Source organism: Pelophylax lessonae (assembly GCF_965119305.1).
Source record: "Pelophylax lessonae genome assembly, chromosome: 4".
In the NCBI taxonomy this organism is placed as follows: domain Eukaryota; kingdom Metazoa; phylum Chordata; class Amphibia; order Anura; family Ranidae; genus Pelophylax; species Pelophylax lessonae.
The window spans coordinates 300,670,024-300,742,112 of NC_138771.1; the positions used below are offsets into that span (position 1 = coordinate 300,670,024).

Sequence of the window (72,089 nt, forward strand, 5' to 3'; positions counted from 1 at the left end):
CCTCAGCCCAGTCACAATTCCTGTACCTTCTGACCTTAGCCCAGCCAAAACTCCTGCACCTTCTGACCCCAGCCCAGCCCCAACTCCTGCACCTTCTGACCTCAGCCCAGTCACAATTCCTGTACCTTCTGACCTTAGCCCAGCCAAAACTCCTGCACCTTCTGACCCCAGCCCAGCCCCAACTCCTGCACCTTCTGACCTCAGCCCAGTCACAATTCCTGTACCTTCTGACCTTAGCCCAGCCAAAACTCCTGCATCTTCTGACCCCAGCCCAGGGCCAACTCCTGCACCTTCCGACCTCGGCCCAGTCACAATTCCTGTACCTTCTGACCTTAGCCCAGCCAAAACTCCTGCACCTTCTGACCCCAGCCCAGCCCCAACTCCTGTACCTTCTGACCTCAGCCCAGTCACAATTCCTGTACCTTCTGACCTTAGCCCAGCCAAAACTCCTGCACCTTCTGACCCCAGCCCAGCCCCAACTCCTGCACCTTCTGACCTCAGCCCAGTCACAATTCCTGTACCTTCTGACCTTAGCCCAGCCAAAACTCCTGCACCTTCTGACCCCAGCCCAGCCCCAACTCCTGCACCTTCTGACCTCAGCCCAGTCACAATTCCTGTACCTTCTGACCTTAGCCCAGCCAAAACTCCTGCACCTTCTGACCCCAGCCCAGCCCCAACTCCTGCACCTTCTGACCTCAGCCCAGTCACAATTCCTGTACCTTCTGACCTTAGCCCAGCCAAAACTCCTGCATCTTCTGACCCCAGCCCAGGGCCAACTCCTGCACCTTCCGACCTCGGCCCAGTCACAATTCCTGTACCTTCTGACCTTAGCCCAGCCAAAACTCCTGCACCTTCTGACCCCAGCCCAGCCCCAACTCCTGTACCTTCTGACCTCAGCCCAGTCACAATTCCTGTACCTTCTGACCTTAGCCCAGCCAAAACTCCTGCACCTGCTGACCCCAGCCCAGCCCCAACTCCTGCACCTTCTGACCTTAGCCCAGACAAAACTCCTGCACCTTCTGACCCCAGCCCAGCCAAAACTCCTGCACCTTCTGACCCCAGCCCAGCCAAAACTCCTGCACCTTCTGACCCCAGCCCAGCCCCAACTCCTGCACCTTCTGACCTCAGCCCAGTCACGATTCCTGTACCTTCTGACCTTAGCCCAGCCAAAACTCCTGCATCTTCTGACCCCAGCCCAGCCCCAACTCCTGCACCTTCTGACCTCAGCCCAGTCACAATTCCTGTACCTTCTGACCTTAGCCCAGCCAAAACTCCTGCACCTTCTGACCCCAGCCCAGCCCCAACTCCTGCACCTTCTGACCTCAGCCCAGTCACAATTCCTGTACCTTCTGACCTTAGCCCAGCCAAAACTCCTGCATCTTCTGACCCCAGCCCAGGGCCAACTCCTGCACCTTCCGACCTCGGCCCAGTCACAATTCCTGTACCTTCTGACCTTAGCCCAGCCAAAACTCCTGCACCTTCTGACCCCAGCCCAGCCCCAACTCCTGTACCTTCTGACCTCAGCCCAGTCACAATTCCTGTACCTTCTGACCTTAGCCCAGCCAAAACTCCTGCACCTTCTGACCCCAGCCCAGCCCCAACTCCTGCACCTTCTGACCTCAGCCCAGTCACAATTCCTGTACCTTCTGACCTTAGCCCAGACAAAACTCCTGCACCTTCTGACCCCAGCCCAGCCAAAACCCCTGCACCTTCTGACCCCAGCCCAGCCCCAACTCCTGCACCTTCTGACCTCAGCCCAGTCACGATTCCTGTACCTTCTGACCTTAGCCCAGCCAAAACTCCTGCATCTTCTGACCCCAGCCCAGCCCCAACTCCTGCACCTTCTGACCTCAGCCCAGTCACAATTCCTGTACCTTCTGACCTTAGCCCAGCCAAAACTCCTGCACCTTCTGACCTCAGCCCAGTCACAATTCCTGTACCTTCTGACCTTAGCCCAGCCAAAACTCCAGCACCTTCTGACCCCAGCCCAGCCCCAACTCCTGCACCTTCTGACCTCAGCCCAGTCACAATTCCTGTACCTTCTGACCTTAGCCCAGCCAAAACTCCTGCATCTTCTGACCCCAGCCCAGCCCCAACTCCTGCACCTTCTGACCTCAGCCCAGTCACAATTCCTGTACCTTCTGACCTTAGCCCAGCCAAAACTCCTGCACCTTCTGACCCCAGCCCAGCCCCAACTCCTGCACCTTCTGACCTCAGCCCAGTCACAATTCCTGTACCCTCTGACCTTAGCCCAGCCAAAACTCCTGCACCTTCTGACCCCAGCCCAGCCCCAACTCCTGTACCTTCTGACCTCAGCCCAGCCACATATTCTGTACCTTCTGACCTCAGCCCAGCCACATATCCTGTACCTTCCCACCTCAGCCCAGCCACAAATTCTGTACCTTCTGACCTCAGCCCAGCCACAATACCTCCAACTTCAGACCAGTCCCAATTCCTTCACCTTCAGACCTCAGCCTAGATCCAATTCTGAACTGAAGAAAAGAAAAACCTTCAGCCTTTACAACCACTTTAAAAGAGGTAAACCCAAACTGGATTACATTTAATCAAATAAATGTATGCAGTCTGTTTATCAGCTCTGTATAGAGCTGCAAACTTTAGTAAGGTTGGTGAGGATGATGCAACTGGAACCTAGAGGGGCATTAGCAGAGAAATAATGGATTCCCTAATTAGAGAACCCCTTCCCTTGGGGAATTTGAACACCTGTGTCTCTGATTTAGTGCTTTCTGGTATGGATTGACATGTATAAAAATGCTCTTTTATCATAATTGATCATCTTCGAGGAAAAAAAAAAAAAAGATACTATCTCCTGAAACTACATTTTGCATACACAAAGCCAAATAAAATAACTCAGATATTTTATTTTTACATTATTAATACATCAATGGGATTAGTCCGTTGTCTGCTCAGGGAATGCTCGTTGTGGTGTACACATTCCAGAGAACTCTATAAGGAATACACCTGTCTGCATCCATAAGGTCTGTTCAAGAGCAACTCCCCCAAGCCCTACCTAAAATTAGCAGCATAACATTGTCATTTAGAAAAAACAATATATGCTTAGCAAAAATTAAATGGATAGGTGTTCTTAAAAATGCTTGTATCCATTGTCTTAACCACTTAAGCCCCGGAGGATTTTCCTGCTCAAAGACCAGGCCCTATTTTGCGATTCGGTACTGCATGATTTTAACAGACAATTGCGCGGTCGTGCGGCGCTGTACCCAAATGAAATTGACGTCCTTTTTTTCCCACAAATAGAGCTTTCTTTTGGTGGTATTTGATCACCTGTGCGATTTTTACTTTTTGCGCTATAAACAAAAAAATAGCGACAATTTTAAAAAAAATAACAATATTTTTCACATTTTTTAATATGAAATTCCCCCCCCAAAAAAATGTAAAAATTCAAATTTTTTAACATTTTAGACCAATTTGTTTTCTGCTACATATTTTTGTTAAAAAAAAAATCGCAATAAGCGTATTTTGATTGGTTTGTACAAAAGTCATTGCGTTTACTAACTACAGGGAATGATTTATGTCATTTTTATTGTTTTTTTTTTTTACTAGTAATGGCAGGGATCTGCGATTTTGTTTGCGGGACTGCGACATTGCGGCGGACAGATCGGACCCCTGACTGACATTTTTGACACTTTTGGGGGTACCAGTAACATTACTACAGTAATCAGTGCTATAAATATGCACTGTTACTGTAAAAATTACACTGGCAGGGAAGGGGTTAACTTTATTAGTGATCAGTGGGTTAAATGTATCCATAGGGGCGTGATTCTAACTGTGGGGGGCGTGGCTAGTGATGTAACCACAGAGACATACGATCCTACATAGCAGGATCGTATGATCTCTGCAGTTACATCAGGGAGAATGACAGGCGGCTTTGTTTACATCAGTCGTCTGCCTTTCCCCCTCTCCAGCGGTAGATGGCGAGTGACCGGCGGACATCGGAGCCACCGGTCACTCGCGTGGGGATGTTAGTGAACGAACGGGGGCGGAAGAGAACGGATGCAGCCATCACATCTAGGAATCGGTAAGCTGGAATATAATAAATGTTTACATTTGGGTTTAATACTGCTTAAAAAAAAAAAAAAAAGTAATCTATTGGAGTTTACCAATCATTAGATATGGGGGCTGCTTTCGTTTTCTGTTTTTTTTTTTTGGGCTTTTGTCCCTCTTTTTTACCTGGTGAGATGCCCAGTAAAGCCTCGTACACACACAACGATTGTTGGCCGTCTTTTGTCCAGTGTTGTTTTGTTGGTTGAAATGTGCTCTAGACTGCACACAAACAACAACCAACTTCAGAAGTGATGTCATGTGATGGTTTACTTTCCGTGTGTTTTTTCTTCTCTGAGCATGCCCAGTCTTGCTCATCTGATTTTTGTCTGCCGAAATCTGTACTGACTGACGAACAATCGGCCAACAAAACTTTTATAGCATGCACACCAGATTTTTTTCGGCCGAAAAGTCGCAGTCGGTTGTCGGAAGCATCATACTAACAAGCCGACAATCGGGCGATCGGACGTTGGCCGAAAATTCACGGCCAACAATCGTTGCGTGTGTACGAGGCTTTAGGCTCGTTTTTTTTCACACTAATGCATTTTTTTTTTTTTATTATTTTTTTTTTTTTTAACATGGGTTCCTATGGAACACGTTCACATTAATGCATTTTTGTGCCTTTGCCTTTTTGGAAAGGGTCAGGGACTTTTTTTCTCCGCAAAATGCAGCGTTTTGCATTCACTGCGTATAGCTGGTTGCTAAGGAAGCCGGCCGCCGCGTCCTTAACAACCGATGAGCCATCAGCTGTAGTATTGATATGATAGGGTACATATAAATGGATTATTTTGTACAGATTCTTTTGTGTATTTATATATGGACAGTACTTTTCCTATAATTATTTATATATGGGCAGTACTTTTGATATGGTATGACATGAGGTGATTATTATGTGCGCACACACGGTCCTCCTGACATGTTTATATTTGAATGCTGGCTCTGTATATGATTAGTGTTCATGTAACAGGAGGTCTGATATCCGATACCAGGCCATCTCCTTCTCAATCGCCAGGGTAGAGGAGGTCAGCAGACCCCACCACATCACCAAGAGAAGCACAGACTGCTCCCACCCACAGGCCGCTCTTCTCCACCACAACTTAACCCTCTCCACCCCCAGCTGTCACTGCCATGCCTCCCCAAGCACACCTCAGTGGAACCGCTGAAGCCATGCCCCTTCCTAATGCCTAGTACACATGCAACGATTATCGGCCGACTTTTGTCCAGTGTTGTTGTGTTGGTTGAAATGTGCTCTAGACTGCACACAAATTTTCTCGGCCAACAAAAATCTACTTCAGAAGTGATGTCATGTGATGGTTTACTTTCCGTGTGTTTTTTCATCTGTGAGCATGCCCAGTCTTGCTCATCAGATTTTTGTCTGCCGAAATCTGTACTGACTGACGGAAAATCGGCCGTTGTGGTGACGGCCAACAAACATTTTATAGCCTGCACACCATATTTTATTCGGCCGAAAAGTCGGAGTCGGTTGTCGAAAGCATCATACTAACAAGCCGAAAATCGGCCGATCGGACGTTGGCCGAAAATTCACGGCCAACTATCGATGCGTGTGTACGAGGCATAAGACCTCTTTTCAGTCACAACACACACTTCAGCTCATGCTGCGCGAAGCCCTGCCCACTGTGATGCTGGGCCGTCCCCATTGGCTATGGCCTGTCGGCTGTGCCGCTGGAAGGTTAGGATGCGCCCTCCCTTCCTTTGTGGGTGCTGGAGTACCTGGAGTCACGAGGGAAGATGAGGACACACATTTTCTTGGGCCGGGCTCAAGGGGCAGCTGCTTCAGGCCCCACAACAAATCCGGGGCAGCTGCCCCTTTTGCCTCACGTTAAAGGCAGCCCTGGCTGGCACCACTCTGAAGACCACTAGCCGGGAGGTGGAGTGCAGTTGGTGACCCTCCATGTGGGACAGGAGCCAGCACTACAGAGGAGGCATCAGCTTATGTATGCTCCCTATTACAGCTCCAACTTTAGATGTAGTACCTCTACATTGAACTCTGATGCTCTGGAATGTCGGGTGAGCAAGCCCACACAGCAATCTACCAGTCACCTGTCCATGATTTACTGGTTGCTAACCACCGTTGCCAGAGATGTATAGTAACTAAGTAGAACTACTTCACTACTGTACTTAAGTACCGAAAGGCGGTATCTGTACTTTCCTAGAGTATTATTTTTTTCTCCTACTTCCACTTCACTACATTTTTTCTATGATTTCAATACTTCTACTCCAATATTTATTTATTTTTGTGCTGCATAGTTACTCGTTACTATTATAAAAATACAAAAATGAGGTTGAAGGATTGTAAGTGGTGCATGAAAGTCAGCCAGCCCCCAGTCTGATGTACTCACCCTCCAGTCTGTCACCAACCAAATAAAACCTGTCTCTTGGTACAAAGAACAGGGGTTTAGTTGACACACATTTGCAAACGCATGTGAAAGCTGCAGAGCCACTTCACGGCACCCTGTTATATCTGCAGTCCTACACTCTTAATTTACTGTCCTCACACTGGAGGCACATGGCCGCTAATGGGTGGATGGGGGAACAGGTGAGAGGGAGACAGCCCAACCTCCCCCAACCCATCCCCATGCACGACTGGCTGTTGTCTCAAAGACTCAAATAATTAGGTTTATAACCATGGTGCAAACTGGAAAAGACCAGCTGAAAAGCATTACACCTCCATCCCCTTGGTGGATGCAGCATATAGATAGGAAGGGATTTTATGTATGGGGCATGGCCTGTAAAGCACACTGCCTTTGAAATCCCTAATTTCCTTTTGGGACTTTATGTGAGACAAGCAGGTCATGCTATTGGTCTCCATCCCTGTATACGGAAAACACTAAGGTCAAATCAAGACTGCATCCACCAAAAACGCACGAAAATCGCACGGTGGGACTTTATATATGCACCTCTTACAATCCTTCAACCTCATTTTTGTGTTTTGTTATAGGGATGGAGATGCCGGGCAATACCAGCTTGGGTCTCATATAAAGTCCCACCTAGTCCAATACTATTATAAAAATTAACACTGCCAGAACAGTAGATGGCAGGTTTCATGAAGCTCAAAACATGTGTATTATCAGTGCATACGGAAATAAATGCTACTGTATGTATAAATAAAAGCTGCATTTGAAATAATAAAAAACAATATGATGTTCAAACTTTTGACTTCTTTCTTTAATAACTACATAACACAGTACTTGTACTTTTACTTTCAGTACTTGAGTAGCAATTTTTTTCAAAACTAATGGTACTTTTACTTTCAGTACTTAAGTATTGCAAGTAGTTTTTTAAAATTTTTGCTACTCAAGTACAAAAAATGTTGAATACTTTAGTACTTCTACTCAAGTCACTTTTTGATCGAGCACTTCCACTCAAGTCACTTTTTGATCGAGCACTTGTACTTTTACTCAAGTATGGGTTTTGAGTACTTTATACAACTCTGACCGTTGTAAGCATTGTGACTTTAGAACCACTTTATATTTGTCTTGATCTGCCTGCATAAATTATGCAAGATATACGGCCTTTCATATGCCATTGGCATTTACAGGAGTATGGCTGCATACTCCCATTCACTTGCATTGACCACTGTATGTGGCACCTTTATCTCCCTGGGTTTGGGAAATCACCAGCAATTTTACAGTCAGCCCCTGTTCACATTGATGGCTGCTTTGAAATTGTGCAACTTCATCTGAAATTGCACGATTTCAAAACCCCATCTCAGTGTGACTTCAGGTGCGCCTTTGAAGACATTTGTGCTGCTTCATGGACAGATGTCTATTCAAGTCACACCCAAAATCGCCAAAAGTAGTGCATATACTACTTTTTCAAATCGGTGCGACGCCAACTTTGCAATTTGATTTGAACAGTGTGATTGCCGGTGTCCTGTTGAAAAATGCTTCCCTCCCTCGCATGCGCAGTTTGTCGGATACATTATCTGACTAGAGACAAAGCGCGGAGGGAATAGAATCTAATGTCAGATTCTGCCTCACTCTCTGTACTATTTGCGCATGCGCGGGATGGAACGGATTATTCTTATTTGAGATTCTTATTGACAAATGGTGGGAATGTTGTCTGATTACAGAACACAGTCACACAGCTCTTATCTGGACACATTAAATGGGCACTCTGACCGGAATAATAAAGGGGCACTCTGACCGGAATAATAAAGGGGATCTCTGACCAGACTCATAAAGGGGAACTATGACCGGGAAACATAAAGGGGCACTCTGACTGGGATACTGGATGTAAAGGAGGACTCTGACAGGGACATACTGGATGTAAAGGAGGACTCTGACAGGGACATACTGGATGTAAAGGAGGACTCTGACAGGGACATACTGGATGTAAAGGAGGACTCTGACAGGGACATACTGGATGTAAAGGAGGACTCTGACAGGGACATACTGGATGTAAAGGAGGACTCTGACAGGGACATACTGGATGTAAAGGAGGACTCTGACAGGGACATACTGGATGTAAAGGAGGACTCTGATGGTGACACACTGGTTGAAAAGGGGCACTCTGATGGGGACACTGATGTATAATAGGACTCTGACAGGGACACACTGGATGTAAAGGAGGACTCTGACAGGGACATACTGGATGTAAAGGAGGACTCTGACAGGGACATACTGGATGTAAAGGAGGACTCTTGACAGGGACATACTGGATGTAAAGGAGGACTCTGATGGGGACACACTGGTTGAAAAGGGGCACTCTGATGGGGACACTGATGTATAATAGGACTCTGACAGGGACACGTAAAGGAGGGACTCTGACAGGGACACGCTGGATGTAAAGGAGGGACTCTGACAGGGACACACTGGATGTAAAAGGAGGACTCTGACGGGGACACAGACACAGGCTGCATGATGAGGGATACACTGATGTTGCACAGATGAGGCACAAATGAGCAAAGAAGAGGCCTGCATGGGCATGAATGAGGCACAGATGGGCATGAATGAGGTGGGGGTGGTGCCAATCGATGTGTACAGCGTGCAAGGAGAGAGCTGAACCGGACATGCAGCGGTCTGTTAACAAATGATCGCTCCATCATATGATGGAGTGATCACATGGTAAATGGCCCCTGTCATTGGCCCTTTAACACAATCTGTGGGAAGCGCGATTCTGGGAGGACGTCCCTGTACGCCCTCTCAGAATAAGCCAACCACGCTGTAGCCATCATTAGGCTATGCCCCGGTCGGCAAGTGGTACATCCCCATAGTCTTAGCTATCCAATAGTACCCATGAAGCGGGGCTTTGCATTACCTATGTTCTGCAATACTTGGCCAAACTCGATCACCATGCCAGTCCCTGTGAAAATTAGGCATTGCCCCCAAAAAATTTGTATGGCTACTGGAGGCCCTCTAGGATAAGTTTGCCAAGTATGGTGCCCTGAACCTCTGTGATTTGGGCCCTACATTTATATTAGCTTGGCCTGCTTTGTTAATCTATGGCAGGGTCTTAGTCTGGAAATTTGAGGGGCTACAGCTTGGACCCCAAATTAGTCTGGCGGGGGGGGGGGGATTTGGCACAGAGGTAGGGGGTCCTTCCTTTACCACCCCAAACATATTGGGGTTTGTTGGCTCAAAATTTCCTAGTCAACTTTTTCTAGGGCCCCAGGGAGTGCTCAGATACCATAGGACTATTCTACGGTGGTCAGCTAAAGTCTACCCCAATGCAGGTCCCTGTGAAAATTAAGCATTGGTCCCAAACAAATGTATGTGGCCCCTGGGGATCATATAGTATCCCTGTGCCAAACTTGGTGCTCCTGGGCACCGTGGTTCGGCTACTACAGGGCCCTACATTTAGGCTAGCCTGGCCCGCTATGTTAATCTATGGTGCAGCCGCGATCGGGAATTTGAGGGGCCACAGATCGGGCCCGAATGTGTCCAGGGCCTAAATTTGGCACAGAGGTAGGGAAGGTCTTCTTTTACCACCGCTACATTCTAGAGGTCGCTAGCCTGAAGTTTTATGATCAGCTTTTTAGGGGGCCCCCATGGGAGTGTGTGGCTATCGGGCGCTACTGCAGAGTGGGGATTGGTGAGTACTGCAAGAATCTCTGGACTCTTAGCTATTTAACAGTATTTGCAGAGCAGGGCTCTGCAGTACCTGTGTCCTGCGGTGGTTGGGCAAATTCCACCCTCATGCAGGTCCCCATGAAAATTAAGCATTGGCCCCAAAAAAATTGTGTGGCCCCTGGGGGTCCTCTGGTAACCCTGTACCAAGTTTGGTGCCCCTGTGCAACATCGTTCTGCTATCGCGGGGCCCTACGTTTAGGCTATTTTGGTCTAGCCTATGTTAATATATGGCGCAGTAGAGAATTTTGAGGGGCCACAGCTTGGGCCCCAAACATGTCCAGGGGGCTCAAGCTGTGTGAGCCTGTACTCTTTCGGGGGCCCGAGCTGTGGCCCCTCAAATTCCCACCCGCGACCGAGCCATGGTTTAACATAGTGGGCCAATCTACCATAAAATTAGGGCCCTGTGGTACCCGTATCATGGGGGTTATGGGCAACAAACTTGGTACAGGGATACTAGCTAACCCCCAGGGGCCACACACATTTTGTGACCGATGCCTAATTTTAACGAGGACTGGCATGGGGGTCAAATTTGCACAAATACTGTGGACCATAGGTACCAGTGAGCCCTGCTCTGCTGGTAACATTGGATAGCTAAGAATATGGAGATTAATATGGTACCCTGCTCCAAGGTTCTGCCTGAGGGCCACACACTCCCAAGAGGCCCCTGAAAAAGTTGACCAGAAAATTTCAGACTAGCTACTCCAACATTGTAAGAGTGGTAAAAGAAGATCTCCCCTAGAACTGTGCCAAATATGGTCCCCTGGACTTGTTTGATGCCCTAGCTGGGGCCCTGCAACTGTGCCCACTCGAAGATTGCGATACAGCACCAAGCTGACTTAAATTATGAGCCGCCTGGTGGCTAGGGGCCTCAAACGTGGCTCAGAGATATAGGATACCCAGGGGCCACATGCATTTTTCGGGGCCAATGCTTAATTGTTACAGGGACCTGCATAGGGATTGAATTGGCTAATCACTATGGAATACAGGAACTGCAGAGCCCCGCTCTACAGATACTGTTGAATAGCTAAGAGTCCAGGGATTCCTGCAAAACACAGCACTCCCCGCTCCATGGTACGGGCCGAGGGCCACAAACTCTCACGTGGCCCTGGAAATAGTTGACCAGGAAATTTTGGGCTAGCGACTCCAAAATGTTTTGTAAATGAGACCTCCCCTACCTCCATGCCAAATATGGCCCCCCAGACTAACTACAGGGGTTAAGGGCACCATAGTTGGCAAAACTAATACTAGAGGACATCTAGGATCCACACAATTTTTTTGTAGCCAATGCTTCATTTTTACATAGGCTGGTATGGGGATCGATTTTAGCCAAATACTGCAGAACATAGGTAATGCAAATCCCCACTTCACGGATAACTAAGACAATGGGGATTTTAATATATCCAGCACTCCCTGCTTTGTGGTATTGACTGGCAGCCATATGCTCCTAAGTGACCCCATAAAGATTTTACAAAGATATTTTGGGCTAATGACTCCAACATTTTTGGGATGGTAATGGTAAACCTCACTGCCAAATTTGGACCCCCCGTACATGTTCAGGGCCCGAGCTTTGGCCTTGCAAATGTGCCACTCCAAGCTTGCCATACTGCACCAAGCTGACCTAACCCCGGGGGCAATGGGCACAGAGATCCTAGAGGCCCCCAGAGATAGACCTCCCCTATCTTTGTGCCAAGTTTGGGACCCTGGCCCCTCAAAGTTTGCCTACTGTGACTTCACTTATAGTAACATGATGGGGGGGACCGCTTATCCTGCCCCCCCACTCACCGACAGATCCCTCCATCTTCATGCTACAGCCACTGTGAAATCCCCAGGAATAAGCACTGACTGTGCCCCCCCCCATCATTCAGCCTGTGTCCCCATCAGAGTCCTCCTTTATATTGAGTGTGTCCCTGTCAGAGTCCCCCTTTACATCCAGTGTGTCCCTGTCAGAGTGCCCCTTTACATCAGTGTCCCCATCAGAGTACCCCCTTACATCAGTCTCCCCATCAGAGTACCCCTTTACATCAGTCTCCACGTCAGAATCCTCCTTTACATCAGTGTCCCTGTCAGAGTGCCCCTTTAATGTGTCCCAATAAGAACTGTGTGACTGTGTAATATAAATCAGACAATATTCCCACCATTTGTCAATAGGAATCTTAAATAAGAATAATCCGTTCCATCCCGCGCATGTGCAAATAGTACAGTGAGCGAGGCAGAATCTGACATTACATTCTACACGCTCTGTCTCTCCCGTCGAAAAATGCATCCGACAGGCTGCCCATGCGCACCGATTACGTCAACCCCAGCTGATCGCAGAAATCTGCTGGAGTGACATCACCTACTGCGCATAAACAGTCCGTCGGATGCATTTTTCGATGGGAGGCATTATTTGACAGGACACCGGCAATAGAATGCGACTTGTCAAGTGATTTGATCTGTCAAATAGCATGACAAGACACTCCGATGTGAACGGGGCTAAAGGTTTTTGCAGCCTTTAGACATCCATGTACACAAGGTCTAATAGATATAAACCATGAATGCAGAGGTGGCGGTTTCACAATTGCATCTTTAACGTGAAAGTAGAACTATAGGCAAAGCTTTTAATTTTGGATAGACTTAAGTGAGGGTTATTAACCGTCAGACACAGATGGCGAACAAAAAAAAAAAAATCTAATTGGGGAGATTTCCCTTCACTTTTTGTCCCATAGCCAAACAGGAAGGAAGAAGAAGTCCCTCCAAATTTGGGGAATTCCGTTGGGGACCCCCAGGTCACCAGAACAAGTGTCCCCTCTATTACTTTTCTGGGGACAACCCAAAACTTGAGTTTCTTTTAATTTCACTATTAATGACAATCAGGAGATATAGAGATGGTGAATCTCCTTAACGCAGGCACAGACAGCAATAAAAACTAATAGGTGTTCTAATCTCTCTTCACTCTGTCCAAAATAAAAAAAAAAAAAGTTTTGGCTTTAGCTATACTTTAAGCCATCCTTGCTGGCGGTATGCATTTATGCCACCTCTTGGCGGGTAGGCCTTAACGCTGAGCAGGTGTGTGTGTGTGTACAAGAATGTAAACAGAGCTTTGCCGAGAGCACGCCCCTGGAAGAGTTACCGGCGGCTAACCGAAAGCTCCTCTCTACTTACAATCTGGAGCTTTCCAATCATGTGACGGCTGTGACAGCCAATCATAGCAGTCGCATGATCAGAAACCTCCTAAAGGGCTGGGAGGCGCTGGTGTTTTAGGGGGTTAAGCCACACCTTGACTGCTACCAGTCGTGGTAAAATCTGAAATCTTTTCTTGGGATCCAGAATGGACCATTTTAAATTGCGGTGAACATCCAATCGAAACGGATCATCAAAAGCACGGTCTTATATTTAGGCCCTCACCTGTTCTGATAACCAAAAGTGTATCTTCAAGGTTTCGTATGGAGAATTTATGCCTGGAAGTATGAAGGGGAGGGTTTTCTATGGATTGCACAACACTTGTCATTTACAGACCACAAATATCTCCAAAATAAATCCACTGTTCTTTCAGGTGTCATTTGTACAGTAGCACAGAACTTATTACTGCCAAGTGAGCGATAGTGGTGAATTTTCTTACCTTAAATTGCAGCATTTCTTATGCTAAGCCGATTAAGGCCCCTTTCACACATGCGGTCCGTTTTTCATCCATCCGTTGACGGATGAAAAACGGACATCAATGCATCTCTATGTAAAAACATAACAGATGATCATCTGTTTTCATCCCGCTTACGTCAATGTCCATTTCTTGGAACGGACAAATGCCCTATTTTTCATCCATCCAAAAAAAAAAAAAAAAACAGATCAGACGAAAAACAGATGTAAATGGGCAAACGGTCCGTTTTTGCATTGGTAGTGGATGTAAAAAAAAAAACCAGATACATTTTGACGTGACTGAACGGACCGTATGTATGAAAGGGGCCTAAGTATACAAACACAATCCTCCGAACAGTGCAGTGGGGGTTGATTTACTTAAACTGGAGAGCACAAAATCTGGTGCAGCTGTGCATGGTAGCCAATTAACTTCTGCTTGTGCAATTAAGCTTTGGAGAGTGCAAAATCTGGTGAAGCTCAATCAGCTTTCAGGTTTTGTCAGTTTTAGTAAATTAATCCCAATGTATAGCAGTTTGTAGAGTAACAGCTCTTCCCAGGTGTTTTTGTGACTTGGGTAATGCTATTCCACACTGAAAGTTACACTGGACTGACGTTACCCACTTATCATTTGGTTAGCTTCACTTTAACCACTTCCTCTTTAGGTGGACGTCTTATGACATCCTGGGTTTTAAGTGGGGATATCTGATTGATGCATACAGCTGCAAGAACCAGATTTATTTTTTCTTTTTCCGCCGGCGATTCCCTTTATCATAACAATCATAGCAGCTGTCCCAGCCGCTTGATCGTTCTTACAGGCGGCTAACGCACACATTGTCACACACCCCAAACTCCATGGTGCTGGAGTGGTTTGGTGTGACATTTTTTAGAAAATGGTCATGGATTTTTTTTTCTCCCCACATTTCTTCACCTGTAGGGCAGCCTATAGAGCAAAACATTTTGGGATGTATAGCATCACGCTGCATCATATGCATTCCCCCATACAGCTGCCTTTGAAGCTTAAGGCCCCTTTCACACTATCCGTCCGGACGGATTCCGTTTTTCTGAGCAGGAGGATGACAGCTGTGTGCAGAGACACAGCTGTCAGGTCCCCATGCATCTCTATGGGGGAAATCGGATGGGAACGGACCTTGACGGATGGAAAATAGGGTTTCCATCCGTCCAGATTTGATGGATCGATGTCAGCAGACATGTCTCCGCTGACATCCGATCTCCCCCATAGAGATGCATGGGGGGACCATTCAGATCTGCCAAAAAACGGACAGGCGGATCTGAATGGTCCGCCTGTGTGAAAGAAGCCTAAAGGGCTGGAGATAGTAAAATTGCAGCTCAACCACCCTATTTTAGGACCCCCCCCAGCACAAGCTTAAGCACGGCCAAAGGGGTCATTCACACAGGTGGGAGGCAAAAATAGGCAGTTGAGCTGCAGTTTTAGAGCCCCAAATGCCCACCTAAACAAGATGCTGCCAGTCAGGGCTCTACACATGGCAAAATGGCATGTACTGCACACAACAGATGCACAGTAGGGCAGCATTTTTAGGAATAAAACAGGCGTTAGCAACTTATGACCCCCCTTACCACCTGTCAAACACCAGTAACACTGGTTCCTAGGGAGTGCTTACTAACTGGGGAGGGGGGGGGGTAAAGATCCATGTTCCTGCTTAGCAGAGTCAATACATTCCCCTCTCACAGGAAAGCGGTCTGCCTTGTTTACATAGGCAGACTGCCGTTCTGCCAGTGTCCCGAACAGTCGGTGGGCAGGGGGGGGGGGTGCTTAAGGATTGGAAGAGTAAAACTTTTCACCTGCAAAAAATATATAAAAAAGAATTTACACAAAAAAAAAAAAAAAGTAGCAAAGAAACCCCCAAGAGACACTGCTGACATGCACTGCATACAGTCAGAAATGCTATAGTTCTATGCTGTGTCCCAACAGGGTTCTGGTGTGAACAGGGTACAAAGGAGCAATTGTATTTGTGTCCTTGCACTGAAACTACACGCATCTAAGTAGATCAATGGAGTTCAGATAGGATTTGAAAAAGCAGATTTAACAATACACAGGCCTGTGTGTTGCAGTGCCACTCTAGCCCATTCACACCACTGGGTGTGTGTCATCTGGCAACAAATTGCTATTACAGGTTTTCCCCTTAATGAGCAGGCCATTTTTTGCGATACGGCACTGTGTACTTTACAGCATCACACGACCGCGCTATTTTCATTTATTTTTGCCCTGAAAAAAAATAATTTTAAGCCAATTTGTATTCTGCCCCATATTTTTGGAAAAAAGAAATCCCAATAAGTATGTTGATTGGTTTGTGCAAAAGTTATCACATCTACAAACTAGGGGAAGATTTGTCTTTTTTTTACTAGGAATGGCGGCGATCAGCGATTTTTAGCAGGACTGCAACATTGCAGCGGACAGATCAGACACCTGACACTTTTGGGGGGCAGTGACATTACTACAGTAATCAGTGCTAAAAATATGCACTTTTACTGTACTGACAAGGAAGGGTTTAAAACCAGGGGAGGTTAAAGGTGTCCCTAGGGGATGCTTTCTAACTGTATGGGGGATAGGCTTGCTGCATGAACACAGGGATCCCGTTTTCCTCTTACTTGGGAACACAGATCTGTGTTCATTACTGACAGAACAGCGCAGTCTGTTGGGTTTACAACGGCAAATCGCCGTTCTGTCCCCACAGAGTGACTGCGGGTGCCCGGTGGCAATCATGGCTGCTGGACCCGATAACTGGCTCCTCCTGTGGAGATTGGGTGCATGCCCCCACTAGCGGTCCCGTGAAGCGACGTAGTTTCATGTGATGTAGCCTACCTGCCTCCGTAAGTGTACTGCTGGCCATCGGCAAGTGCTTAAAAAAGGAAACCCACACACTCGAGAGACATATTGGAGCTTCCCTTCAATCAGCTCTAAGGGGGGGAGCCATGACCATCTTTATTAATAAGCATTCCAGCAGCTTGGCGTACCCAGTTTTTCAGTGAGAAAATAATGGGTACTGTCAGTCCGGATTGTCTGACAAGGATAACCCTCAAACGCATTCTGTGTTGACCCAAAACAAGTATGTTTAGTCCATTAGCTGAACTTCAGTGGCCGAAGACTGGATATGGATCTGTTTACAAAAAACTTTTACTGGCTGCTTTTTGGCCTCAAAACATATCCAAGTCTTCAGCTGTTCCAGGTCAACACAAAATTCATCAGTCAGATGGAGTCAGGGTGTTATCTACAGAAACCGCACCGACAGTACCCATACTTCTCGCACTGAAAGATGGGCATGCTGAGCTGCTGGAATACTTCCCAAATGCAGATGGCCACATAGATTATCTCACACATACAAACGATATCCCCACCCACACATGGTGGGTATGGGAATCATTCCTACTGTCTTTGTATTCTGACAGCAGGACGCTGCCATCAGAAAATACTGATCAGCGCTGCAGCCCATTTGTTGCATGAGCTGATCAATTGCTGGTTTTCCAGCAGGACCGTTTTGTCAGATGCCAGTCTAACCACTGGCTTCTGTTGCACAAAGGGGGGCTATGCATGGATCCAATTTCCATCCATGTATGGCCAGCTTTAGAGATGGTAATCAGATAATGAAACACAACTTGTTCAATAACAAAGTCACCACAACTTTATTGTTGAAAGGAGTTTGCTGTGGACATTGACTGTAAAATTGTGACAATAACTGGAAGTGTTACAAGATGAACCAGCTGCTTTTAGTCAGGGCTTTTTCTCCAAGGAGAACAACCATTATACTTGACATTTCACATTCAAATCCAGTTCTGCTCTGTAGTGCTAGGCTATAGATCAGTCAGCTTGGTGGGAGATGGTCCACCTAGATGAACAAGATACCCAGTCCTTTTCTGGTTTGTGCAGGTTAATTCCAAATTCCTTCAACATCTGATTGAGGTTTCAGCTTGCAATGCTTTTGACACAATCTCTTGGATGGCATTGCCGTGTTACATCTGGACAGTGAATCCGGTGTGACTTTTCAGAACGCTTGTGTTCACAGGAAAAAGGATTTTACAACCATAAATAGTACAAATTTACATTCATGAGGAATGTTTTTTTTCTTAAAAAATAAACAAACAAAAACTAAAAAACCCTCCCCAACACTGAAAAAGCCCACCCCCCACTAGTTGGTTGCAAGATGGCATTTAGAATTCATCTTTTATATGTGTGGATTCCTGAAAGAAAAAAAAAAAAAGAAAAAAAAGTTACATTCAAGAATCAAAACAGTATAAAAAAAGGTTATCTACAACAAAGCAAAACCAGCTTTCCGGCCACCTTAATCCAAACAGTCATATGGAAAGTATACCTTCCTTTAGAATAAAAGATGCTACCAACGTCATTCTGAAAAGGTTACCTGGCCATTATTCTGACCCTCAAAATTCATCAGTGAGCAAATTTCATATGAAGAGTCCAGTCTAGTACATACTTTTAGTATGGCATCCAAGCATTTAGTATTAGCAATTAGACCATAGTGGTTTAAATACCTAAAGCCTCCCTTCAAATCTAGGCAAAAGATAAAGGCCCGACAGCCCATACAGATTAAAGCGGTAATCATCTTCACATTACTGGAACATTTTCTCAATTGATAAAACTTTGAATAATGCACCAGTGGAAGAATGCGCACATCAATACATTATATATTTCTGCAATACAAAAAACCTTTCCCCAGGTTTAAACCTTTAAAGTACCACTAAAAACATACATCGAACTAAAAAGGTGTGTTTAAAGGTCACTAAAAGCAACAAGTTTTTTGGTTTTGGATAGCATGGAATTAGAACACCGGTCTTGTTTTTATTGCTGTGTCCCCATTAGGGAGATTCAGTCTGTCTTGCATTTTCATTGAAAATTAAAAGAAAATCTGAAATTTCGGGTTGACATCAGAACAGAAGGGGAAACTGGGATACTGGCTGAGCGGCTGCTGAACCACATAGGTTGTTCTGAAAGCAGACCGCCGGTTCTAGAACAAACCACACACAAAAACACACCATACCAGGACGATGCCTCTAGTTGCAGGCATAGCCTCAATACAGCCACTTCAAGCAGACATACAGGCAAGTTGGTTCGCGGGAAGTGGTTAAAGAGGGTTTGAAGTCTTCATGAGCTAGAGCAGTGATGGCGAACCTTAGTAGCACCCTGATGTTTTGGAACTACATTTCCCATGATTCTCAACTACACTGCAGAGTGCGTGATCATGGGAAATTGAGAACCTTGGTCCCCCAGATGATTTGGAACTACATCACTGGGCTAGAGTATCTGGTATGTGCAAGCTTCCCCCCCCCCCCACCTTTAATAATAAAAAAAAAAAAAAAAAAAACACACACCAAGCAATAATATGTTAAAGTGTTCTCTCCATAGGGGGTGGTGTATGTATAAAAAGGTTTTGCACTCCCTGCTGCCATGCAAGAGTGGTGTAAACTATTACATAGCATGGACAAGCTGATAACTGAAAACGACATTCAAAGGAAAAGCGATTACCAGTGAAAAGTTGTGACATTGGTACAATCCAAAGACACAAACCTGTTTATCTGTCTGTTCTTCTGTTTTTGACGTTTCGTCTTTTTCTTCTGCATCAACCTCTTCAACGTCGTCATCTGAATCTTCCTGCTCCGCTTCATCTGCTGCTGGCTCTTCCTCCTCTGGCTCATCTTCAACCTGTAACCAACGTATTATTGAGAATTAACAATGCACTAAATGTGAATGCAGTTCATTTTATAACTTTGCTCTGTCATGCTGAATCAAAGTTCAACATACTTGATTAATCTATCAACTACAGTAAACCCCCGCTCCCATCGCGGTTCAGTTTTTGCTGTCCCGGTATATTGCGGTTTTGTAATGTTATTTTACTATATAAATCATTAAAAATGAAATTTGTGTTTTCCATAGCTTTTGCTCTGTCTCTCAGTATAGTTTGTGTTTAAATGAGTTTCTATTGTTTTAAAAGTGTGTTTAAAGACCTTAAAATGCTTCTACACGTACAGTGACCGTAAAAAAAAAAAAAACATGCCTACAATGCATTTTAATAGGGTTTTTCTATTTCGCGGATTTTCACTTTTCGCAGCTGGGTCCGGAACGTAACCCCCGCAATGGAGGGGGGGTTTACTGTATAGGGATATCCCAATATATTTGTCAACACAACATTGCCATTTACAAAAGGATTGCATACAATATCCCAATATATTGCTGTAAACCTAGCACACAGGTGGTAGGGAGAGTAAAATGCAAAGATTCAGTCTTTACCTTGGCATCAAGGTCGATACTTAAGCTTAGTCGCAGCATCCTTTCTATTCTTTCACTGTAGCTCTTTGTATCTGGCAACTGATATCCTGACCGCAACGTGGCAGTCTCAAGAAGTACAACTGCGAGGTCTGATACAGTCTGGTCATCTTCATTTTCCTGTTCATAAAATGAAAATGTAATTTTACATTTTTCTTACAGAGTAACCCAACAACCTCTTTATGGCAGAATGTGACCACTGTAGTTTGTGCAATTTTGAAAAAAAAAAAAAAAAAAAAAAAAAAATCAGACCACACACCCTGTAGCCATAATGTGACACACCTCCCCCGGTTTCTCTATGCCAACTGCCTAGCCATACTTCCTCTTTAGGTTTCACTACACGGATGCATTGTTTTGATAACATGGTGAGGGTTGCCCTCCATCAAAAAAAATCTGGCTGATACACACGCTAGGACCGGTGGCCTCACCAACCATGAGTGAGGTCAGGCTCTTTACTAAGAACTCTGGTTAATAACTGCACACAACCATACCAAGATGCTGAAATTGGGCAATAGCAAATTTAGGGGCACCCAGAGGTGGCTGAGATAGATCTCAATCTATATCCATTTTATATTGCGTTTGTTTATTTTGTCCCAAGTTTGCAAACTCAGATGGATCAGGAAGACTTTATAAACTTCAACTCACCTGTACTCTCCGCAACATTTCCTTTATCAAAGGATGTCTTGGGTTAATCTCAAGGGTCTTTTTTTGGCTGGAGTAGTAACTAAAAAGGAAAAAAAAAAAAGTTAATAAAATCCAAATGCAAAGTCACAGAAGCTGAAGGACCTAAAATTGATGAGACAATGCCTAAAGCCGATTAAAAAGACTTATCTAGTTTGAAAGCACTGTTTTATTAAGTAGCTCAGCAAATTTCTAAAAATACATCTTACCTTGTGGAAATATCTTTTCCAGTCTGGTAGGCCTGCGCTTTCATAATCCTTTCCATATTGCCAGACCACCCATACTGGCTAGCCACAAGTGCACATGGGGACTGTGTCAAACGTTGGGATAGGACAGCTTTTTCAATCTAGAAAAGATACAAGTGGTATAATAAGTCATACGGCAAAAAATAAAATACTCACAATTACTCCTCATTCACATTGAATGTGGATTTGAAATTGTGAGACTTGAAATTGCACAATTTCAAAGATGCATGTCTGTGTGACTTGGCTGACATCTGTGACTTCATGCATAGATGTATGAGCAAGTCGCACCTGAATTTGCCAGAAATAGGGCAGGAACTACTTTTTCAAATTGTTGGCAGCACCTCAAAGTTGGCATTGCACCATTTTGAACAGTTCCATTGCTGGCAATAGGGTGCGACTTGTCATGATATTTGACAAATCACACTGGTGTGAACAGGGGCTTAAGGTAGAGTGAAGGTCTATAAATATACCTGGTCTTTCAGGGATTTATCCTTCAGCCAGGAAAGCAGTGGATCAAATTCCTTCTCCAGAGCCTCACGTGCTTCCTTTGCCTTCTCACTTTCATCAAACTTCAACCCTTCTTTGGCAACATTCTGGAATCTCTTGCCATCAAACTCTGGCAAGGCCTGTATGCAGTACTCGTCTACAGGTTCAATCAAGAAGATAACTTCATAGCCTTTCTTCAACAAACGTTCAACAAATGGGGAAGATTCCACCTGAGGGAGCAAGACCAAAGTATGAGCTTATGCATGCAGGTTTTTCTTCTAAACACCAAGAAAAATATAAAGCAGCTGTAGAGCTCACCTCTTTCCTGCTTGCCCCAGCCATGAAATAGATTTTATCCTGCTTGTCCTTCATTCTTTCAACATACTGCTCCAGACTTGCGAGCTCTGTCTTGTGGTTGGAAGACTGGAATCGGAGAAGCTTGGCTAAACGGGTACGGTTAGAGTGGTCTTCAATCACACCAAGTTTGACATTTGTGCCAAACTCCTTCCAGAATTTCTCATTATATTTGTCTTCTGCAATTTTCTTAATCATGTCTAAAGTTTTGCGTACCAGCTTCTTTCTTATAACCTAAGAGAAAAAAAAGTGCCAACATGTAACAAAAGCTATACATTACCTCCAGTCCATGTATTCCCCTCTAATACATCTTACAGTGCATGTCCTCTAATATATCTTACACCCTTGCAGAACACTCGTGAAATCGCTCTGCTCTTAAAAAACGTTTCCTCGTTTTTATATCAGTCAAAGCTGTCAGACACATACCCAAAGAATCTGTCCAAATAACAGGGCTTAAAGACTGCCTAAAAAGGTAGGAAGAATTTCCCCCATGTGACATGGCTACCGGCATCTTTAGGAGGTAGAGAAATCTGTATATTCCATTTTAAAAAAATAGAATGTAGAGAAATCTGTATATTCCATTTTAAAAAAATAGAATGGGCAATTGTGATCTAATATTAGTTTAGCATCTGCCAAGGAAGGATTTGGTTTAGGGCTTGTATAGATTTACAAAAGGAGTGTGCCTCCACCTTGCAATATATCAGATCACTGAGTTTCTTTACAGGTGCATAGAATGTGCAGCTGACTCCGAGCTGTATCAAGCCAATTTTGCATTCCCATTTAGGTGTATGGAAAGTAAGCAGCCCTAAAGTCAACAAAAGCCTCAGCATACAATCTTACAAATTAAGCCAACTGAAAAAATGTTTAGTATGAGCCAACAATGCTTCATAAAAAACCTACATACCTTTAACAGTTTATGCTGCTGTAGGGTTTCTCTAGACACATTAAGAGGCAAGTCATCTGAATCAACCTAGAATGTTCCAGAAATAAAGAGAAAAAAACTTCAAGATGAAGGTTCACCGAACTAAAAAAAAAAAAAAAAAAAAAAAAAAAAAAAAAAAAAAAGGGAAAAGAAATCCCCCAATTAAGCCAACTTCCAAAAAAAAAAAAAAAAAAAAAAAAAACCCACACAACACACCCCATACAAACTTACCACTCCCTTTACGAAGTTCAAGTATTTGGGCATCATGTCATGGAAGTCATCGGTAATGAAAACTCTGCGGACAAAGAGCTGTTAAGACAGACAACACCATTAGCGGGTGATCGAAATGCAGTCATGATTTTACATGTCAATAGTAACACTGCATATCTATGTCAATAGTAACACTGCATACTTTGATAAAATCACTCTTCTTGGAGCCATATTCATCAAACAGACCACGAGGAGCTGTGGAAGGCACAAACAAGATGGATTTGAAGGTAACCTCTCCTTCAGCGGTGAAGTGGATGTGAGCCAATGGATCATCACTTTCCTGAAAGACATTTCACATTATTGAATACAAGTGTGCTTGGCTAGCTGTTCTAAGCCACCATGGGTCATAAGATGGTAATAGACAATGTGATTGGTTACTTGGTGGTTCGTGTACTAAATCAGATGTCACTTTATTTAAAAGGAGTAAAACCCATAACAGATAACCAAATTAGTCAGTGTTGGCTAATGTAAATGAAAACCTGAAACACCTTAACAGTGGCGTAACAATAGGGGGGGCGGTCCGCCCCGGGTGCCACACATTAGGGGGGTGTCAGGGAAGATCAGGGTGACACCCAGGGCTGGCCGCCAGACTGCTTCCGCAACGGAGGAGGAACCGTTTAAAGCAGAGAGGATGTGAGAGAGACTCACTGTCACTCCCGAGCCCTGAATACACAGCGATCAGCGGGCGCTGCCGGAGTTAATTGTGCTGGTTAATGAGAATGCGATTGGTTGCTAGGACCGCCTATCAACCAATCACCTGCTCATTAACTAGCACAGTAACTTCTGCAGTTCCCGCCGAGGCGCCGACCGCTGTGTATTCAGGGCTCGGGAGTGACAGTGAGTCTCTCTCCCATCCTCTGCTTTAAACCGTTCCTCCTCCTCCGCTCTCCTCCTAAAAAGGTAGGGGGGTTGTATTGTAAAGGGGTTATTTTGAGGGGGGGGCTTTGCATTGTAAAGGGGTTATATTGGGGGGCTGTGTAATGTAAAGGGTTGTATGGGGGATGGGGCTGTGTAATGTAATGGGTTCTATTGGGGGGCTGTGTAATGTAAAGGGGTCCAGGGGTAAGGGGGCTGTGTAATGTAAAAGGGGGTCTCCATTTTACACATGACACGTCAATGGGCAGTTCATCGCCGGGGGGGGGGGTGCCAGATATAGGATCCGCCCCAGGTGCCAAATGCTCTAGGTACGCCCCTGCACCTTAACATTTTAGAGTGTAACCTACATTTACAAAATAACCTTTAAATACATTTAAAATGGTCAGAAATGTCAGCTAATTGTGTGACTAACGGCCTAATAAATGTTAGTAAGAAATGCAGAACGTCTGAAAAGTACAAGACAAAATTACCTTTGAGAAAGATTTGTAAAAGGCTGTGTATTCATCCTCTTCTACCTCCTTAGATGGTCTCTGCCAGATAGGCTTAATGTCATTCATAAGCTCCCAGTCCCAAATAGTCTTTTCAACCTGTGTTATGGAAAAATTAAATGCAAGTTTATTTTTTTGAAGCAGAAAATGCAGAAGATTTCCAATTTTCACCGAAGCACTTTTTTTATTTTAATGCCATTACACGCAATAGGTGGTAGCACGTTTTGGAAGAGATATCCCCTTACCCACGTATTTACATTGCTCAAACTCACCTTCTTGGTCTTTGGTTTCTTCTCTTCCTGCTCCTCCTCCACGGCAGCTTCCTCATCAGCATCCTCATCCTTTTCCTCCTCTTTAGCTTCCTCTTCATCAATGGGCTCTTCTACAGTCTCAGTCTAAAAAGAAATACAACAGGTAGGTTTCCACATGTCAGGTACTTGCAGTATATAAACGCCATCAATTTACACAGCACTTTCCATATGCATTATAAAATTTCACATCAGTCCCTGCCCTCAAGGAGTCTACAATCTAAGGTCCAACTCATGTTCATACATACACATACTAGGGCCAATTTTAGACCAAACCCACTTAACCTACCAGCATGTCTTTGGAGTGTGGGAGGAAACTGGAGAACCCAGAAGGAAACCCACACAGGCAAAGGGAAAACATGCAAACTCTGGACAGGTAATGTGGTGGTTGGGATTTGACCCAATGACCCTAGTGCTGCTAGACAGAAGTGCTAACCACTTAGCCACCTTGCGCACATTACATGCTAAACCTCATAAAATAAAACCTGTAAGGCAATAAAGTCTCGGATCTACTTCACCCACCCCAATTGCCAACCAAACCCCAAGGGGTGCATTGCAGTGAGGCAGATGAAATGTTATATATGCTCCAGCCATACCCAGAGGTATCAGGAGTTTTAGATTGCCATGGCAAAGTCAAAGAGTAAATAAGGTGGACTGGGCTTGTTTGCTATAGAGGCTCTTGTACACAAGTGCCGAAAAACGCCACACTTAAAACATTCAGGTTTTTTTTATTTTTTACTGGTCTGTTTGCAGTCCTTTTCATAGGTATGCACACAAGTGCATAGATCAGTAAACCAATGCTGTGTTTAAAGGGGGGGGGGGGGGCACATACATGTGCACATTAAACAGATAGGATTTGCATTTTTTTTGGGCAGAAACCTACTAGGAGGGTGAAGTATTCATACATCAGTAACATGTGCAGGGATTAAAAAGTCTAAGTTTCTGACAAGCATACAAATTTAGGAATCATGCTTACCTTGCTACTCCAAACATAAATAGGGAAGTTGATAAACTGAGAATATTTCCGGACCAGGTTCTTAATGGTTTCCAATTCCAGATAATCAGTTGCCTCTTCTTTCAAAACCAAGCTGTAAAAGCAAAAGCAATTTATTGCAATAAATGTTGTATCGGTCATACCATATCAAGATTTCACAGGGCTGATTTCTCATGAAAACGCTAGATGCCAGGCTGTCATTGCAACCCTCTTTCTTCAATACTTTGAATGAGTCACTAACCTGAAACAAGTACGCCACTTACACCTAATGAGCTGTAATTGAGGGGACTGCAAACTAATCCTTAGATCTCTCAGTAACTGCAGCCCAGCAATGAGCTACTTAAAAAGGGGAGCACAGGGATGGTCATCTCAATTACAGACTGGTCATACGTTACAGGCTGGGTAGGACAAATGACCAAGGCGGCAGAACTTAAAAAGTAGCCAGTTTCCCAATTTATGCATCAGTGCTTGTAAAGTGTGTTGTGTTAACACATGTGCTACTGCAATGCATGTCAGCCCTCTGAACTAAAAGGGCAAGCATGCTTGGTCTTAAAATGCACTGGTCAAAATCCAGCCTGCATTACACAGCATCCAAGGTCCACTTACGTTATTGTTGTTCCTCTTCCCAATGTGTCACCCCGGGGATCTTCAGTCACAAAGAATTCATTGGAATCAGATTCCCAGATGTGCTGTGTGCCATTGTTGTGTTTTGAGGTCACAATTACACGATCAGCAACAAGGAAGGCAGAATAGAAGCCAACACCAAACTGTCCAATCAGTTCCGAGGTAGACTGGTCAGAATCCTGGGCTTCTGTAAGCTTGTTCAAAAATTCACTTGTGCCAGATTTAGCAATCGTTCCCAAATTCTTCACTAGCTCCTCCTTTGTCATGCCAATGCCAGTGTCTGTTATATGCAGCATGTTCTTCTCTTTATCACACTAGAAGACAACATTTTAGCACATGAGAATACAAAAACCAAGAAAATGGCACTTCAAAATGGAAGTAGAAAAACTATCTGCCCAAGAAGTTGCTATCTTACTCCCCTATTTAAGTCTCCAGTAACCAGTAATGTACAAGTGACCAACTCGGGCAGCCATTTGAGCGATTAAAAGACCGACGAAGAGCTGACATTCATGCTGGCAAATGACTTTTTTCCCCACCAGAGGCATGCCTTTGAAACGTAGCAAACTAGGGCTACAAGGATACCAAGCACGAGTACTCGTGCAAATGCTCCGATACCTAAAACAGATACATTGTGGTGGGATTTGAGCCCATAAGAAAAAAAAAAAAAAACAAAATCAATTAGGCTCCTTTCACACGGCCGCTCCGTGTGAAAGGTCCGCTGCGGGCCTTTTTTTTTTCTCCACGGAGCGGATGACATTTCTGTCATCCGCTCCGTGTGCCCGCATATCATCCCATCCGTTTGCAGGTGATATGCGGACATAAAGTATATGGCACTGCGGATGTCAGCGGATGACACCGCTGACATCCGATTTTCCTTCCTTTCCGTTTTTTACACGGAAGGAAAAATGGGGTTCTGTTCCATTCGTAAAAACGGAACAGAACTGACAGGAGGAAAATCGGGTGTCAGCGGATGGTATTCCGCTGACACCCGCAGTGCCATTCACTTACATTATGTCCGCAAACGGATTGGATGATTTGCAGACACACGGAGCGGCCGTGTGAAAGGACCCATAGGCTCAAATCGCACAGCAACGTATCACATGAGATGTGAACAGGAAGGCGGTGTGATTCTTGTCCGAATCATATGCAGTGTCACACTGCTCCTGTGTAAACCCAGGCTGGTCAAAGCGACTTCAATCAGGGTTCACACAGGAGCAGTGTGGGAATTTGCATGCAATTCAGACAGAAATCACACATCATTCCTATTAAAATCACATGCGATTCTCTGCAGTGCGATCTGAGCCCATTCATTTTGCATGGGCTCAAACCGCACAGCAAAGGTATGGATAATTGGTACTGGTGAGTACTTGAGCATAAGTATCGGTACTTGTACATGCCGATAAAAAACATGGTTATTTTTTTCTGTAAGGAGCCTGCAGAGCATTGCATCCATGATCAGAGGATTGCACATGCAAACTCAGGCCCCTGCAGACTCTCAGCATAGCTGTCTGTTCATACCAGCTGGGAGCTAAAAGTTACCCGGGAGCAGAAAGATCAATGAACTAAGGACGATCACCAGCTTTCTCGTAGTTTGAGCGCAACAAGCAGTCAGCTGCAGACCAAAGAACAAGTTCCCCTAGAGTGTGGGACTTTAAATGGCAATGACCAGGACTGAGCAGTGAATGTATTTAAATAAGTTTAATATACAAGAATAACTTTTCAAAAATACAGATGAATAAACACTTCAAAATGAGTGGCCATAGGTTGCATCTCTAGGACTGGAGGTGGCTGAGACTTCCAATGGAGACCAGGTCCGCATTGGAAGTCTCAGCCACCTCCAGTCCTAGAGACGCAACTTATGGCCACTCATTTTAAAGTGTTTATTCATCTGTCTTTTTGAAAATTTATTCTTGTATATTTGTTAAACTTAAATACATTCACTACTCAAGTCCTGGTCATTGCCATTTAAAGTCCCACACTCTAGGGGAACTTGTTATTTGGTCTATTACTATGGGATGCTGGCAATTTCCAGGGTAGCCACTGGATCCAAATTCATTCTCTCCAGCAATCAGCTGCAGTGGCTGACAGTCTATCATTCATTCACAGGAAACTGAATGAATGATGCAGCTGCACGGGTAGAGCCCCGCACAACTATGCGGTTTTCAAATTGGGACACTGGGTGCAGGCAGAGTTTACCGCCCCCTGTCATGGGGAGGAAGCTGCAGATGCTGGAACATGCAACATGTTCCAAAAGGTAAACTTCGCCTTTAAGGCAATCTGTTTAATTTACTCAAAGAGGCGAGGCAGATCCCACCTAGAAAACCCTAAACAGACGCCATCACTCTAAACTCCACTATCCTACAGCCCAGAAAGCAGCCATCTTAGCTTCTTTTATATCTGCAGTTATAGTGCTGCATGCGTGATAAGTTATGACACCAGCCATTTGATTTCAAGCAACTGGCCGTTTTCATTTACAGCATGTCTTGAGTATTTTTTTTTTTTTTTTTAAACTTAAGTTAATGGGTTTAGTTCCACTTGTTCTTGTGGAGATCAAGTTGCCATATACTGCCAATTACTAAGTTTAACCAAAAAGAGAATGCCACATTGGAAAAAAAAGAAACCCGATGTAGTTTATGAATGTCTGTATAGGGCATAAACACACCAGTTGATCATAATCAGAGCCATACCTTAATCTTAATAGTAAGTTCTTCATTAGCAGCAAGTGCAGCATCATCAGTCAAAGAAATTAACCGGATCTTGTCAAGGGCATCAGAGGCATTGGAAATCAGTTCTCGAAGGAAGATCTGCAAGCAGTGAACATAGTTTAACAGATGTACCATAACGGTGACATTATGAAGATTAGCATCTCAAGTTTAGAAAGTAGATTACCTCTTTGTTTTTGTAGAGGGAGTTGATAATCAGTTTCATCATTCTATTAACTTCAGCTTGGAATGCAAACTTTTCAGATTTCTCCCGGATTTCCTTAATTTGAGCAGCATTAAGTCCATCTAGCTGAATGGCTTCCTCTTCCCTATGAAAGCAACAAAGTGGTAACAAATATTATTCCTTGATAAATCTGCACACTTATTTTGTAATTAAGATAAGAGGGAATGTAACATGTATTGGGGGATGTATTAGACATCTTGCCTTCTTTAACAAACATTCCCACGGCATACTTTTGTCAACTGCAGGTTTAGTGTACGCATTTAGGAATGTATAACACATTAAACAGAAGTCCCCTTTGTATTCTGCTCCAGCATGAAAGACAGTCTATAGCTGACTGCATTCAGTTCCGGTTTACAATTTCAAAGGATAAAAATCATGAAAACCTAGCATGTAGTGAAGACTTACCTGTTTACAACTTCATCATCCGTTCTTGAGCCTTCCCGGCTTTTTCCAAGGTCATCTTCTACCGTTCCATCAATGTCTACTTCATCTTCTGCTCTCACAGAGACTGTAAAGAATGTTAATAGTTTAGTTAACACTTGGAGGAAAACGCAATGCTTCAATACAGTAATCCCCCGCTACATCGCGGTTCAGTTTTTGCAGTCCCGGTAATTCGCGGTTTTTTTTGTAATGTTATTTTACTATATAAATCATTAAAAATGAAATATTTGTGTTTTCCATAGCTCTTGCTGTGTCTTAGTATCTTTTATGTGTTTAAATGAGTTTCTATTGTTTTAAAAGTGTGTTTAAAGACCATAAAATGCTTTTACACGTACAGTGACAGTAAAAAAACATGCCTACAATGCATTTTAATAGGGTTTTTCTATTTCGCGGAATTTCACTTTTCGCGGCTGGGTCCGGAACGTAACCCCCGCAATGGAGGGGGGTTTACTGTAATGGCCTAAACAAATAACTGGTAAACACTTTTTATACATGCATGTGCTAGAAAAAAAATAAAATCTGTATCATGTTCCGGTGGCAGGCAGGCCTGTCTCTGAATGCCTAGTTATTGGTCATGGTCTCAACCCAAGTATCTTGGAAGGTGGATGCTGATCCCTAATCATTTACTTAGGGAGCCAGGATTTTCTGATGCAGAATTGATTGCTTTCAGCATAAACATTTCAGCCCATGAGCAAGCAAGAGTTTTAGAATGTAGGTAAAGATTTTTGGTAATGTGCTGCTTTTGGGGGGGTGACAAGTTGGCTAAAATGGAACCAGATTTGGGGGGGGGGGTTAATGAAATTGTATTTCCACCTATAATTGTAGACAAACTTCCAGTGCAATACTGTAAATAACTGCTGCCTTCAGACTGAATAGATCATTCGGATTTGTTAAACAGCCCATTTACAGGCCATGTATGATGCACTGCCCAAGGCTACACTATTTCTGCAGTTTCTTGCTTCAATCACTGTCTCCCAGTGCAAATATTTGACAATCTCCCATTTGGTGTTCAACTTGGAAAAGTTACACATTAACACTTGTTACTTAGGTTATACTACAGATCCACTCATGATTCATTCCCTGATGGCTGGCAATGAGCAGCATTAAGAATACCATGAGAAACATTTTCTATAACCCTGGCCCTTTTATAGAATTACCACCCGCAGGTAATACTGTAACACATTCAGATACATACCGACTTTAGGTGGCAGTTGGAAAATACAAGCTAGATTTGACTAAAGGAATGAAAGATCATTGCACAAACATTTGCATCAGGTGAATGTGCATGTTCTGCCCTATGGAGGACACCAGCACTGCACAATGGTAATCAGCCAGGAAAACTTTTGGTCACACTAGGCAAACCTGCTCTAGTATATAAAAGCCACAACTTGTTTTAGATCTTGTAGGGAAAAGTTAGAACCCTTTGAGTCTTTTCTGTCCTGTCTCAAAAGGCACAGCAAGAAGTAAGAAAACACTCTAAAGACAAAAGATAGTTGTCACCCGAGTAATTATCCCCATTAAAAAGATTCCTGTGAAACCTCAATCTCTGGTGCCCAGCCTGTGGCTCTTTGGTATATTATGTGCAGCCCTTGAACTTAAGCAGTCTGTAGTTGGAACACTGATCAGAGTAAAAGCATTGAGCTCTACAAGCCTCATGTAACATGTTCCCAGTCTCGTATTGTCTTCTGCAGCATATTTCCAGCCAACAATGTATCCTGTCCACACTCACTGACCTCATCTCTTCAGGTCTGCAGTTTGACAGTCCGCTCTATTACTTATAGTGCACATAATGCGTGGCCCTTTGGTGATGTCAGGGGTTGCATTTGAGCCCCCCACTCATATGTTGACAACCACTGCTCTAAATTTAATAAAAATTTCCTGGCCTTTTTATCTCAGTGACATAAAAAGGGCAACTGAATCACAACACCACCTACTGAAGCCTCAATAGAGGCAATGAAGGAAAACTGACATATTAGGCCCTGTTCACACTGGCATGCCGTGCCAAAATGCACCATCCCAGCATGGCAAAAACACATGAATAATAGTCCTTTAAAAACTGCTCACATCTGTACATTGCGGTTTTGAAAAGCCATGCTTGCTGCAACTTAAGGCCCCATTTACATCTTGCAATTTGGGAATGCAGGCAAAATTGCTGCAATTCTGTCCGCAATCCCAAATCGCACAGCAATCACTACACAATGTATATTTGTGTGCCCATATCCTTTCATGGCACCCCAATCACTGCAGAACTGAATCACATTTGGGGTGTTAAGGGATAATGGCACCCCCAATCACTGCAGAACTGAATCACATTCGTGATGCAATTCTGCTGCATGACAAATCACAGCTTTCAAATCACATAAAGCTTGTCTCCCAAAAAGAAACTTCATTTCAGGCTAAAGCAAACAGGGAAGCCCATTCAAGTGAAAGGGCTGACCCTATGAAACATGCATAACACTCCACAATATAGTGAATAGGGCTTTAGTGTCTAACTTGAAAAGCAAACATACAGGCTGTTCTTGTCAATGGCAACATCAAAAATCAGCAAACTTTACAGTCACATGTCCATTTTTCCCCCCAGAAATAAAAATACCTGTACAACCCAATCAATCTCCCAATCACATAACAGATGAGGAGGAAGTTGTGCTTTTCATACAAAGCTTACATGCTGTACATAATGCAGTAACCCTTAGCAACCAGATGGAGTCCAGCCAATCAGACAGTTGCTATGGGTGAGTGAACTTTGCCATGGCGGCCATTGCTACTACTGGACTCGTTAGTTAGGAGCAAAGGTCCCCCCTAATCCATCATCTTATACTAGAAGGAATAGGAGACATAGGGGTGAGCTCCAGAGAACCCGCTCCCTCCCCTCGCCTATTGAAGGATGCCAGTCAGGAAGCTTCTAGAAAACAGGGAAGGAAAGATGAAGGTATATAGTAGGGGTCCCCCAGCTGCTTCCCCCTCCCCCGGGCACTCACCAAAAGCTAGCAGCACGAAGCACAGGCCAATAGCCCACAACTTCCTCATGGTGACTGCACGCTGCAACCCCTCCGGTCTCCACGTTCCTCGTTCGCCACAGAAAACTGCAACCGTGCGCCGCCTCCTAGGCTTTAATATCTGCCCCTGACAGGCACCGGGCGGACACCGAGCGCCCGCCAATAGTAGCCAACCACGCAAACCAAGCCACCAATCGGTGTCCTCCTCGCGGCCTACGTTCCTGTCAGCGTTGCCCAATAGTTGTCTTCCATGTACGGCGTACAAGGCTAGGAGCGTGTCCCGCGCTGATTGGCTGTTGCGCGCCGGGCTCTCTGCAGGTCGTGCAAATGAGCTACTTTTAGTGGTTGCTGTCACAGTTTATTGAACTCACAAGAAGGGGAGAACAGTCGGGGAGGGGAGATCTCGGGGAAAGTGCCTGACTTTGCCCACAAAGAAACCAAGGGTCAATCACTTTTACTTCCGGGGTGCTTCCCGGCATGTTTACCCTAGTTACTCAGTAGGGATGCCACTTCATCCATTTAAACCAGGGCACATATTAATGACACAGATCCTGTGGCTGATTAGGGTGGTAATTAAACTCATTTGGTGCCTTATGTGCATTATATTAGCCTTAGAACCTAATTAATAGTGTGTTATTAATATGTGTCCTGGAATAAAGGGATGAAGTGGCAACCCTAGTTACCCAGGCTGGTGTTGCTGTGGGAGCTTGGAGAAGATGTGGTCATTTCTGGTAATCTCACTGCTGTCAGGAAATCAGCAATGATAATCTGTGTGTCTACTGTGCTACTGGATTTAGAATGTGACCTTGACACTGCTGATCACTTATGCCCAGGGTTTTTTTTCTCAGAGAATAGGTGCAGGAACTCCCCTTTCTAAGTTACTTTGTGTCTCCGCCCCCTACCCACTTTCGAGCACTAACCCTTGGTTCCACCTCTGAGCACCGACACTTGGATCCACCCCCTACCCAGCTTCCAGTACAGCCCCTTTTAGAGAATATAGAGCCAAGTATAATTTTGTAGTGGAATTTATGGGATTTGGTTATGATAACAAGAAAAGCAATACAATTGATCCCCCACAGCCAACAGCAATATACCCCCCCCCCCAGCAGCAATAGACCCCCAGCAGCAGCAAAAGATCTCCCAGCAGCCAGCATCAATAGACTCTCTAGCAGCCAGCAACAGGAAACCCCCTCCCCAAACAGTAGATCCCTTCCAGCAACAATAAACCCACAGTATCAAAAGATCCTCCACCAGCAACAATAGATTGCCATCCAAAAATAGATCCCCTCCAGCATCAATAGATCCAGCATCGGTAGACCCTCCAGCACCCCTTGCCATGGCAAACATTCAGTGCTTGAGGTCCCGGAACTGCGTTCCCCCGCAATCCCGCTGAAAAAAAGCCCCGCTTATGCCCCATTTCCACTGAGCGGTACGGTACACAATTTATGCCGTTTCCATTGTCAAAAGTTGTAAATGGTACCACTTTTTTGGTACCCTTTTGTTGGGGTACCAAGCACATTAGTACCGTACCAACAGGGTGGAGTAATACTGTTGAGGTACTGTTGAGCTTAGGTACTGTTGGCTGCAGTGGCGGCTGGTGCTCAAAATTTTTTTGGGGGGGGGGGGGGGGCGCAAAAAGAAAAATGTAATAGGTATTGCTTCGCGGCAAAAAACGCGGTAAAAAAATTGCATGACTTTGAGGTCATGGTATAGGCATGGCACATGTGATGGTATAGGCATGGCACAGGTGATGGCACAGGTGATGGCATAGGCATGGCACAGGTGATGGCATAGGCATGGCACAGGCATGGTACAGGTGATGGCATAGGCATGGCACAGGTGATGGCATAGGCATGGCACAGGTGATGGCATAGGCATGGCACAGGTGATGGCACAGGTGATGGTACAGGCATGGCACAGGTGAGGGCACAGGTCGGCTTCAATCACTTACCTTCTGACGGCGGCGGGATTCCGGGAACCGAGACGAGCAGCGCCGTGGATGTCCTCCTCTTCAGTCTTCTGTCTTCCGGTCTGGGCGGCGGTAAGGAGATCGGGCGGTGACGGTGCGTGACTGACGCACGCACCGGCACCGCCCCCATTGCAAGTCAGCGATGTCCTGGATGATGATTGGTCCAGGCTGGAGACTGGACCAATCACAGCCAGGATATCACGAAGGTGGGGGTGGCTCAGCGCTTTTTCCTGCGCCCAGGTTACGCCCCCAGAAGGCAGCCAATCGGCGCCTCTTCTGGGTCGTAAACCCCCCCCCCATAGCCACCAGGCCCAGCGCATAGGCCTGCGAACGCAATTTTTTTTTTCAAAACTTTATTTGTTCTTTTTGTCATTTTTTTTTCTATTTCTTCTTTTCTTTTTTTTAGGGGGGGCGGCGCTCTGGCGCCCCCTATGCACTGGTTGGCGGTGGAAACGTAAGCCTGATCAATGTGTACCATACTGAACTGTACCGTACCATACCGCTCAGTGGAAACGAGGCATTAGTAAAGAATGAGATAACTAGGACCTGTACACATCCAATCATGTGGAGGGGAATGGATAAAAAAGCAGAAATTTCTTATCAAATATCATCATTATCCTTCCTGACCAATCTCCATGGTGGCATATATTGTATGTGGATATTTCCCAGCCCTCTACCCCCCCCCCCCCCCATAGGACTGACTCTCAATACATCTAACATGCTTCAGAGTACAGGTGTTCCATACCTGGATATCCTTGAATGAGTTGATCAACCTTTGCTGCCATGCAAATCAGGAACGTAGAATTATGGTAAATACTTGATAACAGTTTTCCATATTTTGGATCAATCCATGGCAGCATTTGCACTATGAAATACTTAGATTGGAGAGAGGGGGCCAAACAATTTTCTTGTTGTTGAGCTTCTGTTTATTCTATAACTGCCATGGTGCTGCACATGTGTTCAGTTATGACCGCAGCCATTTGATGGTTTGACAGTTTAGTTGAGAGCAGAAGCACGTGTGACAGTTAGCATTCCCTGCATGCTGTTTTTGTTTTTTGAAAATCAGTGGGTTTAGTCCTGCTTTTTAAAACCGAATTAAATTCAATGTAATTGTTTCTTAAAACAGTTACATTCAAGGCTTGCCTTGAAGGATAACTGTCACAGTCACTAGTGAGCTTAAAGTGGAACTTTAGTCAGAAAATGAAGTCCTGCTAGATCACTTCAGAATGGCTCCTTTTTCAGGTATAGCTATGTAAAACACAGCTCCAATGTAGCCGGAAACTCCAGAATACCATGAAAATATTTGCTACATAAGGGTCAAGATTAAAAACAGCTGATGCATTTCGGTTGTGAACAAGGCTGTATGCTGAAACGCGTCAGCTGTTTTTAATCTTGACCTTTATGTGGCAAAAAAACATTTTCATGGAATTCTGGAGTTGTCGGCTACATCTTTCTTGGAGCTGCGTTTTCAATGGCTGGAGGCCATTTGAGCCAAAGCACCCAATGAAGGACTCCGCCCTTAATCTACGAGGTGTGTTCCCCGTTGTGAGCGCTGTCTTTGTGCTTTGCTTTCATAGCTATGTAAAACATTAAAAATAAGTACCTATACTTTTTAACCACTTGCCTACTGGGCACTTAAACCCCCTTTCTGCCCAGGTCAATTTTCAGCTTTTAGCGCTGTCGCACTTTGAATGACAATTGCACAGCCATGCAATACTGTATCCAAATGAAATTATTATAATCTTTTTCAAACAAATAGAGTTTTTTTTTGGTGGTATTTAATCACTACTGGGTTTTTTAATTTTTTGCTGAACAAACAAAAAAAGACCACATTTTTTGAAAAAAAAAAAAAAAAAAACACAGCTTTTATAGTTTGTTAGAAAATTTTGCAAACATGTAATTTTTCTCCTTCATTGATGTGCGCTGATGAGGTGGCACTGATAGGCTGCACTGATAGGCTGCACCGGGGGGCACTGATAGGCGACACTGATAGGCACTGATAAGGCAGCACTAATGGGCACTGATAAGGCGGCACTGGTGGGCACTGATAGGTGGCACTGATGGGCAGTGACGGGTGGCACTGAAGGGCACTGGTAGGTGGCACTGAAGGGCACTAATAGGTGGCACTGATGGGCAATAATAGGTGGCACTGATGGGTGGCACTGGTAGGTGACACTGATAGGCAGCACTGATGTTGGGGCACTGATTGCCACTGATAGGTGGCATTGGTGGGCATTGATAGGTGGCACTGGTGGGCACTGATAGGTGGCACCTACCTGCACTAGTAGGTGGCGCTGGTGGGCACTGGTAGGTGGCACTGGTGATACAGTTGCTTTTCCTGTTCATGACTGATGACCCTCTGACAGCAGCCCGCGATCGGCTTTTTTTTCTCCTCACGGTGACAGGAGGTGAGGAGAAAAAAAGCTGATCGCCGGCTGCTGTTTACATCACATGATCAGCTGTCAATGGCTGACAGCTGATCACGTGGTAAGGGGCCGGGACCAGCTCCTTACTCCGATCAGCCGAGTCTCATAGACTCGCTGATTACTGAGCGAGCCGTGCGCGCCCCGCAGGGAGCGTGCATGCAGCTCATGCACGGGAGGACATAAATGGACGCCATCCCGGCAATTAAGGTCCACGCTGCAGCCGTCTTTCGGCTATAGCGCGGGCATTAAGGAGTTAAAATCCAGTAATACACTGTCTCACCCTGCTCTGCACGTGCTCAGCCAATGACGCTGCTTCTAATTATACTGCAACTGCCAGGTTGCTGCACATGTGATCAGTTATGACAGCAGCTATTTGATAGTTTGACAGTTTGGTTGAGGACACAAGCAAATGTGACAGCTAGGAATCCTGGCATTCCAGGAATGTAACTGTTTTTTTAAACCGCTAGAGCCCTTTCACACTGAGGCGCTTCTAAACTGCCATTAAAACACTGAGCGCATTTGGGCACTTTTAAAGAGTTTTATAGGCACTTTCCATTCATTTCACTGGAAAGTGGTGTTTTTGAGGCGCTTTTTCTAGCACTCCAAACATGCTCAAGAGATGCTGCTTGCAGGATTTATTTCAGCGCACCATCCCAATGTGAAAGCATTCATTGATTTTTAGAGGGAATAGGTTTTCATGAGCTTTTCAGGTGCTTTTTTTTTTAGCTCCAAAGCACTTGAAAAGCACCTGCTGCCTTTAAAAAACAGCCACTCACCTGTCCCACGGTCCAGCAGTGCACTCAGCCCAGCCGTCTTCATCCTCTGTCCTCCCTCAGCGGCGCCGGCATCTTCAATATGGGCACCCGGCTGTCATAGCTTGCGGCTTCACAGTCGGGTGCCCACTGCTCTGCGTCCCGGGTCCACCCTTTGCTGAAGCCTATTAGAGCCTCTTCTAATCAGGTGATTAAAAAAAAAAAAAAAAAACTCATTGAACTCCATGCGTTCGGCGCCCCTCATGTAGATTGGGGGCCGGACGCATGGATAGGGGGGGGGGGGGGTGGCGCCCCTGCGCCCCCAATGCACCGGCCGCCACTGCTATCTGATCAAATATTTGGGGCAAGAGCACCAATTGTTGTTGTGCAATTAGCTCCTTGAAACATAATCTACTTTATGTATCTGAGTTTATATAAACTCACTCCATCTTGTAAAACAATTAATTCAGTTTACAATAGAAATTAAAGGTAAAACATTTGTGTTTAGATGAATTTTTTTCTTTAATAGGTGATCACATACTGTCTGTTCTCAGCTGCATCAGAGCTGGGGGAGGAGAAACAATAGTACACTGGTCTTCTCAGTGAACACCTGTCCATGGGAGGGCTCTGATCATTGGAGGAAAGCAGGCTGAGTTCTCAGCACAGCTCTCATGCCTAGTGTGGTAAGTTTTTTTTTTCCAAATAGTTATTATTGAAATTTTATCAACAACATACAAATAGACATAGAGCTGTAACAATCGCTCGCTCGCATGAAAAGGAAAGTCAAAGAAATATTGAACAGTAAACAATTGTGTGGCATGCAATCTTCAGCATCAGTATCACATAGCAACAATAACAACCAGCTATGAGTACACCAATGTCGAATATAACCTACACCACCATGAGAGCTCATTAGGTCGGGTTTTGAGGAAACCATGATGCCCACTCTGTCCATTGTTTCTCGAACGGGACCATAGATGATAAAGTCCTACCAGCTAACAACAGCTCGTATTGGTAATTAAGGTTTACCTGGGTTAGCACTTCGCTGTGGTTAGGGGCAGAGCTGTCTTTCCAATGCCTCGCAATGATCAATTTCGCTGCAAGGAGGATGTGGACCATTATGGTGCGGAACTCTTTTGGGTATTCCTGAATCCCTATATGGAGCAGTGCCAGAGCAGGGTCAGGACGTCTAAGGATACCAGAGATTTCTGCCATGGTTTGGAATATTTTTTTCCAGTAACTAGATATACCTACACAGGACCAAAACACATGATGAATGTTTGCTGACTGGCCGTAGCCACGCCAGCAAAGGGGTGAGTGGCTCGGTATAAATTTCGCTAGGACCACTGGGGTTTTATACCATCTAGCCACTATTTTCTGGGATAGGTCCCAGTGGTTGGTGCAGTGTGTTGCCGTCGCCACCGTTCGAAATGCCTGAGTCCATTGATGCAGTGTAAATTGTGTCCCCAGATCTTGTTCCCAACGTGCCATCGGGGGCGTTTTAGTAAAGAGAGTTTTGGAACCCAAGATGTCGTAAAAACGGGAGATACCTTCAGTCGTTTTGGAGGGGGAAAGAAAAAATTTGTGTATTCTGTCATCTACCTGGAGTGAGGGCGGAGGATATTTGGTCAAGAAGGTGCCGATCTGAAGGTACGAGTAGAATGGGGAGGAGGGTAGTGTATATTCGTTTACAAGATCATCCGACCATGGTTTCACTAAAGATCCAGACATCAGTTCGTCGACCGTGTGGTAAGTTTTTAAAAAGAAAGCAGAGGGACTGGCAGGAACACCAGAGATTTCACACAAAGGAAGCAATACAAAGAGAACAGGATACTTTTAGTACAAGAACATGGTATAAACAGCAGGCATATAACAGGAATATGAAATATTGGGGTTACATATTCTTTAACATTATCAGCTCTATCTCTGTTAGGAGTATGGCTCTTCTTGTCCCCTGCCCCTCTTTACATAGGTTAAAGTAATTGTGTTGTCCATTCTTAAAAGCACTGTTTGCCAAGTAATAGATGTAAACTGTTCAGAGAGTGCAGGCAGCCAGTTTTGACTTCAAGTCATTCAACACCATCCCCTTTGCCACAAAAGGATAATTCATTTTCAAGATTGTCCCCAACAGTGTGCTTCTCAAACCCTCAGACTTGCAGCTGTTGTAAGTGCTGTATTTGAGGGGTGTAGCACAGACGTCTAAACGGGTCCCGCTGTTTTACCCAGATACTGATCCCAATTTGGTGCAAGTAGCCAGTCATAGGGTATTTTGCAGCCAGGTGCACAAAGTTCCTCTCAGTCGACACACAGTGATCAGGCAGATAGTGTCTTTTCTCTTTCGTTTACTGACAGACACAGCTCTCCATATTCAGAACCATAGGGTTTTATTGCCCCCTACAGGAGTAGGACACCAGGCAGAAAAAAGACTTTCCTACGCCTATGGGCAGTTCTAGATGGTTCCCCCCCTTTAGGCCTCCAGTTTTTTCCTGTTTAGCTAGGGGAAGGGACCTAGTTCCCTGCCGGGATCTCTGGTCCTGGCATTTTTTTCTTTTACATTGCATTTCTTCTACTGTTTTTTTTTTTTTCTGTGAGATCTACAATCAACTGACGGACTGGATGACATGCTGGATATCTAGAGCCCCGCACTGGTTCGGTCGCAACATAGCCCAACTGGATGGGGGCTGGCCTGTGAGTTAAACGCCTCGCAAAGTCTCATACGACCGGGTCTTGGCCCGAGTCGCAGTGTTCCTCCTGCCCGACAACCCCCCTTTTGGATGGTGAGGAGGTTCAGTCTGGAGTGTGCCCGCCTGGTTCCTGGTATGTGGGGTAGCTGTTCCCCCTCTCCCCCTGGATGTGGTTTGGGGTGGGCGTGGGCATGTGCCCCTCCCTGGGATGGTCAGACCTGCAGGTTTCCCTCTTTCCTCCCAGGACCCACTTTTTTTGGTGGTCCCTGTGGGCCGTGCGGGGTAGCATGGTGGGTTGGCAGATGGTAGTGGATGGTGTACTGCACTGCACCGACGGGGGTGCACGCTGCTGGCGGATGGACTTCACGGCTGGTGGGGGGTGCTGGCCACTGCTGGTGGTCCTGTGCCCAGATCCCTCCTTCCACGGCTTTTGCAAGGGATCCCTCCTGGGTACCTGTCAGCATCGTGGGTGGCGCGTGTGGTGGCAATTTTGCTGTGGTTGGCGCTATTTCTTTGGGGCCTGTGTAAATCTATTGACCGGTGGTCATGTTTGTATAGTCTGGCGGCCATGTTTGGTTGGTCCGGCGTGTATTAAGAGCGGTGGCCATGACAATGGAGCCTCTGGGCGTCAATTTTGGCTGTGGGAGCTCCTCCTTTTCTTCTGGTGTTGACTCCTGGGTTTTCTTTTCCCTGGATGCCGCATGTGGATACTGGGCTATCTCTGGTGCAGACCCATGCTACTCTGCTGTGGTGGTTAGTCTGGTGGGGTCCCTTCCTCTCTCTGCTGCAGGTTGTGGGGTGCTCTGCTTGGTGGTGCCTCTGTGTTGTTACAGGTGCAATGGGAGTGTCTCATAGCGGTGCTAGACACTTTTTTTGTGGTGGGTTCCCCCTTTTACCTTATGAAGTCTCAGGAGCATGTTTCCCCACCTGACCCCCTCTAAGAGGCAGCAGGCCCCTAAGGGTCCCAGCCATCCATCGATGCACTGACAGCGGTCCTGGAGTCCTTTGTTTCCCAGGCAGAGGTGGCCTTTGGGTGGCGGGCTAGCAAAAAGCCTCCCCGCCCTCCCGGCCTCATCAGACCCTGCATCTTACTTTGCCGCCATGGACATGGCCCAGCTTGCGGGGTTTGTAGCCATGCTCCCTGATCTATCAGATAGTGAGGATGATTCCTCCACTCCTGTGGCTGCGCACGAGAAGGCGCTAGTTGACGCACTGATTACATCTTTGTTGGAGACTTTAAAGATGGAGGATGCAGCTGAGACTGCGGCGGAGGTGGCTGTCCCCTTTGGCACCCACAAGCTATCTCGCACAGCAATAGTATTCCCTTATCCCTCCTATTTTGACAAGTTTGTCTATAAAGACTGGGAGTATACAAAACGCTTCTTTGTGTGATTCCAGTAGAGGAATCTCCGCCTTTTAAAGATCAGGACAGGAGTCTGTGGCCCGCAATATATTCGCTATTGTTGGTTCGGCGCTAAGGCCAGTCTTGGCCATTGCCCTGGTGTCGCAAACACTAACTGAGTGGGCTAAACTTTTGCACCATGATCTAGAGGGTGAGCAGATGACAAGGGTTCAAAACCTTTCAAGTCCTCCTCTGGAGATTCCAAGCAGCCCTGGTCTGGAAAGCCAAGAGCTGGATTCTCTAGACCTGTGGACAAGACTCCTTAGAAGATGCACCCTCACCCATACTTGGGGTAGGGGGACGTCTTCGCTGGTTTCTGGGCCCGTGGGCTTCTTTGGTAAACGACAAATGGGTACATGAAGTTATACTGTCTGGTTACAAAATAGAAATTTGTTCTTGCCCTCCGGAAAGGTTCTTTCCTTCCAATGTATGGCTGTCCCTGGACCGATTGCAAGCTCTTCTCGGGCCTGTTGCTTCAGGGTGTGATTATCTCGGTTCTAGTATTGGAATGGTTTCAATGTTTTAATTCAAACCTGTTTACTGTCCCAAAGAAGGAGGGCAAGGTATTTTTGTTTCTTGACCTCAAGCCTGTAAACTGAATTGTGCGGGTACAGAAATTCAGAATCGAGTCCATTCGCACGGTAGTGGCATCCCTACATCAGGGGGATTTTCTTGCCTCTATTGACATCAAGGATGCTTACCTGCACATTCCAATATTTGCCCGACGCCAGCGTTTCCTCCGTTTTGCTGTGGGAAAGGAGCATTATCAGTTTGTGGTGTTACCCTTTGGTCTTGTCTCCGCTCCTCGGGTCTTTACAAAAGTGTTGGCCCCGGTTCTGGCGTTGCTACGTTAGTGCGGGATTGCAGGACTGGGCTACTTAGATGACCTCCTCTTGCGAGCAGAGCCCCCTGCGTTGTCACGGCACTACCGTGTACTCACCCGCTCCTGGAGCTCTCAGGTCTGCGGCGGTTCCCTCTCTCCCTCTCGCCGCCGAGGTCCGTGGCGAGCAAGATGGCGGCCGCCATGTGGACCCAGCGTACTGCACAGGGAGAAGGTGGAGGGAGGGCTGCTGATCTGGTAGGGAAAGGAAGGTCAGGGACTATGGTGCAAATCAAGATGGGGTCGGGTCCCTGACTTCCCTTTATAGCTCCTGTGTGCCCCACCTACTGGTGGGAAGTGGTTGGTCATGTGAGCCTGGCGCTCTATTTAAACCAAGCACACCTTCCAGTCAGTGTTTTGTTATTTTCCTTGCTCTCGTATACCTGCTTTTTGTCCTGTTTCTCAGCTTGTGTTCCTGGTTCCTGACCCTTAATCTTCTGCTTGACTCTCCTTGCCTGCCGCCTGACCTGACTCCGGATTGACTGCCCTCGCTTTCTGCTTCTTCCCATTAAAGGCCTCCGTGCCACCTCAGACCTTTCGGGACCCTGTACCCACTTCCAGGTGCTCTTGAGGGTCGTGATTGTAAGGGAGTGCTGTTCCGCTGCAATTGGGTTCCGTCACTGCTGCAAGACCCAAGGAGTGTTGTGACATGCTGCCATGATGAAAGATGTGGCGATCACTATACAGACCCTGAAGGAGTTCGATTGGCTTCTAAATCACCAGACGTCTGCAATGATTCCATTCAGGAAATTGGATTATCTGGGTCTGACTGTGGAGTCAGTCTAGCTAGAGTGTTCCTTCCTCTGGACAAACTTCAGAAGTTGCATGCTGCGAATCATCTACAGCTGCCCAGCAGGTGGTCCTCCCTCCGGCCTTGCATGCAGGTGCTGGGCCTGATGGTATCTACCTTTGTGGCGGTTCTGTTTGCACAGTTCCATACAAGGTCCCTTCAAAGGGATATCCTGGTAAAATGAGACAAGTGTCCGAGGACTTGGGACAATCAGATTAGACTGAGCCATAAAACAAGGAGGTCCCTGGTCTGGTTGCTTCACCACGGATGCTAGTCTGTCCAGGTGGCAAGGTTTTCTGGGACTTAGCTCCGCTTAGGGTTGTTGGAAGCTGGAGGAGTCCAGACTACCGATCAGTGTCTTGGAACTTTGGGTGATAAGGATGTGCCTGGATCACTGGACAGATCGACTCCGGGGGCTCCCATTATGGATCCAGTCAGACAATGCCATGGCAGTGGCTTATGTCAATTACCAGGGCTGAACAAAGAGTGTGTTGGCAGCCCTGGAAGTAACCGGCTGCCTCCGGTGGGCAGAACGCTTAGTTCCAGACGTTTTTAATCAGATAAGTCTCCGGTGGGGCACCCCCGAGGTGGATCTGTTGGCATCTCGGCTCAATAGAAAAGTACAGAGGTTTGTGGCAAGGTCACAGGATCCTCTGGCAGACGCCACAGACACTGTGGTGGCCCCGTGATCTAAGCCTTTCCTCCTCTCAAGCTTCTGCCATGGCTTTTATGCAGGATCGAGGCCAAAAGGATTCCTGTCATTCTTGTGGCCCCAGACTGGCCTCGCCGGTCTTGGTACACCAACCTGGTGCATTTTTTCCTCACTGGCCCCTTACCACTGCTTCTCAGAGAGGATCTGCTATCCCAAGGGGCCGATCTTCCATCCTGCTGTACAGTCCCTGGCTTTGATGGCCTGGCTGTTGAAAACTAGGTGCTGAAGGATGGAGGTTTGCCTGGGTCAGTGATTCCGACACTGCTGATGGCTAGGAAGCCTACTTCTAGGAAGATTTACCATCGTATGTGAAGAGTATATTTCGTGGTGTGAGTTGATTGGTGTTCACCATCATTCTTTTTCGGTGGCTCAGATTTTGACCTTCCTTCAATGAGGTGTTGAGCAGAAATTGTTCTTGAGTACTATCAAGGGCCAGGTGTTGGCCTTAGTGGTCTTCTTTCAGCGACCTCTAGCCAAGCACTCCTTGGTACATACTTTTTTTCAAGGGGTTCGACATCTGACTTCACCGGTGCGGTCTCCACTACCGCCGTGGGATTTGAACTTGGTGCTTTCAGTTGTCCAGAAGCCTCCCTTTGAAAATATACAGGAGAATCCCCGGCTTACGCTGTCTCAGAAGGTGGCCTTTTTGGTGGCTATCACCTCTGCTCGCAGGGTGTAGGAACTGACGACGTAATCTTGTCGTACCCCTATATGTGGTCCACAAAGATAAGGTGGTTCTTCATCCACGTCCATCGGTCCTTTCTAAGGAGGTCAGACTCACTGTTTGTGATCACAGACGGGCCAAGAAAAGGGCTGTCCACTTCTTCTGCGACCATTTTCAGATGGATCAGGCAGTTGGTGACTCAGACCTATTCTATCAAGAGTCAGGTTCCTCCTCTCCCTGTAACAGCGCACTCTACCCGGGCGCTTAGTGCTTCTTGAGCCTTCCATCATCAGGTGTCAGTGGTGCAGGTTTGCAAGGCGGCCACTTGGTCTTCAGTGCACACTTTCACTAAATTCTACAAAGTAGATGCTTTGGCACCTGTGGATGCTTCCTTTGGCCGCAAGGTTTTGCAGGCTGCTATTTAGAGGGTCTGTTCCCTCTTTGGGGGTGTATTGTTCAGGTTGGGCAGGTTGGGTTGGGTTTGCCTGGTTGGCTATTCTGTTTAGCCTTGGAATTTTTTGTTGTCCATATGGTTCTGAATATGGAGAGCGGTGTTCGTCAATGAATGAAAGAAATATATAGGATTATTGTACTTACCGTAAAATCCATTTCTCCGAGTTCATTGACGGACACAGCACCCACCCCTCTATGGAGTGTTGATACTTCTGATACTGCTTGTTACTAAACTGAAGGCCTATGGCAGAAAGGGGGATGTATACCCTCTAGGACTGCCCATAGGCATAGCCAAGTCTTTTTTCTGCCTAGTGTTCTACTCCTGTTGGGGGCAATATAACTCTATGGTTCTAAATATGGAGAGCTGTATCTATCAGTGAATGGTAAGTACAAAAATCCTATTTTCTTTAGTTTTTGTTTGTTTTGTTGAACTGGGATAGGGGTTGGGAAAAGCCTTGGGATGCCCAGAACTAACAAACTTGAAGGAGGACACTATCTAACCATAGTAGCAAAAGGTCTTCTGTAAGGAAATAGCAAGCACAGGGGGCTCCCACCACAGAAACAACCCTGGCCCATAGGTCTGGAACAGTCCCTCTAGCAAAAAGGGTCACAATGGCAACCGTCTCTCTCCCAGAATTTCTCTCAGGCCTACTCACTATGTCAGTGGCTATCTGGATGCCTCCTTTCAGTTTCAGTTGACACTGCACCAAGAACCTCCTGGTAGGATCCTCTTTAGAATTACTTGGTTGTTCCTGGGAGTTGGGGTTGGTCCGTCAGCGCCTTGGTGAGCCAGAATCATCCAGAACTTTTTGAAACTTCTCAGAACCTTGGAAGGTTTAACAGCACTTCCAGGCTGGGTCACTCTTCAGCAAGCAAATGACCCTGTTGCTCTCTGCTCTAGATCATATATACCCCTCTCAGCCCTCTTCTGGTCACCCTCTCAACCAGGGATTGGCTGAGGCTGTATACAGGACCAACTCAGGGGAGACAGGCAAACCTGTAGCTGCAAAGCCTAGAGCGGACCAAAATAATCAATTGGCTCCACTGGCTACAGCAGAGCCCAAAAGTAACTACATTTACCTACAACTACCTATACTAGGCCCTAACTAGGAGGGTGCTACAGGGGCAAATACAGGAGGTTCCACAGACATCATTGGTTTCTTGCCCTTTGATTTGGTTCCTGGGCGACACCCACTACTACTGGATGGACTACTGGATGCAGTTAAAGAGACACGGGAATAAGAGACTACACCCTATCATAAGCTTACCATATTTAAAAACGTAATCACCATACTGACTGTGCCCACAAAATTGCACCCTCATTTGTAGTGACACCCACAAATGAATGTCCCAATATTCCCACATTCCCTGAAACAATTGGTTACAGACTTTTGGAACAAGATTCAGGCTTTGGATATATAAAGGACAAAATACCACCATGAGAGGGGCAATGATGTGTTTATGGATGTAGCCAAATTGCAGCAACAGGGGGGTGGAGCTTACAAGGGTATGTTTAAATAAATCCTAATCCTGTACTGCAATGGGTCAAGAGAGTGTAAAACATGGGGTACAGGTGTCAGGATTAAATAACACACAGAGTGCAGGGGTCAGTATTAAGTAGCACACAGAGTTTAGGTGTCAGGATTAAGTAATGCAGAGAGTTTGGGGTCAGGATTAGGTAACACACAGAGTGCAGAGGTTAGGATTAAGTAATGCACAAAAGTGCAGGGGTTAGGACTAGGTAATGCAGAGTTCACGGGGTCAATATTAGGTAATGCTGAGAGTTTGGGGTCAGGATCAGTTCAGGAACTGCAATTGACCCCAGACTCTGTGTTACTTAATTAGGCCATATATGGATTGAAATTCTGCTATTTTAGCAACAAATTTCCATCCATGTATGGGCAGGCTAGTTGTGCGCAAATCGATCTATTAATGAACTTGTGTACAACCATCCTGCTGGGTTTTTCCTGAACAATAAGTGCCAATCAGTGAACAATCAGTGCCAATCAAGTCCAAAATGAGCAATTCAGTGCAACATTCCCTAACTGACTCAACTAGGCTGCCCTGGCATACCTCAGCAAGGTGATAGTGCAATAATGACATCCTCCAAAACTTGGTAGTTTCCTGGTGACTTCTGACAGGCTGTTGGGTGCAGCAGTCCAACCTAACGCTTCATGATAGCTACAGAATCCCAAGGAACGAAGAACAGAATAGCCCCAAACCCGGCCTTCCCCCTGGTTTATATAAAAAATGGGCGGAAAGGTGGGCTCCAGAAAGCCCAGGAACAGAGATGCAAAGCATTGACCCTTCCCAAGCCTGGGCCAGCCAACTTCCTGACTAACATACTAAAGGCATCCTGCCTACACCCTGATCATTCAATTCTGAGGGAGCAGAATGCTCCCCACTTTTAGAATACAATACCACAACTGGAGAGGTTTCTCCATTTACATTGAGTGTGTAGATGGGGGAATCAAAGTAGGGTTGCCACTTCATCCCTTTAAAACCAAACACCTATTAAATACACAGGTTCGGTGGCTGATTACGGGATACTTAAAATAACTTAGTGCCTTATCTGCATTAAATTAGCCTCAGAACCTGTCTAATTTACCTCATCCACCAGGAGAGGGCAAGTCATCTATAAAAGATCCAGTTAGTGCTGAATGCCCTAAGGAAGGCAGGGTTCATGATGAACTCTAATAAAAGCACAATGACACTGCAGAAGGCCTGCTATCTAGGGGAAGTGGTAGGAGGAGGCATCATCAAAACACAGAACAAGGTGGACTACATCCAAAACTGGTATGCTCTTTTTAAGGCATTGTGGAATATTATGGAAGATGTATCCCCACCTTTGCCATCTTGGCCACACCTTTGATGGACCTCACAAAAGGAAAAACTTATTTGCTGTTCACCTAAGGCAGAAGCAGCATTCTGCCAGTTGAAGCAAGCTTTGTGCCAGAAACCTGACCTCATAGCCTCAGACTTCAAAACTGGGCCTAGGGGCAATCCTTTCCCAGCTAGTTGGGTTGGAGCACCATATTGTTTAATTGAGCCAGAAGCTCACTCCAGTCAAAAAACGTTTTAAGGACATATTAAAGAAAGCTCTCCATTGCTGCTATGCTGCCATGTTGACAACCAGATTATACTGGGAAACACCTTCACGTACAGTACACATGGCAGTAGCTATTTTCTGTTGGGGTTTTCCTCCTCCTTTGTGTTGTGTGCTGAAGTTAAGCTTGTTGTTTTACTTCTTTGCTGAAGTAAACCAATTCTGCTTGTTTTACAGAGGAATAAAAGGAATTTCTAGTTTTACAAGACTGCTTTTCTGACTCACGATTTCCCCCCGATCCTCCCACTACATATGTGTGGTAATTCCCTGCTTATTGACAGATGTAGGTAGAACCTGCATTTTAGTGGAAATCAGAATTTTTGTTTTTCAGTAAAAGGTAGCAGGTTGACAACAAATACACATTTATTTATGCTAGTATTCTATACCTTTAGTTCCTCTTTTGAGTATATAGGAACCCTCCACAGCCATAGCACTCCATCTCACATTTAATGGATAGGATGCTTACAGCAGTTCTTAAGAAATAAGCCAGGCCGGGGGTTAAACACAGCAAGTCAGTCAGGAGCAGAGGCAAGTAGCATAGTCGAGATCAAGCCAGGGTCAAAGGCAGGATATCAATCTTGAATAGACAGACGCAGGTCTGAGAAGCAAGCCGGGTTCAGAGCCAGGAGAGAAGCCAGAGCGGGTCAGGGGTAAGCTGGGTCGGTAACTGATAATCAAACAGAAGCACAAGGCACAGGATACTAAGCTGAAGATAATCCAGCAATTTATGATAGCCTCAGGTGTCCTTATATAGGCCAGTGAACACTGGTAATTAGCACGCTTTGCATATGCCAATGCACCGTCACGTACGCCAATTTGCCATTGCTTGCCTTTTGCTAATGCGCAAACACAAATTAGCGTGACCATATTGAGCATTGGCATATTTGCCAGTACTTCTTGGACTTCTTCCCTGACACATATGTTTAACTGTACTTGCATATACATCTTTGAACAATATTGTACTATCATTGTGTGAATTTATATTTATTTGCAGATCAATCTCTTTTGATTATAACTCCTGAAGAAGCGAGTCCCCCACAAAACATGTCGAGTAAGATTGGAAGAACCATGTGAGTGGTCCCCCACATTGGGTGGGCACACTAACAACCAATCTAAATCAGGAGGATTCTTTTTCAATTATTATTAATGCAATAAACTTTTGAAACATTTTTATTTTAATTGTGGTGTAAGTTCTTGCGGTACCATGAAAGTCCTCAATGCCCAATTTTTTTTTCAGTAATTACTAATCCATAGGACGTAGGTGCTTGTAAACTCTTATTAATAGATGTAGCACATATTGTCTATTTACTTACTTGGCGTGACATCATCTTTCACAATATACAAACAAATTGGGCTAACTTTATGGTTTCGTTTTTTAAATGCAGTGAATTGTATTTTTTCCCAAAAAATTGAGACTGCTGCGCAAATACCGCCTGACAAAAAATATTGCAACGACCGCCATTTTATTCTCCAGAGTCTTTGCTAAAAAATATAAATATAATGTTTGGGGGTTCTAAGTAATTAATTATCTAGCAATTATCTAGTAATTAATTAATCTAGCAAAAAATACTGACTTTAACTTGTAAACAACGTGCGTCAGAAATAGGCTTGGTCCTTAAGTGGGTAATATGTACAATTTTCGTACAATTTGCGTGTGAGAAAAATCAGAAACAATGAACACCAGAAAAAAAAAAAGCCTTTGTCGTATGAGAATTGTCATACAAATTTTCCTTCATTGGTTCCGATTTGCTGTGAAACTCTGCGTTGTACTCTCAACCAAACTGTCAATCCATCCAATGGCTGGTGTCATAACATGTGTAACATCATGGCAGTTGACTATCAAACAGAGGCCAAGATGGCAGCTTCCTTGGCTGAAAATGAGAAGAGGGTTTACTTTCATTTTAAATGATTTAGTAAGCCCCAATAAATAATATTATTTTATTTTAAGAAATGGCACGTACTCTGCATTACTCAGGTTGCCCTTTGCTAGCATCCCACAACAGCAGAACAGCGGAAGGGTAACACATCCTCAAAGCCGAGACACTGACAGTGAGCTCAACCCAAGATAATTTCGGTGTCATGGACGGGACCTCACTAGAAGTCAGCCTTGACATTTCTCTAATCTAGTAACTCTCCAGTCTGTGCACATCAACTACTTTTCTAATTTGGGCACAAAAAATTGCACAAACTCGTGGATTGGCGACAAACTACGGTACTTAAAAATCTCCATAGCTGACGCTTTAAACATTTTTAACGATTACCAGTTTAGACTTACAGAGGAGGTCTAGTGCTAAAATGATTGCTTTCGCTCTAGAAAATTACTTAGAACCCCCAAACTTTATATATATTTTTGTTAGTAGAGACTCTAGAGAATAAAATGGAGGTCATTGCAATATTTTATGTCACACTTTATTTGCGCAGCAGCCTTTTAAACACATTTTTTTGGGAAAAAATACACTTTCATGAATTAAGAAAATCCAAAACAGTAAAGTCAGCCCAATTTTTTTATATAATGTGAAAGATAATGTTACGCCAAGTAAATTGATACCTAACATGTCATGCTTTAAAATTGCGCACACTCGTGGAATGGCGACAAACTACAGGCGGTCCCCGGGTTACAAACATCTGACTTACAAATCACTCCTACTTACAAACGGAGGGAGACAACAGGAAGTGAGGAAAAATCTACCCATAGGAAGGGAAAATCACTCATGTAAGGGTTCTCATGGGAAAAATGTGTCTCTACTGAAGCTTTATCACCAATCCTTGTTTCCACAACAAATTGTTTTCAAAATCCAGTTGTCAAAGGGACAGAAAGTGAGGTGAAATCTTCTGAACGGGGGCACAGACAGAAAAACAAATGGTACAGGGGTGGTAACCCTTCCCTATGCTATCCAAAACATGTAAAAATTATTATTTTGGCTGGAGCTAAACGTAAAAAATTTACTTTTTCCGACTTACAAACAAATTTGACTTAAGAACAAACCTACAGTCCCTATCTTGTTTGTAACTCGGGGACCACCTGTACAGGACTTAAAAATCTCCAATGTAAACATCCCTTGTGACAGCAATAGTCACGTGTCAGGTATTTTTTTGGAAGGATCTGGGGGTCTATAAGACCCCAAATCCCTCATTTGCACTTAAAAGCATTCAAAACTCCAAGTTTGGCTGTTTTGAATACTGACATTTTAAAAAAAAATCTGGCGCCTTAAGGGCTCCAGTAAACCGGAAGTGAGGGGTTGTGATGTCGTTTTCAGGTTACTAGATCCGAGACCTGATCAAAGCCGATTCCAGCTTATTTAGGTCTCCGGCCAGCCAACAGACGTGTCGGCTGTTCGCTCAGGCCTCTCCATGGGACGGGAGAGCCCGGGTAGTGTGGCAGAAGGCCCCTCCCGCTGTTTGTGATTACAATCGAATGGATGCGCCACATCGGTTGGTATCACAAGAAAGCTGACCATCAGCTCTAAAGAATGGTAACCGATTGATGTCTGTAACGGCAGACATCACCCTGGTACAACCACTTGTAGCAGAATGACGTACAGGTACATGGTTTTGTGACAAGTGGTTAAACATTGATTATAGTGTAGAATTTGAATGATCACAGACGTAAAGCAGTTTACAGCAATGGCATATATTGCAGGTCATAGAGTGGCCATACACTGAACGAAAAATCGTTTGAACTGCTTTTTGAATAACGAACACTCGGCTGTTAGAGCAAATGAATTTGCCATCATGTATTCACTGAATTTTGATCGATAAATTGTTCAATGGACATAAATGAATCAGATTTTGCATAGTGCAAACAGTTCGGGAGAGAAACACATTAACCTTTCAATTTATCGTTTCTTCAGCAGAATTTTCCAAACTGTTCCTTTGATTTTTGAGCTCTGAAAAGTTGAAACTGGTTTTCTATTTGTGCCCATTAACTGGATGAAAAACGAACAAACGGTCCAAATAACAGATATTTGAATGATTTTCCAGCTGGTATATGGCCAGCAATACACTTCTTCAGGCAGAAAAGGTAATGTTTATAGGCAAGTTACTTTTTCAATAGTGATAAAAACATGGGCTTACAGACCACAAAATGGTCGAGAAGAACTCCCTCCCCACTGATTGAAAAAGCTGCTGTTTAAGGGTGCTACCCATAGATACAGTGGTGAAGTGAATGTTGCCATCCTAAGACAGGAGGTGTGTTACTTGCTGATCCCCAGAAGAAAGACAAAGGAGTGAAAGCTTGAAAAAAAAGAAAGCTAATGTAGCCACCAGATCCAATGATTGGTAAGGTACAATATATTACATTTTTGTTTTTGGGTTTAGTTACACTTAAAAACCGATGGGTTTAGTTCTGCTTTAAGCACTCCTGTTAGTGTGCCCTGAGGACCGAAGTTGAGAAACACTGGTTTATAGTATATTAGATGAGCAAATACTGCACGAAAACAACTTGGATTTATTTGCAGAATGTACCAAAAGCGGCCGGTAGTGGTCAAAATACACATCAACAATGCGTCACCCTGTATTGCAGTTGATATGCAGTGAGCACAGCTTGGCACCATCAGTGACAGTGAGGAGTTGTGTAATGTGTGTCTGGATGATGTTGAATGAAGCAGACAGAAACGTGCTGCAAGAGTTTGTGGCTTTTGTGCTTAGGTAACACAGGACAGTGAGCTTGAGCACACACTAGCAATTTTTTGGTAGTGTATTTCATGAATGGGGCTATCATGAATAGCTGCGATGGGGAACCCATGGTGTAGCCTGCATGCTAAATGGTGGTGTTCTCAAAGAGCGCATCCATGCAGGCTACAGTAGGCCTTTTATAGGGAAACACAAGAGACAAGGATCTGGGAATACTTTATAATACAATATACTATATATAATATTTTAAGTAATAGGCACTGTGGATTTATGAAAGACAGAAGCAGTTAAACAAACCTGATTTCTTTTTATGAGGAGGTAAGTAAAACCTTGGACAGAGGGGTGGCTGTAGATGTGGTATACTTGGATTTTTCAAAAGCGTTTGACACAGTTCCCCACACACGGCTAATGTGTAAGGTAAAATCTACAGGCTTGGAAAAATCAGTTTGTAAATGGATAAAAAACTTGCTAAAAGACAGAATTCAGAGTAGTTGGTAATGATTCTCACTCTGAATGATCTAAGGTTATCAGTGGTGCACCCCAAGGTTCAGTGTTGGGACCCTTACTATTTAATATCTTTATAAATGATATAGGGCCTGGGATTAAAAATACCATTTCAGTCTTTGCAGATGACACCAAGCTATGCAGTCTAATAACTTCCTTACAGGATGTCTCCAACTTACAAGCGGACCTCAATGGACTGTTTAATTGGGCGACTATGTGACAAATGAGGTTTAATGTTGATGAATGTAAAGTTATGCACGTGGGGGCTAAGAATATGCATGCATCATACATACTAGGGGGAGTACAACTGGGGGAATCAATGGTGGAGAAGGATCTGAGTGCTCTTATAGATCATAAGCTTAATGCAATGCCAAGCTGTGGTTTTCAAAGCGAGCAAAGTCCTTTCTTGTCTTAAGAGAGGTATGGACTCCAGAGAGAGAGATATCATGTTACCCCTGTGTAAATCAATAGTAAGACCTCATATGGAATATACAGTTCATTTTCGGGCACCAATTCTTAAAAAGGATATCGGGGAACTGGAGAAAGTGCAGAGAAGGGCACCCAAACTTATAAGAGGCATGGAGGAGCTCAACTATGAGGAAAGATCAGAGGAACTGAATTTATTCTCTCTTGAGAAGAGGAGATTAAAGGGGGGGGGGGGGGGTATGAGATATGATCAACATGTACAACTACAAATACATAAGCAGGGGAGGATTGGGCCAGGGGGCAGGGGCGCAATTGCCCCCTGGGCCACTCTGATACCCTGTAAAAAGGCTGTACTTCTGCCACAGATATGACTAAATGATTCCTGGTGAAGAGAAGTAAAAAGACTCCACTGCTGACCTACCGAGTGCAGGATGAAGACAAGGACAGAGTGCAGGCCCCCCCAGCATGGATGGTGTAAAGTATGTCTGAGCAGAAGCCGGTTCCATGCCTCACTGGAAACTCTTCCCTGGCCAGCCCCACTTGAGCTGTCCCAGCTCCCCCCAACGGCCCCCTTCTGGCTAGGTTGGGAACCCGGATTCGGCCGATGGGTAGAGAGTACCTGGAACGGAGCTTCAGCCTGGAATGGGGGTCAGAAGGAGCCCAGGAAGGAGAGTGGGAGGGAGGCCGAGTCGCTGCACCATAGGCCTCTGGATTGTACTTGCCCCCTGGGCCAAAAGTTGCCAGTCAGCCCCTGTACATAAGGGATCAATATAGTGAACTTGGTGTTGAGTTATTCACTTTAAGGTCATCACAAAGGACAGAGGGGTGCTTTACATCTAGAGGAAAAGAGATTTCATCTCCAAATAACGAAAGGTTTCTTCACAGTAAGAGCTGTGAAAATGTGTAATAGACTCCCTCCATAAGTGGTTCTGGCCAGCTCAGTAGTAAAAAAAAGGCCTGGATTCCTTCCTAAACTTACATAATATAACTGGGTACTAATGTTTTTATGTAAAGTTGACCCAGGAAATATCCAATTGCCTCTCATGGGATCAGGAAGGAATTTTTTCCCCTGCTAGAGCAAATTGGATCATGCTTTGCTGGGGTTTTTCGCCTTCCTCTGGATCAACCGTGGGTATAGGATTGTGTATATGGGATTGTATGGTTGTTTTTTTTTTTTTATGGTCACAAAAAAGTGCAGAAAAATTATAGTGCATAAATAAATATCTAAAAACAGTGTGAAAATCATCTATATCTAATACATTTACGTGAGTCCATCTTTTCTTTTAAATATATGTACAGTCCATCAATAAATGATTCAATGTCCGTGAAAGAAAGGTTGCAATGCCGTTAACCAGAAACTTTTCAGTAAATGCCTCTGATCACCACAGTGCCCTTTACCCCACTTATGGGTGTCTTCTCATGTTATAATCCCACTGGCTGTACACTCCAAATCTGTTACTCTCAGCAGCTCTCGGCGTGGTGTTAATCATATGGGAGGCAAGAGGAAAGAACCATAGTGCAAATTGCTAAAAAAAAGGTATTTATTTTCATACAAAAATAATTTCGGAAGTAAAAAACTAGCATTCGCAATACAATCCTCGGCATACACCTAGTCCCAGCGTGATTACGTCACCACCCACATCACGTGTAGTCAGGGGCGGACTGACAACTCATGGGGCCCCCGGGCAATAAGAGATCATGGGCCCCCATGTGTCCCCGCCCACACTCAAGCCCCACCCACACAAAGCCCCGCCTACATCTTGCACTGCCCACATTACATTTGTTCGTCACAGAATTTCTCTACACTATGTTCAAAATAAATGTTTATTATAGAAAAAAGAAAAATAAACTTACATTAACGTGTAACAATGGTACATTTCCAAAATTAAGGTTTTCCTGAATAAGCACAATATAATAGGTGCAACAAATGTCTTCTTAGCTGAACAGTTTAATAAAAAAGATACAAAAAATTTAAAATAAAAAGCTCTGACCAGCATGTTACAAAATTATGGCCCTAGAATTGCTCTCACTCCGATGTCCCCGAAGATACCATACATATGTTCCACCATTACTGTTCACATACGTGTGCTCATCCTAAATAGCACTCTACCTAGATGTGCTTTACAATCATTTTTTTAACAATTTTTATTTACTTTAAATAATTTTCACTGACCACCAATGTAAGGGGGCCATTCCTCCCATCGACCACCATTGTAAGGGGCATTCTTCCTACTGACCACCAATGTAAGGAGCATTTTCTTCACTGACCAACAATATAAGGGACATTCTTCCCACTGACCACCAAAGTATGGGACATTCTTCCCACTAATCACCAAAGTATGGGACATTCTTCCCACTGATCACCAATGTAAGGAACATTCTTCCCACTGACCTCCAATGTAAGGAGACATTTTTCTCAGTGACTACCAATGTAAGGAGATATTCTTCTAACTAACCAATACAAGAGATATTCTTTTCACTGACCACCAATGTAACAAACATTCTTCCTACTGACCCCCAATGTAAGGGACATTCTTTTCATTGACCATCAATGTAAGGGACATTCTTCTCACTGACCAATCGGGATAACTATTATTGAGGAAACCGACCACCAGGCTGGAAAGTTATTAAGAAAATGCGATTGCTGGTTCCACCAGCTTAATTTCCGGTGAGTCCATTTAGGGGAAATAGTGGTGCACGGAAGGTGGGATCCCCACGCGTGGACATTGAATACATGCAGTTATTGGATAGTGGCACTTTTTTGCACGTTTGCACTTTTTTCTTTGTCACTTGCGAAGATTCACTATGGACAATTTTTTTATAAAAATTTCTTTTATGGACTAAAAAGATTTTTTTAAATTTTATTTATTAATTCACTTATCCTTATAATATTTTTTTTTCACGTTTTTATATATTTATTTATGTATAATTTGCACTTCATATTATTGGGGAGTTGTTTTCTTAGCATTTATATATTTTTTCTAGAATTCATTACTGTGGATCACCATATAATTTGTCTGTATACAATAATTTTTTTTTCTTTTTTTCATAAGGTCACATATGCACTAGCACTTTTTCCTTTTTTCTTTTAGTGAGGACATATTATACTTATATTTTCATTGACACTACATATAATTGCCAGGGAACTGGCCATAATTGATTGTACTATATTCATAATTTTACATATATTTATTTAATTACCACACGGGGTAATATTTCTCATATTGTTTGCACTTGCCAACACTTGCATTTCTTCTTTTGAAGACACATTAGATATAATACATTTGGAGATGATTATAAGAATTTGCGCTGATCATTCTCCCCTTACAATGTCCTTACTGTCTGGTATGGAGGGTGAGAGAGAGAAAGAAAGAGGGATAGAGAGGGAGGGAGGGAGAGAGAGGGTGGGAGAGAGAGGGTGGGAGAGAGAGGGTGAGAGAGGGAGAGAGGGAGAGGGAGAGAGGGAGAAAGAGAGAGAGGGAGAAAGAGAGAGAGAGGAAAAAAAAAACTAGATAAACGACATTTACAATGAGAGAGATCACCTCAAGCAACAGTTTGCCTCTGCTCGGTCCTGCTCTGAAGTCTTCTGCTGACAGTTTCTCAGCCGCACGCTGCAGATGAAGGGAGGACGTGAGTGACATTCCACACATTCCAGACATTCCCGACATATACGCGCAGAGGAGGACAAAGAAGATCCTCCTCTGCTCTGCATCCTGGGTTCTCTCATCGGCCTCGTTTTCATTCTTAGGACGTCACTGGTTGCTAGACGCCAGTCGGCTGGCCATTCTAGCAACCAGTCCAGCGCACAGTTAAGCTGTGGCTGCGGCGTCCTTGGAGATCAGATCAGGGATATTGTCACCCTGCGTGGGGCCCCCGGGCAAATTGCCAGTGTGTCCATGCAGAAAGACTGCGCTGCCGGGCCCCCCCTGACCCCCGGGCCCTCGGGCAATGCCCGAAATGCCCGACTGGTCAGTCCGCCCCTGCGTGTAGTGCCCAGTGGGCTTTCTCAAGGGTTCAGGCTACTGTAGCCTGTGACTTCAGCTTGTTCAATTAAAGGGGTTGTAACAGCAGAAGGTTTTGTATCCTAATGCATTCTATGCATTAAGATGTAGCACTGCCCCCTTGAGGACTTCTGGATTATTTACCTTGGGATCCCCTTGGGTTACCAAAAGCAATTGCAGCATACACAATTTAACTCTTTACTCTCTGGCTTAGGGATGGGAGAAGGGAAGAGTGGGATACTCCAACTTGAACTATTCACAGTAGATGAGAACTCCTGTCTGAAGATGCAGCCAGGCTGCTGATTCGCCTTGCCACTTAGATTAATTTAAGGTTAAGCCTCTATGTAGATGACTTGTTAGGATGAATTATCTTCAGGATACACACTTAGTACCCCCTTTCACTCCACCTGCTGACACCCATCCTCTGACTATCCTACAGAGATATAAAGATAAAAAGCCTTCTGTGTGCAGCAGCCCCCCTAACACTTACCTGAGGTTCTTCTATGTCCAGAGATGTGCCTCAGCTGTCCGAGATTCTCCCTCCTGATTGGCGTAGACACATCAGCAGCACCATTGGCTCCTGTTGCTGTCAAAGTCAGCTAGCCAAAGAGGAGAGAGAGGGAGTGGGGCCAGGTCAGGGCTCCATGTCTGAATAGACACAGGGAGCTGTGACTCAGCTCAGGTGCCCCCATAGCAAGCTGCTTGCTGTGGGGGCACTTAACTAGCAGCGCAGATGAATGAATAGGAAACGCTCTGAGACTTCCTGCTCATTCACAAACTAAAGCATAGTAAGCACAGTTTACTATGCTTCAGTGATGAATAGACACAGAAGTGATTGGTACCAATCACTCACTGTGTTTATTCAGGAAAGGAAGCACCCAGTAAATTACATATTTTCCAGCCCCTTACCTCGCTCTCTATCCTGAAACATCTCCCTTTGTGCCCGCAATAGCTGCTGCCAGGAATGGAAGGAAGCCAGATGTGCTGCAGGGCAAAGGGGCAAACGGGGGGCTCGGAAAGCAGATGGAAGGGGCACACATAGGCGGCTCTCTAATTAGGCAAATTAGGCGGTCGCCTAAGGCCTCGCACCTACAGGGGCCTCGCGGCCAGTGGCGGAGCGACAACATTTAGAAGGGCGCTGTCAGGGAAATCTCCTAAGTAAAAGATTGTTTTAAATCCTCGGATATAAAAGTTGCAGCAGTGTGCTGCAGTCCCTTCACTGCGGCTGACAGGTGTCTGTTGTCCGCTGGGTGGCTAGGGGAAAAGGAGAGGGCCCCTGGGTGGCTAGGGGAAAAGGAGAGGGCCCCTGGGTGGCTAGGGGAAAAGGAGAGGGCCCCTGGGTGGCTAGGGGAAAAAGGAGAGGGCCCCTGGGTATCTAAGGGAAGAGGAGAGGGCCCCTGGGTGGCTGAAGGAGAAGGAGAGGGCAACTGGGTGGCTAAGGGAGGAGAGGACCCCTGGGTGGCTGAAGAAGAAGGAGAGGGCCCCTAGGTGGCTGAGGGAGAAGGAGAGGGCCCCTGGGTGGCTGAGGGAGGAGGGGAGGAGGAGAGGGCCCCTGGGTGGCCGAGGGAGGAGGAGAGGGCCCCTGGGTGGCTGGGGGAGAAAATTCTAGAAACTGTCAATTCATAGTACAAAGGTTAAGGCACTAATATATACGCTTCATATATGGCTGAGGCCTCACCAGGCTAGAATGTCAAGACTGGTGAAACTCCAAGGGACCCCCCCTCCCTCTCCCCTCTTTTTTTTTTTTTTTTTTCCCCAGCTCCTTCTTCTCTTTTTTCTCTCTCTTTATTTCTATATTGAAGATCCCACCCTCCGTTTAAAAAGAAAAATTTTGCACTAAAATGTTTAACAATCCCAGAAATATTGATCTTTCTTTTCGTATGCATATTAAGCCGTATGTCTTTGCGTTCGCTTTAGCTATGACGTGTAGGGATTGCCTAACTGTATGCAGCCTTGGGAGACTCTACTTTCCTTTTCTTTTCTTTTTTTTTGTTTTCTTATGCGTGTATAATTTGTATAAAACTCAATAAAAATAAATTAAAAAAAAAAAACAAAACAAAGGTTAAGGCTCTTAATATATGCAATTTATACAGTTCATTTTTATTGCTTGAAATATTTTTCCCATTATGGGCGTGAGTGGGGCCTCATGTCCAAGTTTTGCCTTAGGCCTCATAAAGCCTAGAGCCGCCTCTGTCGGCTGCACATCCATGATGCGAATCTCCCATTCCACCACATCCCAAAGGTGCTCTATTGGATTGAGGTCTGGTGACTGTGGAGGCCATTGGAGTACAGTGACCTCATTGTGATGTTCAAGAAACCAGTGGTGCGATGATTTGAGCGTTGTGACATGGTGCATTATCCTGCTGGAAGGAGCCATCAGAAGATGGGTACACTGTAGTCATAAAGGGATGGACATGGTCAGCAACAATACTCAGGTAGGCCATGACGTTTAAACGATGCTCAATTGGTACTAAAGGGCCCAAAGTGTGCCAAGAGAATATCCCCCACACCATTACACCACCAGCCTGAACCGTTGACAAAAGACAGGATGGATCCAGGCTTTCATGTTGTTTACTCCAAATTCTAACCCTATCATCTGAATGTCACAGCTGAAATCGAGACCCATCAGACCAGGCAAAGTTTTTAAAATATTCTATCGTCCAATTCTGGTGAGCCTGTGAAAAGTTTAGCCTCAGTTTCCTGTTCTTAGCTGACAGGAGGGGCACCCAGTATTGTCTTCTGCTGCTGTAGCCCATTTGCTTCAAGGCTCGGTGTGTTGTGCATTCAGAGATGGTATTCTGCATACCTTGGTTGTGACGAGTGGTTATTTGAGTTACTGTTGCCTTTCTTGAATCAGTCTGCCCATTCTCCTCTGACCTCTGACATCAACAAGGCATTTTCATCCACACAACTGCCGCTCACTGGATATTTTCTCTTTTTTGGACCATTCTCTGCAAACCCGCTAGATGGGTTTATGTGAAAATACCAGTAGATCAGCAGTTTTTGAAATACTCAGACCAGCTTGTCTGGCACCAACTACCACGCTACGTTCAGTCACTTAAATCCTCTTTCTTCCCCATTCTGTTGTTCGGTTTGAACTTCAGCAAGCTGTCTTCACCACGTCTAGATGCCTAAATGCATTGAGTTTCTGTCATGTGATTGGCTGATTAGCAATTTGTGTTACCAAGCAATTGAAAAAATGTACCTAATAAAGTGTCCGGTGAGTGTATATACAGCCTATGGGCTCAGAGTCATTCCACAACAAAATAAACACTGGGGTTCTATGCGATGTCCATGAGAGCCTTGGTTTTCCAGAGACTCGCACTCCTGATTGGCTTTTGGCAGCCGCTGGAGCCATCGGCTGTCGCTGCTGTCAATCACTGCCAGTGAGCCAGACAGGAGATGGAGGAGGCGGGTCCAAGCTATGACTCTGTGTGTGAATGGACACACAGAGCTGCGGTTCGGGAGTGCGCCAGTTTGGGTGCCCCCACAGCACGCTGCTTGCTGTAGGGGCACCCGATAGGAGGGAGGGGCCATGAGTGCTGGCGTGGGACCTGAGAAGAGGATGATCCGGGCTTCTCTGTGCAAAACCACTGCACAGAGCAGGTAAGTATGACATGTTTGTTATTTAAAAAACAAAACCTTAATATCGCTTTAATATACATTACAATAAAAGGAGCACAATTACTCCCTAACTACAGAGGATCCGGCCTACTACCAAGTCAATTGGATTCAAGCCCAGGTTATCCAAGGAGTCCAGAGGTTTCTTTCCCATTTTATTGGGCCTGCCCCTATGTTTGTAAATGTATTTTTCCATTCTAAGTGTGTTGCCCATGCATAGTAGTGATTTTTTATATGTGTGCGGGGTTCTCTGATCTTCAAGTGCCTCAGAATAACTCTGCATGCCTGAAAAATTGCCCTTGTTATAGCCCCTAATGGTTAGGTTTAGTGTGAGTGTGTTAGTTCACCTTTACAGATGTAGCAATGCCCCCTAGGGAGCTGCTGAGTGTGGATTCCCCTGGGTTACCCATAGCAACAGTCTGTAGAACCGATCACTTTAACCACTTTAGCCCCGCTCACATGGAGGCTACTGCGGCAAAGTGCCGCGATCCCGTCCAGCGACGTAGACCTATATATAGCACTGATTACTGTAGAAATATCACTGGTACCCCCAAAAGTGTCAAAAATGTCAGTCAAGGGTCCGATCTGTCCGCCGCAATGTCGCAGTCCCGCAAAAAAAATCGCAGATCACCGCCATTACGCGTTAAAAAAAAAAACACCAAAAATGACAGAAATCTTTCCCTTAGTTAGTAAACGCAATAACTTTTGCGCAAACCAATCAAAATACGCTTATTGCGATTTTTTTTACTAAACATAGGTAGCATAAAACAAATTGGCCAAAAATTTAAAAAAAATTAGATTTTTACATTTTTTGGGGGGGGGGAATTTCATATAAAAAAAATGTGAAAAATATTGTTATTTTTTCAAAATAAACGCTGTTTTTTTGTTTATAGCGCAAAAAGTAAAAATCGCACAGGTGAACAAATACCACCAAAAGAAAGCTCTGTTTGTGGGAAAAAAAGGACGTAGATTTCGTTTGGGTACGGCGTCGCACGACCGCGCAATTGTCAGTTAAAGTCGCACAGCGCCAAATCGCAAAAAGTGGCCTGGACGGAAGACAGCAAAATCCTCCGGTGGTAAAGTGGTTAAGACTTGGCTCAGACAATGAACAATCCAGGGGATTTGTTTTTTTTTTGTGTTTTATTTTAGAACTTGGATGGGAGAAGGGATGAGTGGGATACTGCAACTAGAAATATGCACAATTTCTGAGGACAACTGACTGTAGTGTGTGTGGCAAGGCCGCTGCTTCACCTTGCCACTGAAGTGAAGTAGAAGATATAGTTACATAGTTTGTGAGGTTGAAAAAAGACATCAGTCCTGTCACGGAACCATGAACCAGACGTACAACAACAGATAAGTGAAAATAAGAAAGCTTTATTGAAAAACAAGCTATAAAGCAAAAGTCCAAACGGATGGCGAACGATGCAGAGTCTTGCGAAGCCAGGGGTCAGGAACCAGCAGGGTAGTCAGACGAAGCCAGGATCAGGAACCAGCAGGGTAGTCAGACGAAGCCAGGATCAGGAACCAGCGGGGTAGTCAGACGAAGCCAGGATCAGGAACCAGCAGGGTAGTCAGACGAAGCCAGGAACAGGAACCAGAAGCAGCAGCAGTCTTAGAAGCATGTGAACACAGGAGGACCAAGCAGGGAACTGAAGCCACAGACCTCCTATATATATGAGCTAGGCATCCAGCTCCTCCCAGTGGGAAGGAGGAGCCGCAGGGTGGGAGGCTACAAGAAACCCAGAAACCAAGATGGCCGCCAGCACATGTCAAACGAAGGAGAACAGCAAGAAGGTAAGACCATGACAGTACCTCCCCCTCAAGGGCCCCTCCTCCGCGGAGTAAAGAACGGTTTCTGAGGGAAGCGTGCGTGGAAGGCTCGGAGCAAGGCAGGAGCATGGACATCTGCGGAGGGAACCCAGGAACGCTCCTCTGGACCATAACCACGCCAATGAACCAAAAACTGCACCCGACCGCGGACCAGGCGTGAGTCCAGGATATTGCTCACCTCATACTCCTCACGATTGCCCACTCGGACCGGACGAGGCCGAGGAACCGAGGAAGTGAAACGATTACACACCAGTGGCTTCAACAGGGAGACATGAAACACGTTGGAGATCCGCATGCCAGGAGGAAGCGCAAGGGCATAGGCTACCGGGTTTACCCTGCGAAGCACTCGGAAGGGACCAACAAAGCGAGGCGCCAGCTTGGGAGTGGGCACTCGAAGGTTGAGGTTGCGGGTGGACAACCATACACGGTCTCCGGCCTAGTAGGAAGGAGCAGGCGCTCGTCTGCGATCAGCCTGGAGTCTCTGGCGCTGCGCAGAGACCTCAAGGGACTTCTGGATCTGTACCCAAGAAGCACGTAGGACGGAAAGGTGATCCTCCACAGCCGGAATATCCTGGGGAGAGAATACCTCCGGTAACACGGCAGGTTGGAACCCATAGTTGGCCATGAAGGGAGACGTCCCAGAGGAAGAGTTCACCGCCGTGTTCCTGGCAAACTCAGCCCAAGGCAGGAGGTCAACCCAATTGTCTTGGTGATCGGAGACATAGCAACGAAGGAATTGCTCCAAGGCCTGATTGGATCGTTCTGCGGCCCCATTGGACTGAGGGTGGTAGGCCGAGGAGAAGGAGAGATGAATCCCCAACTGGGAGCAAAAGGCGCGCCAGAACCTGGACACAAACTGACTCCCCCGATCCGACACAATCTCCTTGGGCAAACCGTGCAACCGGAAGACCTCCCTGGCAAAAATCGTGGCCAACTCCTGTGCAGAGGGTAACTTCTTGAGAGGAACACAGTGGCACATTTTGGAAAACCGATCCACAATCATGAGAATGACCGTATGGCCTCGGGATGCAGGGAGGTCCACAATGAAATCCATCCCCAGGTGTGACCATGGGCGCTCCCCAGTGGCTAAGGGTTGCAGAAGACCCAACGGAAGGTGCAGAGAGGACTTACTCTGGGCACAAACGGAGCATGCCGCTACATATGCGGCGATGTCGGAACGTAGGGAAGGCCACCAGAACAGACGTGAAACAGCCCAGGACAGCTGATTTTTTCCAGGATGCCCCGCGGTCTTGGAGTTATGGTAGGTTCTCAACAACCGAGTGCGCAACTCCACAGGCACAAAACATCTGCCGTTGGGTCTCCCAGAGGGAGCACCAGATTGAGCCGCCAAAATCTGCTCACCCAGGGGAGAGGTCAGGCTGGTGCGAATGGCGGCCAGGATCTGATTCGGAGGTATGACCGAAGTCGGAATCGACTCCTCCCTGGACAGGTCGGAGTACTGCCGTGATAAGGCATCCGCCCTGATGTTCTTGGAACCGGGTAGGTAGGAGACCACGTAATTAAAACGTGACAAGAACAGAGCCCATCTGGCCTGACGTGGTGTCAATCTCTTGGCCTCAGAGAGGTAGGTCAGATTCTTGTGGTCCGTCAGGATGAGGACCGGAACCACCGAACCCTCGAGCAAGTGCCTCCATTCTTTAAGAGCCTGCACGATGGCCAATAACTCCCTGTCACCAATCTGGTAGTTGCACTCCGCGGAAGACAGTTTCCGGGAGTAAAACCCACAAGGAAGCAGAGGACCCTCTGGTGTTCTACGCTGAGACAGAAGGGCGCCTACTCCCGTCTCAGACGCGTCCACCTCGAGGACAAAGGGCAACCCAGGGTTGGGATGCGACAGAATCGGAGCCGACACAAAGGCGGACTTTAGAGCCTCAAAAGCTCGGATGGCCTCGGGCGGCCAGACCTGGGAATTACTGCCCTTCCTGGTCAGATCCGTGAGAGGCTTGGCTAGCGTGGAAAAGTCCCTGATGAACTTCCGATAATAATTGGCGAAGCCCAAAAAGCGCTGCAGGGAGCGAAGACCACTGGGCTGGGGCCACTGTAAGACAGCCGAAACCTTCTCAGGATCCATGGAGAACCCCTCAGCGGAAATGATGTAACCTAAGAAGGTTACCTGGGATCGGTGAAATTCGCATTTCTCAAGCTTACCGAACAGCTTGTTCTCTCGTAACCGTTGCAACACTCGTTTGACATCCAGAATGTGGGTCTCCATGGACTCAGAATATACCAAGATGTCATCCAAATAGACCACCACACACTGCTGCAACAGGTCACGGAAAACATCGTTGATGAATTCCTGAAAGACTGCGGGCGCATTGCACAGCCCAAAGGGCATAACCAAGGATTCATAATGACCGGTCCTGGTGTTAAACGCGGTCTTCCACTCATCGCCCGCCTTGATCCTTACGAGGTTATATGCCGCCCTCAGGTCGAGTTTGGTAAAGACCGTGGCCCCTTTAAGGCGATCGAACAGCTCGGAAATCAAGGGTATCGGGTAAGCATTCTTGATCGTGATGCGATTGAGACCCCTGTAATCGATGCAAGGCCTCAACTCACCGCCCTTCTTTTTCACAAAGAAAAATCCAGCCCCTGCCGGGGACGAGGATTTGCGAATGTGTCCGCGTGAAAGCGCCTCCCTCACGTACTCCTCCATGGCCTCATTCTCCGCTACCGACAGTGGATAGACTTTGCCACGAGGAGGAACGGCACCAGATTGTAACTCGATGGCACAATCGTATGGGCGGTGCGGAGGTAGGGCAACCGCGCGCACCTTATCGAATACATCCCGGTACTCCTCGTATTCAGGGGGCAACAGAGAGTCCGAGGAAGTACACAGCAACTTGACAGGCCCATGGATGCAACTAGCCCCACACTGCGGTGACCACGAGAGGATCTCGGCCGATCTCCAATCGAAAATCGGATTATGCTTCTGGAGCCAGGGGTACCCCAAGACCACCGAGTAGTGTGGAGACGAAATAACCTGGAAGCAGACCGACTCTCTGTGAACGGCACCAATGGCTAACCCCACTGGAAGGGTCTCATGAGTCACATGTGGCGGCAGAAGGGGTCTGCCGTCTATCGCCTCAAGAGCCAGAGGAGAACCTCGAGCCTGCAGAGGAATGGAATTGGCGGCAGCGAACACACTATCAATGAACAAACCACCAGCACCAGAGTCCACCAACGCCTGGGTCGTCACCGAGCCCCCGACCCAGGAGAGGACAACAGTGATCAGTGGTTTGTCAACACGGGAAACCGGGGACGAGGAGACTCCACCCAAGATCTGCCCCCGACAGGATCTCAGGTGCGTGCGTTTCCCGGACGGTTCGGACATGCCAACCGAAAATGCCCACCGAGACCACAGTACATGCATCGGCCCTCGCGTCTCCGGAGTACCCTCTCCCCCTCGGACAGGCGAGCAAACCCCAGCTGCATGGGTTCACCCCCAGACAAGTCATCCCCAGGAAGCGTGGGAGGAGAGGGAGGCACGGGTGGGACAACAAAGGTAGGCGCCAATCTGTTAGGAGGCCTCCGCAGACTCTCCTTAAAGGAAGGTCTCTCCCTGAGTCTGGTGTCAATCAAAATCAGGAAAGAAATAAGAGACTCGAGCTCCACTGGTAGGTCCTTAGCTGCAACCTCATCCTTCAAGGCATCCGAGAGACCATGAGAGAAAGCAGCGACCAGAGCCTCATTATTCCAGCCCACCTCTGCTGCCAGGGTACGAAACTCAATGGCGTATTCAGCTACGGATCGTGAACCCTGTCTGATGGACATAAGGAGCTTCGCAGCAGAGGCAGCACGAGCCGGCACATCGAATACCTTACGAAGAGAAGCAACAAAACCGGAAAACTCGGCAACCACCGGATTGTTGTTCTCCCATAAAGGGCTGGCCCAGGCCAAGGCCTTGTCCGAGAGCAGCGAGATTAAGAAGCCCACCTTTGATCTCTCAGTAGGAAAGGCATGTGGCAGCAACTCGAAATAAATGCCCACCTGGTTAAGGAAACCTCGGCACTGAGTTGGCTCTCCCCCAAAGCGCTGTGGAAGGGGGGCAGAACCGGACATACCCCGAAACACCGCAGGCGCAACAACAGGTGTCGGGGTAGACTCTGGCGCAACAACCGGAGCGGCAGTAGGAGCGGGCCCAGGAGCGACAACCGACCCATCGGCAACGGGAGCGAAATGAGCCGTGCGTTCAAGCAGGGTTTGCAACGCCACGGTGAACTGACCCAACAGGTGATCCTGCTGATCAAGTCTGGCAACCAGCGTGGGTAGTGAGGATGGCCCTGTACCGTCAGAATTCATGGCCTGTGGTACCGTGCGTTCAAGCAGGGTTTGCAACGCCACGGCGAACCGACCCAACAGGTGATCCTGCTGATCAAGTCTGGCAACCAGCGTGGGTAGCGAGGATGGCCCTGTACCGTCAGAATTCATGGCTTGGTCCTAATGTCACGGAACCATGAACCAGACGTACAACAACAGATAAGTGAAAATAAGAAAGCTTTATTGAAAAACAAGCTATAAAGCAAAAGTCCAAACGGATGGCGAACGATGCAGAGTCTTGCGAAGCCAGGGGTCAGGAACCAGCAGGGTAGTCAGACGAAGCCAGGATCAGGAACCAGCAGGGTAGTCAGACGAAGCCAGGATCAGGAACCAGCGGGGTAGTCAGACGAAGCCAGGATCAGGAACCAGCAGGGTAGTCAGACGAAGCCAGGAACAGGAACCAGAAGCAGCAGCAGTCTTAGAAGCATGTGAACACAGGAGGACCAAGCAGGGAACTGAAGCCACAGACCTCCTATATATATGAGCTAGGCATCCAGCTCCTCCCAGTGGGAAGGAGGAGCCGCAGGGTGGGAGGCTACAAGAAACCCAGAAACCAAGATGGCCGCCAGCACATGTCAAACGAAGGAGAACAGCAAGAAGGTAAGACCATGACAAGTCCATCCAGTTAAACCTATGATGTGTGTGAGAGTTTGCTGTTAACCATACATTGTATACCCCTGTATGTTGTGGTCTTTAAGGTGTCCATCTAATAGTTTTTTGAAACTATTGATGCTCCCTGCTGATACCACTGCTTGTGGAAGAGAATTCCACATCCTTACTGCTCTGACAGTGAAGAACCCCCTACGTATTTTAAGGTTAAACCGCCTTTCCTCTAGTTTTAGTGAGTGGCCACGTGTCTTATTGTATTCCCTTTCTCTGAATAGTTTGTTCCTTATGCTAGGGTCACCAGTACAGTATTTGTACATTGATATCATATCCCCCCCAAGCGTCTCTTCTCCAGAGAGAATAAGTTCAGTGCTTGTAGTCTTTCCTCATAGCCGATGTCCTTCCCCTAATTATTTTTGTTGCCCTTCTCTGGACTCTCTCCAGTTCCAGCACATCCTTTCTAAGGACCGGTACCCAGAACTGGACAGCATATTCCAGATGTGGCCGGACCAGAGTCTTGTAGAGTGGGAGAATAATTCCTTTATTTCTGGAGTGAATCCCCTTTTTTATACATGCCAGTATTTTGTTGGCTTTGCTTGCAGCGGCTTGGCATTGCATGCCACTGCCAAGCCTGTTGTCCACTAGGACCCCCAGGTCCTTTTCCATCTTAGATTCACCCAGAGGTTCCCCCCCTAGTGAGAAGCTTTTTCCTGAATGAATTCCTCTTCAGGGTCCTAACCTGGTACCCCCTTTCTCACTTGCTGTGTGTGCTAGCCCTTGTTCACTGACTCTCCACTGGTGTGGTCCCCTTCCTGGTCAGACCCCTGGCAAGCTTCCAGTACTCACGGACACTGTTTTTCCCTGGGTTGCTCTGCCTTCAGCTCCACTCGTCAGTATCCTGGACCTCCTGACTCAGCATCACACACTTTGTCCACTAGACCGACTGCCTGTGACCACCTTCCTTGCTGACAGGAGGAGAGACAGCCGTCACCCTCCTCCTTGGACCTGGCTTCCTGCCCAAAGATGCCCTGTCACATGTGCCCCAGGCTTTTATGACCTATCCCAGAATGCACCACTGTTGTGCCAACCCACTGGGGCAGCCACAAAAGCCTGTGTGTCACTAGCTGGGTTTCTTCCACTGTCCAACAGGCTCTCCCATTGGATAAAGTGGGGACACTCTCTCAGCCCAGATGAATCACACCCTGGACACATGCAACAGGCAGAACTAACAATCAGGTTCCCCTGGAGCTCTTCGAGGTCACGGCCGTTCCAGCCGGCGCTCCCCCCGGATTCAAGTCAAACCCAGTTAACATGAACACAGGAGTTGGTGCCCTATTCACCAGTAAGGGTCCCTCTGACACACAGCAAAACATCACTATACAAGCTACCTAGGTATCCGGGGTGTTTACGCTTTACCATATACTTTGAGAAAATTTTAATTACTTTTTCTGGGACTTGTTTGTGACTGCACCTATGCAAAACAGCATCCAGTTATATATTTCGTGACCTTATCTACACTGCCTTACTTGATTGGATCAAGGACCGTGTTCCTAAATATCCCCCCACCTCCTTTATACATACCCCTTTCCGTTGTGTCTGGGGTGTGGTCTGAGGCAATTTTCGGACAGCTGCTCCTCTTTGTCTGCTCTGCAGGCACAGGCATTTGAACCTTTTTAATAGAAAACAGTGCCTTTTGTGCACTATGCTACCAAGTTTGTTATATTGAATTGTTCAGCTAATACTTAAACTCCTGAAGAAGCGCTAACTGCGCGAAACATGTAGAGTTTCTTTTCTGACCGAATTCAATACCCAAACACCAAGCCTCTCTACCTCTACCGTCGATGAACTTGCTCACAAGCTTCATACTACTATATCAGAAATAGCCCTAGAGCTCTTCCACAACTTCCAGTTTGTATAGCTCCATCACGGTATATTTGGTCTATGTAGAGGGTTTTAGAGGCTATGGTTATTGAGGTTATATATGCCTTTTAAATGTGTGTTCTCTGAATTGAATGTGTATGTCTTTTGATTTATTTTCCATGTCTTGCACCTGTGGTGGTACACATACGTATATATGTCTTTTAATGATTTTTCAATAAAATATTTTTATTTTTATGACGTAATTGTCTGGTTGTCAGTGCCAATAAAGCTGCTAAGCTTTTACCAACCTAACACCTACCTAGGAGGGTGCTACACAGAATAAATGTAAAGGTGAACTAACATTGTACGATCCCTCCCTCATTCCCTGCTGTATACACCCTCTGTCGATTCTGAGCTGTCAGGGCTCCTGTAGCCGATCCAGCGATCTGGGGATTTGAAATTCCAGCTCTTCTCCTCCTTCTCCCTGCAGGAATTCAGGGACAAGAGCAATTATGATTGATCACCGCTATCACAGTGAATTGATCTGGTCTGTCCTGGAAGTGCTATACATAGAAGAGTGAGGATTTCGAATCTCTGGATCACTGGACCTGCTCAGGATTGCCGGAGATAGGCAGAGTAAGGACTGGAGGGTTGGGAAGGGTGTACGGTGTAAGTTCATAGTTACATCATTTTTTGGATGAAAAAAGACAAGTCCATCCAGTTCAACCAAGGGACTTTTTTTTCTGTAGAGGTGAATTTACCCTTTAAAAGGAAAAGTATAGCCAAAGCTTTGGTTCTACATCTCCTGTAGATCATTGTAGTGCAGTTCATTCTGCACTCATGTGACCAATTTTCAGCTGAAGCCCGCTGTTTCTTGAGGTCACTTAGCCAGCTGGCTCAGCATTTTAGCAGTCTGCCGAGAGCCTGAACCATCCGTTCCTACCCCCTCCACAGCCCGGCGCTCCAGGGAGAACTGGAGGGGCGGAGCAGAGAGCCAGTGACTGACAGCCACCAACTCTCTGTTAACAAAACAGTGAGAACTGAGTGACCAGCGGTGTTTGATCGCTCATTTCTCAGTCTTACAGCCAGGCAGGGGACAGGTGCAGCATACTTCTCTTTTAAATAGAAAAAGAAAAAAACATAATGACTTACCACATGGGGTGACTGCAACCTCATCAGGTTTAAGGCACAACCCTCTGTGATCGCAGGTGGAGATAACTTCTGTCTTCACACAGGATGAGCTCCCTCCCAATTCTCTGGGGGTCCCAATTCTGTGTTCTCTGGAGGGCTGTCAATCAGGTGGGGAAAGACAAAAAGCCCGTCAGTATTCTGATCGACAAAGGCCTCTGTTGGAGTGTGTAGTAAAATTTGACATTTGTGTAATGAAAATTTGACATGAGGGCAGAAGCGAGTGCACGGATCTGAATGCAGGCACTGTGCGTTCAGATCTGTGCACCCCAAATGTTGACATGTGAATCTCTCCATGCAGCCGCTGAGTCTGCATCCACTTCTATACAGACTGCCTGCACGCAGCTTCGAGGTGGATGCACACACAGAAAAAAGCAAGTTAGCACAGAGGACAGGTCTCAGCACACCTCTAAGTGAGCCCTTAGCCTATCTTAAGCATTTATTTGCAAATGTGTGCAAACTAAACTGTTGGACAGGGTAATTGGTTTTTTTGCAGGCTGGCTGGTAAGTGAGGGGGGAA

At 45.8% G+C, this 72,089-nt stretch overlaps 1 protein-coding gene across 1 annotated transcript; it reads right to left on the reverse strand.

Annotated features, from left to right (window-relative positions):
- Positions 1–17,966: 17,966 nt before the first annotated feature.
- Positions 17,967–32,867, reverse strand: HSP90B1 (heat shock protein 90 beta family member 1; the record flags this gene model as incomplete). Its single annotated transcript, XM_082253562.1, has 18 exons — positions 32,708–32,867; positions 29,694–29,796; positions 29,232–29,373; positions 29,030–29,146; positions 26,325–26,656; positions 25,701–25,812; positions 24,689–24,811; positions 24,399–24,515; positions 23,195–23,332; positions 23,014–23,091; positions 22,765–22,830; positions 21,825–22,094; positions 21,491–21,736; positions 20,985–21,121; positions 20,740–20,818; positions 20,059–20,214; positions 19,339–19,473; positions 17,967–17,996 (listed from the first exon to the last, which is right to left on the reverse strand). Exons 1-18 carry the CDS (start codon positions 32,754–32,756, stop codon positions 17,967–17,969), a joined length of 2,430 nt encoding a protein of 809 aa, XP_082109688.1. The 5' UTR covers positions 32,757–32,867.
- Between the last annotated feature and the right edge of the window lie 39,222 nt (positions 32,868–72,089).